The following is a 60948-nucleotide window of genomic DNA, read 5'->3' as shown; positions in this document are numbered from 1 at the left end:
CCATAGCCAACTCTCACACTTTTTTTGATAGTTTGGTTAAGTATAAAGTTCTAGATTTGGAAAGCATTTATCTTCTTGCTTCTAGGACAATGCTGAGAAGTCTGACACCCTGCTTCCTGATCCTGTGCATGTGACCTGTTTTTGTCCTGAAGCTTGTAGAATCCTCTGTCCTGAGAGTGTTGAAACTTTATGATAAGGTACCTTGGTGTCAGTTCGTTTTCATCCATGTGCTAGACACTCAGTCTCAGCCTGAAAACTCAGGTCCTCCAGCCACGGGATACAGGCTCTATTCCTTCTTCAGCACGATTCCCTCCTCTCCATTTTCTGCTCTTTTTGGGCCGCCTGATTGTCATTGGTGGGACCTACTTGGCAACTGTTTTAATTTCTCTGCACTCTTTTCTAGCCCTTGGCATTTGCACTTTAACTTGGGGAGATTTCTTCTGTTTTACCCTTCAGTCTCTATGGCACCTGCCATGCCTGTACATTCCTCAGTCCACACATTTGCTCCTTTGTCAGTCAGGAATGCTTCTGGCCAGTCTTGACTCTTCCAAGGCAGATGGGCCGTCTGTTCCTCAATGTCTCCCCAACTTCACCTTGAGAGTCAGTTGAACATTTACCAGCATCTCACTGACAATAGGTGAGCAAATAGAAATAAATCCTAAGTCAAACAAAAACAGTAAGGAAGGATTCTAGAATCCTTATAGATGAGACCTAGCCTGTGCCGGCTATGGAGTAATCATCCCTCAGCTCCAAACCTACCTTCTATTCTGGGCCACCCTGCAAACCACATTTCTGTTCTGCTAGCTACTCCCATTTAGGTTACGTCAAGGGGAGGCTCGTGGAGACTGCAGGGCTGGAGAAGAAAAGGGACGCCCTTCCTCTTGTCCCCTTCCTGAGCCTGTTGAGTGCCCCCCAGTGGCGCTTCTTCGTATGGGTATGGGCAGCCCCCACAGCAGCAGTTCACAGGTCTTCCAGCGAGCATGCGCGGAACCAGCTATGCTGCATCCTTCATCGGGCGCCAGCACCGCTGGGTAGCACCCCCTGGGGCGGGGGGGGGGCAGTTTCTGCTCTGCGGAGCCCTCTCAAAACCTTTTTGATGTTTTCCTCTTTGTTCCTTTTGTTTTCCCGCTCTGGCTCTGGTTGCTTCTGGCAGTTGCTACTTGACACCTTAGATTCGCGGCACACCTAGTCAACAGTTCTTTGTAATAAGTTCTTTGTTCATGTCACATGTTTCTGTCTCCTGATTAGACTGTCACTCTTAAAACACCCACCCTTATTTTACAGAAACTCTCGTCTTTTCTTGTAGGAGGTGACCGAGACAGAGAGTGACACTTTAGGCAATATCCTGAATTCAGTGCTCTTGTTTATCAGAATAGATGGTTTTCCCAAATGGGTCTTCCATTTTGACAAGGTAGTTGTTCTCGAGTGTTCTTGCCAAGGACATCCAGGGGTGAAGGTGAGCATTTCAGCCCTGGTGGCTTCATTTCTTTTTCCACACTGGCCATATTTCTTCCTGGCACAGGGGCATTTTCACCCTTCGGCCTTCAGATGCCCACTCTCCTCCAATTATGTTTTTGGGTCCTGATGGCTCTTTCAGCAGGAAAAGGGAGGGCAGCTCTGATTCCTTAGCATTTCCTTTTAGGGAATAGCCTCTCTGTACTCTGGTTCTGCAGTCTTTTTAATTCTTAAGGAACTGTCACCAGATTTCACTTTGGAAAACCCAGGTATAAATTAATTCCACTCATTCTTTTCCAGTTAAAACAATCTCTATGGTTAGGGAAAATTTTCTGTTATGAAAAAGTACTCTGCCCTTGGATTCAGAAGATCTGGAACAGTTTGCTCCCAGAGCTTCCTGACAAGCAGGGATATTTGGGAAACTGTTCTATTTCCTTCCTGGGGAAGAAAAAAAAAAAAAAAAAAAAAAAAAAAAAAAGTCTTGCTTAGCAGAGCTCCAAAAGGAAACTTTCCCGTCAGCCATCCCCAAAGGACAAAGGAAGCTTATCTACATTGGAAATTCAACCACCTCTACCACCCACTGCTGCTCTGCGCAGTCGGAATTATCATTGCAGAGATGGGGCAGGGACAATATAAACATGAAGAAACACTTCATCCAGAATGAACAACGTTGAGGTATCAACTCAGAGGCACGACACAGCCTGTGCCAGAGATACAGATGCAATACTATCCCATTTAACCCAACAAAGGTTTTTCTTTTCCTCGCTCATTCGAGGATATGCTCATGTGGAAATCTTACGAAGGTATCCAAATGAAACCACCACCTTCTCTTTCATGAATCATTTTTATACAGAAGAATAAAATGTGATGAACTCAGGACTCTTGGAAGAATCCAAGGCAGTTTGGTGAGAGTGGAGCCCAGAGAGCAGCACTCTGCTCCTCTAGTCAGACACGAACGGCGCATCTAGTCCACCTGACATGCACGGGGGCAAACACGTTCTGCTTTGCTTCGCTGAACAGAATCATCCCTGGGAAACGGAATGAGAGAGAAGTGTCTGTGCTGAGAGGGCACTCCCAGGAGTAAGAGCAGAGCAGGAGCAGCACTCAGCTGGCATGGGGAAGGGTGTGGGAGGCTTCACCCCTTTCACTCCCGCAGCATCATCCCCTTTTCCATTAAAGCATGTTCACAAGGCTACCCTCTCAGTATAGCAGAGCAGGTGACGTTTTGGACCCAATTGGGAAGCGCCTTCTGGGGGTAGGGGTGGGGAGTGTTTTATTTTGTGTGGTGTTTGACTTAGAAGCAAGTTCTTTATGATCAAGAGTTATCTCCAATTACATACCTCACTGCTTCTGATCCAAGATCTCTATTTACCTAATGAATGGTGACATGGTGCTCGGGCAGAGACCCAGAACCTGCCAAGGACAGAGTTACTTTGATCAACATCTACAAGCAGAGCCTATGATCTGAGCAGCATATGGCACAGTAGCTAAGAACGAGAACTTCAGAAGCACAGTACTTGGTTTGAGGTCAGTCTCTGACGGCGGTCTGCCCTGAGGCAGGTTCCTTTACTCTGAAGCACCTATGTCTCTGTGTAAAAAGGGAGTGAGAAAAGTGTGTTCCTCTCAAAGATGCTAAGAAGGCTAGGTGAGGTGATCCACAGAAGGTACTAGTAACTGTCCCTTAACAAAGCTTAGCAATTTTTACTACCATCATCTGCCAGCATAATTCATAGGCCCAAGGGTCCTAATCAGGAAATGTGACCTCCAGCCAATGGTTGGTTTCTCTCTCCTCTCCTCTGCCACAAGACAAATCCTCTCAGCCTTTAAGTGTTTCCTACCTTTACGGACAGATGGGTATCATCTAGCTAACTAACTGCATCCCCACTGAAGGGAAAGGACCAGCACTAACTTATCTAGAATGTACTAAAATATTTGGCCATGCATTATTGTTTAGAATGATTTTATTTTAAGGCTACACAATATATATACATTTGTAAGTGCACATATGATGTGTTTTATGTACATGGGTTAGACAGCTGTTTAAAGACAACCAGGACCTGCTGGGAAATTATTTTCCATGAAAGTGTGGAAAATAACAAAGATCAACATAGGAGACAAAAACTAGACATGGATACAAAGTATGGATATAGGTTTTCCCAATCAAGAATAGTATCTTCACCAGCTCCTCCCTGCTAGGTGGTCACCACAGGGCAGAAAACTTGAAACAAAGACGGAGCTCTGGGGTGCTGGTTCCCCACCTGAGGGAGAGAATGGAAGAGCAACAGACAAAACAGCCACTCTTTGGTAGTGGGCTAGGTGGCACCCAGGCCACAGACGTCCTGGTCACTGAAGGAGCGATGAACCCTGCTCTGCCAACTTTTCTCAGGCAAACTTAATCCCCTTGCCTCACCAGAATGTCAGAAAGGTCCTCGGTTCCTTCCAGCTTTAGATTCTGAAGAAAGACCAGACACGTGAACTTCAGCATACTGAAAATACAGGAATCATAACAGATTCAAATCAAGGCAACAGGGTAGTGACTATAAAGAATGAGTTTGTCCCAGGACTTTACGTAAAATTACGTTACAGCAAATATAATTTGCAGGATAAAGCTAATTCCAAATCCTTGCCACCTGCAGGGGAAAAATGCAAAAAGCAAGACTTCCTGGGCACTGGTGCCCGAAACAACCTCTCTCTGTAAAGGGCCCAAGAGTGAAGCTATTTGCTCTGGCAGGAGCTAAGAGAAGTGGATAGCCACCAGGAGACACGATACGTGACTGTTAACCATGTCCGTGTCCGTGTGTGGCCCCCTGCAGCCCTCCCCCTCACTGCCCCATCACCTCATCCCCGGCCATCTGCGCAGGCCTTTCTCTCCCATCTGTGCAGGCCTTTCCCTACCTCACAGCTCTCCTCCCACCTGACACCCCCACTCCCACCCTGTGAATTCCCCACCAAGCCGGGCACTTGCTTCCCGCAGGATGAAATGGCTATCCAAAGCCCCTCTCGCCCAAGCTCGCCACAAGCGTACCTCCCCTCACTGGGTCCCGAGGCAGGCCCGACCTCTGGCACTCAGCAACCATACTGCCCTTGCCAGGGCACCTTCCTGTGCTGCTAACGATGGAAAGTTGAAATCACCCCCCGCACCCCACAGTGTGACTTCTGTAGCTTGGTTCCCGGTGGTTTCGCTCTGGCTAATGAGTTGCACCGTGCTGGCACTGAGGACCCAGCATCCACCCCTGTGTCCCGAGTGCTGTCACACCGCACTTCTCAGGGATCTCATTACCAGAGGGGCTGAGGACAGACAGGAATGAAAGACTGGGAGCAAGGCCACAAAAAGAGACATGTTCTGGTATTAAGTGTTGTGAGATTTCTCTCTGTGGCTCTGGGAAACAGCCGATCATCACCGCAGCACTTTCATCACAAGGGCAGAGGTCAGACACAGGCACACAGGAAGTCCCGGGCACTTCTACAGCACCCACTTTTGCTAGCATTCCAGTACAATCCAATCGACCCTCTCTAACCACACTTCAGTGTTCAGACAGGTGCCACACTCTAAGATCCCCCCTCTCAGCTCAGGGTGGTGGGGGGGAGGTCAGAATCTATACTGGTGGTACATGAGGGCAGCGAGGGTAGGGATGCTCTGCCTCAGTGACAACATCTGAGTTAGGGACCGGGGCCCCGGGACACAAAGGATATCAAGTTTCATTTGGGCTTGTTGCTGGCTGCCACGCTTGGCACCAGCAAACTCTTGACAAGATGGGTCCCTGACTGCTCCCTTGGGAACCGCCATGGCTGCTCAGCTCTGCAGCTGGCATGGTGCACTGCAGAGCCTGGCCCGCTGTCACAGTTGGCACGTCTCCTGGCTCCCGATGTGACACTCTGGTCCCAAGCCTTTTTTCACAGCTCTTGGTGGTCCAGCTTGGCTGGCCATTGCCTCCACATCTTAGGACTCCTTCCTCCTGCATCTGTCTTCCTTTGGTCCTCCTCTGTCCCCTCTGCTCTCCACGTTTCCATGTGTCTTGACTTTGGCACTGGTAGAATTTGGCCTTTAAAGCCTTTGACACCCAATGATATCAAAGTGCTTTATGTTTTGAAGCTGGGAACTGATAGATTACAATTCAGCACTTAAATTTTTCCATTTGGGTCCTCCTCATTATTTTCATTGCTAATCATACCCAATGGCCCTTTTCTAAGATTCTTCTAAGTGCCTGGCTAATCCTCTGGGGTTGAAACTATTGTATAAGTCAACTGTATTTAAGATGTCTTGTGAGGTTGCCCAGGAAAGATCTAGAAAAAACCTCAAACAGGGTGCCACGAATAATTACTCCCTTGCATACCAAATTTACCTACCTTTTCATTGGCTAAATGTAGGAGACAGGCAAAGGCCAGAGGTATGGAGAGGTTCTGAGCCATGAGAGGAGGAAGGCTGGAAAACAGAGAAGCAAGTATTTAGCTAGGTCACTGCGGTTCTAGGAACAAAGATTCTTTCAACAAGCAAGAACACACATTTCCAGTGAACAAACTAATGAGAAACAAAGAAATATTTCAGATGCATTTTATAAGCAGGTTTTTCCAGTTTCTTATTTGGAAATAAAATGTCACTTGCTCCATTCCAGCCAATGGTGCAGAAAAATGCTTTTTTTTTTTAAATGTCTTTTTAAAAAGTTGGCCTATATTAAGTCATTTATCAATGCAAAGAAGAAACAGAAAAACTGCCCCGAGTATTAAAACAGCAGATGGGGGCGCCTGGGTGGCTCAGTGGGTTAAAGCCTCTGCCTTCGGCTCAGGTCATGATCTCAGGGTCCTGGGATCGATCCCTGCATCGGGCTCTCTGCTCAGCAGGGAGCCTGCTTCTCTTCCTCTCTCTCTGCCTACTTGTGATCTCTCTCTGTCAAATAAATAAATAAAATCTTAAAAAAAAAACCGAAACAAAACCCAGCAGATGGTGTGAGGGTCTGTCACACCAGCAGCTCAGGCTGGAGCACTCTCAGCCGGGGCTCGGAGGAAGGGGCGGGGAGCCCCCTCGCGTTCACCGGCTCGTACCTCTTCTGCAGGTCCCTCGTGAGCCCGCTGAGCATCTTCTCATCAGCCACCTTCACCGGGTCCTCTTTTCCAGTTTCACTGTGGTTTGTCTAACAGAAGAAGGATATTGACACTTCAGACATTCTCGGTCAGTTCACTTTTGAGAAAGCAACATAAATTTTGAAGTTGTACCTCCGAAGAGTTTACAATGAAACCAAAACATTTTCTAAGTTACATCTTGAAGAAAAGGGACCCATAAAGAGACCTTGTGCCGCAGCCTTCGACCATGACACTGACTAGAAGTTATGGTAAATGTGGACGTCAATGGCCAGTATAATCCCAGTAAAGGAAGAATTGCAAAGAGGGTTCTAGGCTACTCTGAAGTAAAAAAATACAAACTAACAAAAGCCATGATCATTTATAGCTTCAACCAAGGGCAGCACAGAATCCATAATCTCTAAGGCAAGCAGTTATCCAAGGATATCATGTTTGGTATTTGCATTAAGATAACCCAGAATGTGTACACAGTGAAAGGAGTGGGGTGACAGGACAGGATAGGTGATAGTACAGATAAAAGAGTGATAATTATTGGAAATAGGTGTTCACTATACTATGCTCTCTCTGCTTTTGAATACTGTCGAATATTTTCTTTTTTTAAAGATTTATTTAGGGGCACCTGGGTGGCTCAGTAAAGTCTCTGCCTTCAGCTCAGGTCATGATCCCAGGGTCCCGGGATCGAGCTCCACATCGGGCTCTCTGCTCAGCAGGGAGCCTGCTTCCTCCTCTTTCTCTCTCTGTGCCTGCCTCTCTGCCTCCTTGTGATCTCTGTCTGTCAAATAAATAAATAAAATATTAAAAAAAAAAAGATTTATTTATTTGAGAGAGAGAGAGCATGTGTGAGCAGGAAGAGGGGCAGAGAGAGAGAGAGAGAAAGAGAATCCTCAGATTTCCCACTAAAGGTGGAGCCTGACATGGGGCTGGATCCCAGGACCCTGAGACCATGGCCTGAGTTGAAATCAGGAGTCAGATGTTTAACCAACCGAGTCACCCAGGCACCCTGTTTGAATATTTTCATGATAAAAGATTTTTTAAAAAAAGAATAAATCCTGGATGCCTGGTGTGGCTCAGTTGGTTGAGCGACTGCCTTCAGCTCAGATCATGATCCTGGAGTCCAGGGATCGAGTTCCACATCAGGCTCCCTGCTCAGAGGTGGATGGTGGGTGTCTGCTTCTCCCTCTGACCCTCCCCCTCTTATGCTCATTCTCTCTCTCTCTCTCAAATAAATAAACAAAATCTTAAAATTAAAAAAAAGGAATAAATCCTTCATTAACCAGGTATAACCAGAGGACAAGGTATTATAAGTCATTTAAATTCGAAGTTTAAGTAGAACCCCGTTCCTACCTCTTAAAAAGCACATTTCTCTTACATTTGTATCCTATTCAGTTTTAGTTGATAAAACCTTATGAATACGACTGAAGCTTTATCTGATAACCAATACTACACAACTCGGGGTCCTCAATCAAATCATGATTTTCACTTCTCAGCCAGCAGAAGGTTTAAAAGAGTAGGCTGAGTTTTCCAAAAAAGCTCAGAACACTGCCTGAACAGAAGAGGTCCAGAAGAAAGGATGGAAGAATTCTGGTTAACTAAGAGCTCCATTCAGCTGGAAAGAATTAGTCAATGTTTCACCTTGTTCTGAAGGAGAGAGAGATAATTTGACAGCAAAAAAAAAAATAATAATAATTTTTAATACTTCTTTTCTACTTAGAATACGTCTCCCTATTAGATCAAAGGGCTTAAACATTTTAGGGTATGTGAGATGTTAGAATTTGCTTTCCAGAACAGTGGTTCATCAACCTAAATCACACCAGCAGTGAGTATATATGCCAAATTTTTCCTTAACTCTGTTTAATTGCTAAAGCTGCTAAAGCTCTGTTTAACTGCTAAAGCAGTGGAAATTGCTTTGGTTTGTATTTTGTGATGACCAGCAAAGCTACATAATGTCTGTGCAGTAGTTTACCATCTGTATCACTTTTTGTGTGATTTGTGTGTTCATATACTTGGTTCATCCCATTTTCAGAGGTGTGAGATCTTTCTTGTATTTCTTTTTCTTTTTTTTTTTTAAGAGTTTATTTATTCACTTGAGAGAGAGAGAGAGAGAGAATGAGAGAGAGCATGAGAGGGGAGAAGGTCAGAGGGAGAAGCAGACTGCCCATGGACCTGGGAGCCTGATGAGGGACTCGATCCCACGACTCTGGGATCATGACCTGAGCTGAAGGCAGCCACTTAACCGACTGAGCCACCCAGGTGCCCTGTCTTTCTTGTGTTTCTGAAAGAATGCTTTCTGTATTCACTGTTGATCTTGGAGCCTTAACCATGAGCCATTCCCCTCCCACATGCTGGGTACCTGGAGAGCAAGCAGAGTGTGTTACCTCTGTGTCTGCTTGCTTGGAGAACTTTGTCAGCAAACTCCACATGCTCTGCTTCAACTTCTTCATGTCCATTCTCTTGGCAGTCTTGGCATAATGAATTTCAATTTTATTTACCTAAAATAGATATGCGACAAAGTAAAATTAAGCAAACTAAAGAAACATTTATAATCTACCCATTGTAAAATCAAAAAGTCTGGAGTTCAAATAAAGATTCTGATATAGTCTTGATCAAAGGAATTACAGAGCTTCCTTTGGATATGCCAAAACAGAGTCCCTCAATTCAATCTAATTTCTTGTTGATCAAATGCAATCTACATTTTTTTAACTACCTTTTTTTTAAAAAAAGATATTTAAAATGTATTTATTTGATAGAGAGAGAGAAAGTGAGAGAGAGAGAGCATGAGAGGAGAGGTCAGAGGGAGAAGCAGACTCCCCACAGAGCTGGAAGCCCGATGCAGGGCTCGATCCCGGAACTCCGGGATCATGACCTGAGTCAAAGGCCATCGATTAACCAGCTGAGCCACCCTGGTACCCAAGTACAATCTCCATTAAGACTAAGCTGGGGGGCGCCTGGGTGGCTCAGTGGGTTAAAGCCTCTTCTTTCAGCTCAGGTCATGATCTCAGAGTCCTGGGATCGAGCCCTGGATCAGGCTCTCTGCTCGGCAGGGAGCCTGCTTCCCTTTCTCTCGGCCTGTCTCTCTGCCTACTTGTGATCTCTCTCTTTGTCAAATAAATAAAAATCTTTAAAAAAAAAAAAAAAAAAGACTAAGCTGGAATTCTAGGGTAAAGAGCCAGGCCAATCAAATGGATATGAAATCACTAGGCCTGTCACCTGGTATGCATGTGATTAATGCATCATCATTTCATATGAATTGAATCTGGCCAAGATTTTCTTTCTTTTTAAAAGACATTTTACTTTTAAGAAATCCTTACACCCCGCACGGGGCTTGAACTCACAACCCCGAAATCAAGAGTGGCCTGCTTCATGGACTAAGCCAGAGCCAAATGGCCAGCCTCGCCCAAACAGCACAGAAACCAATTTTCCCTGCCTGCAGCCTTCATTCACATACTTTACCACTTTGCTTCTAGTTATATGGCTTATCACCATTTCTAAAGAGATGGCTAGTTCCACACAAACTAAATTAGCCATCCGCTCCTTCTCAACATGACCCTATTTAAGAATCAGCCACTTGGAGAGCAGCAGGTTAAAACTGAGAAAGAAAAAAACAAAAAATCAAGTCCAGACCAATGTGACTCTCATATAGGAGGAAAATTAAATAGATCTCAGGCAAACAATCTAACATAATTCTTGGCTTTCACCTTTACCTTCTGAGGTTCAGCTATCAGATTTGACTCCCCATAAGTGGTGATGTCCAATCCTTGGACTTCAGGCACATCACCATTCTCTTGTGCTGTCTTGGGTGGATGGCAGGATGTAAGGTCAAAGATCCCACCTGGTCCCACAAATAAGTCATCCGACTCTTCATAGTCACTGTCAGCAGCCTGGGCAAGGAAACAGTTCTTCAAGTTTGGCAGAAGCTTGGAGTGTCCTTGAAAAAGACTCTATTTACACATTAAGAGCAGAGCACCTGAGAGTTCATTATATGAGTCTAGCCTAGGATGGTCTTCTAGGTGCCTCCAGTGACCCTCCGGTTACACATAAGCCCTATGAGGAAGGTATCTGCTAACTAAGACCTCCAGAGCAAGGTAGGAGGAATAATCACAACTGCCAGTGTCCCCTTTGGTTTCTAGCCAATTTCAGATTTCATTTTATGGACAGCATTTCCAAAACACCTGAGATCTGACCCACATGCCTCACCCGATGAGAGCACAAGAGGTGTCAGAGGTCTCCAGCCGGCAGTGGGGGTCCTGCCTGGGAGCTGTGAAAAAGTCGTTCTTGGACCAAGACCAGCAGGAATGGATCAGATCTCTGGGCTGGGGCCCAGGACTTGGTTTTCAAGCAGGCTCTCTGGGTGATTCTCATACCCGCTGAAAATGTGAGAAGCACTTGCCAAGCGGTCAGTCTGGATTGTCACTAAAAGGTAACCACCCAGCTCTCCTCCAAGGAAGATGACAAGGTAAACAAGCTATTCTTCAGTTCTTGTCCCTCTCCCCAAAGGAACACAGAGACCTAATATTTTCTCCCTTTCTGTTATTTACATTTGCCATTTTATTAGTAGACTCACAAAATTATTTAGTCTAAACTAAGATCTAAAAATGGGGAGTGGCTTATACAAATTCACAACGTAACAACCAAAATCAGAGCTACAAGCCCCGTCTCCTGAATCTACCCCCTAGACCTTTCCCTTTCAGACCCCACCATCTTCACATGTCTGAATGTCCTGTCCCCCTAGACAAAAATATTAGTTTCTAAAAGCAAGAGGAGTATTTTCCTCTGAAATCCCAAAATAGTCAAAATAAGTGCTTTGCACAGGCTAAAGACATTGACTGGTTTATTGGAATATGACCATTCACTTTCCACATACAGGGTTTGAGGTAAAGCAAGCCTAGCTTTTGGCTGTTTCCTCAGCTTTTTTCCATTTCCTGATGCCTGGGGGGCTGGGCAGGCAGCCATAACCCTCCTCCCCCAATTCAAAATTTCCTACAGCCTTCCGCTATATAGGAAAGGGAGAAGATGGGGAATAGAAAAGGCTCTTCTGCTTATGAGAAAGGACAGAGCTCCTCTCTCCTTTTACCTGTAATCCAGGGCAAAAGTTGGAGGTGTCGTTAGGGTTGTTGTAATCATAGTCTCCAATTTCTTCATAATGTTCGGTTCCTGCTCTCTGGCCTTGGGCAGTCTTAAGTAACTAGAATGAAGGAAAGAACAACTGCAGAAAGCAATTTCTAGAAAAGTAGTTCCAACCTAGGTTGGACGATAACCTTAGTTCTTATGATCAAGCTCCTAGAATTACAGAATTTTAGAGTTTTAAGGGCCGTGAGAAGTCATCTAATCCTGACAACTTCAGTTGCACAACTCCATTCTAGAGCAAGCCCCATGGTAGCAGCACTTGGAGTCCATCCATCCTAAATAAACCAGAGCAGCTCATTTGCAATTAGGTCTGCACACAACTTCATTTTAAAAAGGGTTCGTTAAAAACAAAATTGCCAAAAAACAAAACAAAAACCCCAACAGAATTGCCTATAGCTATCTGAAAAGAAGTCAACTTGAGGCTGCTCAAATAATTCTGAGAGAAAACCCACTCATGATTTTAATTCACAGACAGCCTGTCCCATTTCTGGGGCAATCGCTGCTCCCTACATAGCTATAGGGAGAAACATCCAGCTCTTCTCCCCGTCATTACACCCCCCAGGTCCTTGTTCTGCCTTCCAGAGCCTCACAGAACAAGCCTCCCTCCTCTTTTGGGAAGGCCTGTGACCACAGCCCTTCAGATATTTGCTGCCCGTTAGACCAGTGATTTTTACCTGGGGTATGTGTCTTTGGGGTGAAAGGTCCCCCAGTAATGGGTATGTGATCAAAGGAGCGAGACTGATACAAAGCAAAGTTCAAGCAAAGCTTTACTCAGCGCCAAGCATCCAGAGTCAAACTGAATGTTCGGGGCCGCACCTCTTACAGAGAGGGTGACCTTTCTCTGCTTCACAGACTAGCTTTTAAGGGCAAAGGCCATGTGGTTGGGCCTGGCCACGCACAGGCGGCCAATGAAATTGTAACACACAGAGAAAGCTGCACAGTCATGTTAGGTCACACATAAGTGACCAATGAATTATAATTTACCCTAGTAGATATTTGAACTAGCCTATCACCTTGGTCAGAATTGGCGCCCAAAAGGCTCCCAAAGGGTAGGGCCCATACTCCTTGGTAACAAGGGAGACAGTATGCGCCCCCCCCCCACTGATTGGATGTCTCCACCAGGCCTGAACCACCCTTGTATTTGGGCTTTGTTACCTGGGACTGGTTTCTGGGACTTGTTTTTAGTAAGTCCCCTGGGGGGAGGGGGGCAAGGACAGTTTAAGGGTTAAACAACAAGGTTATTGTTTAACTGGATGGAGATGAAAGTGCTTGGGCTAAATAGGTCCTTACAGGGGTGAAGGAAGTGAGGCTGAAGGTATTCAATTTACAAAGCATACTGAATATTCTACTACAATGATATAATCCAAAAGCAGGAAAAAAAAAAAACCCACAATGTTTTTGTAACACAATCCAAAAATAATATTCAATAATAGGTATTTATTGACTTAAGTCCTCTTTCTTCCTCAGTTCCTCATATGACTCCATTTCTAAATCCCTCCCCATTTAGGATACTGTCCTTTAGGCACATGCTAAACTGTCCATAATCTACAAGAAGTGTTTCAGGAAGGGGCTGTGACCTCCTCGTGTTATCAGCTGGTTGCTACTAGAATCCGCCTGTAAGATAATTAAACTGGATGGTTGATCTGTATGGTCTGTAGCCAAACAGTGCTTACTAACCCAGCATTTAATTTCCAGGGTTTCCAGAGTTTAATAGTCATTATCCCTGTGTAGCCCTGGTGCAAGGGCAGGGATCTTCAGTTCCTGCTGCCTGGCTGCCCTACCACTCAGTGACTTTGACCCTGTGGACAATTAGAAGCAGAAGTTCTTTCTTCTACTATAAACAACAAAACAACAGCCCCTGGAATTAATATGCAAATTCCCACCAAAGGCCACAGTCTTCAGATGCTCCTAATAAGGGCTTGAGGGAAGGGGGTTGGGTAACTCCTGGCCACAGAAAGGAGCTCCTGGCTGGGTAAGGTTTGGTAGCAGTGCCCACTGTCCTGCTGTCCTGCTCTTCTGCCGCAGGGCCCCATTTTCCCATTAGAACACGACCCGGCTAGCATCTAACCAACACTGACCACAGCCATCGTTTCTACTACTGCTGCAACTTTGTATCTCTTTCTGCGTTTTTAAGAGTATTTCTGTTAAGTAAACAGTACTGATTAAAAGGAAAAATATATTAGTGTTGGATTATAAAAACACAATGGGAGATTGTGAATCAGGAGAACTGTATACATATCATTAACGTCTTGTAGAGAAACAGGCAAAATAAGGAAGAGGAAAATAAAGACAGTTTGTGTCTAGGACACCACAAGACCAGAACACCCAAGGAAAGCAAGTGAGCAGAGGGTCTAGATAAAAGGGAACTTAGCAGGAACCGATGCCTGGTAACCCTGGCAACGGTGACACAAACTTGCGACCAGCATGGCCAGAAGCAGCTGCGGGCAGATGAGGTGAACAGCGACTGGGGGCCAACCCTGGGTGGTCTAGATGCTCATCAGAACAGAGGAGCCTCGACAGAGCCCAGGAAGGTGGCACAGCTCCAGATAACTCCCTTGAGGACCACACGGTCAGGTGCTTGGCACCCCCACTATCCCATAAGTCACAGTGGGGCTTGTGTCTACACCTGGATCATGAGGAAGGCAGTGTGGCCTGGGGAAAGCAACTGGCTAGTGAATCCACAACATCAATGAGAAAGGGAGAGAATCAAGAAATAACTATCACCACGTAAAAACCTTAGTGAAAGACTGTTTATCCCCCTAGGGTTTCAGCACCTAGGCCTCAGCGGCCACCCAGCACTCTCACCAGCTGAAGTATCCAAATCTCCAACCTGCGTCTATGCCATAAACTTTCCCTTTAGCTTTGCTACACCCGCTGCATTTCCCGGTGACTGCCCCTGGCTAACACCTTCCCCTCCCCTTGTGCTCTCCTTTTCCTCGAAGGCACGGGCTAGTAGTCAACATTGCCAACCATCTGATTTTTCCCATGCTACCAGCACGTTTGACAGCAGCAGCCTGGAGGAACCAAGGAGCAGTCTTACCCTGGTGCCTGGTTTGAGATACAGCTGGACAAGATGATCTGTCTCGTAGAAGAAATCCGGGGGAAGGGTGGTGGCTTTCCAATTCTGGTTCTCCAAAGTGGACTTGGCCAGAATAGTAGAAGCCTGTTAATTAAAAACAAAAACCATTCTTTTTTTTTTGAGAGAAAGGGAGATATTGAGAGAGCACACATGAGGCAGGAGTGGAAGAGTGGCAGAGGGAGAGAATCTCAAGCAGTCTCCACGCTGAGCACAGAGCCTATTGCAAGACTCACAACCCTGAGATCATGACCTCAGCCAAAATCAAGAGTCGGATGCTTAACCAACTGAACCACCCAGGCACTTTAGTAAGAATGGTCAAAAAAAAAAAAAAAAAAAAAAAAGCAGCAAGCAGCTTGGGAAGGATTTGGGCAACACTAGCCTACTGTCAAGAGTTCCCAGTTCTGTAGCAAAGAGTGATTTTGCTAGACATTATTAATATTCTAAACCTGATTCTACCTGCCACTGAGTTCAGGGCTATTTCTCAATTCCTCTAGAGTTTGAGGGAGAATGAAACCATCCATTTACTCTAAAACTTAAATTTGTAATGAATTTTTTAAAATCTGAAAAGAGGGGTGCCTGGGTGGCTCAGTGGGTTAAAGCCTCTGCCTTCGGCTTAGGTCATGATCTCAGGGTCCTGGGATCGAGCCCTACATCGGGTTCTCTGCTAGGCAGGGAGCCTGCTTCCTCCTCTCTCTCTGCCTGCTTCTCTGCCTACTTGTGACCTCTGTCTGCAAAAAAAAAAAAAAAAAAAAAAAAAATGTGAAAAGAGCAATTTAAAAAAGCATATAAGCTAATAGATTTAGCACAAACCTTTGTTTTTTTAAAATATACATCAAAGTCAATATCATCGTCAAAGTCGATTTCAAAATCCTTTTTTGTACTCTTCTTTTTGTTCTCTGATTTGGAGGAAGCATCGTCTGCAGAAATGAACACAGATGTCACATTGTTCACCTCTGTGGACAATATTATGTACCCATTTTGCAAGATCTTACCAACCGCAAAAATGCTCACATTTTTGTCTGAGCATAACAGCATCAGGAAAGGCAAATCATACACCTAGTTTCATCCCTAACTTATGATTTGTGGTCTTGCTAATAAAACACAATTACAAGTATGTTAATTAATCCCTTCTTTTCAAAGAGACAATGTAAAACACATAATGCTGGCAAGGCCCTTCAGAGTTCTAGAGTCCTGCCTTGTAAGCCTGTGGTCATTCCCATATATGGCCTCTGTTTGAAGTCACGTGGATACTGGATGATCATCAACACTATCTCTTAGAGTTCACACTTGGAAGTACAGATGTTCAAACTTAGAAGTACATACGTTTGAGTCGGGGTCTAAAGCGCCAGTGATCTGGGCCAGCCCACATTGACATGGTACGGGGACTAAAATAGGAATATTCTCCAGGTTTCGTGGATAGAAGAGGGCACATGGTCCTAATGTCTCCATCCCCAAGGGGTATCATTTCTTCCCTGTAACACACATGAAATCATATTTTTACCTGTCCAACTGTGTACATGTCAATATACATAATACAATCATGCCATTTACATGCAAAGCAGCGTGTGATGAAACTGAAGACGCTACCTACCCACTTCTCCACAGATGAGCAGCATTTCTAAGAGTAAGTCCAATATAAATATTTCATTGTTAATAATTCCTTAGTTTTTACTTCATCAAAGTACTGAAGTTTCTCTTAATTATATAATATTATGATCACAGATAGCTAATACAAAGAGGCTTTAAAGTACTTCATGGAATGCAAGTTTACCCATCTGAGAGATAAGGAAACAGTGGCAGAGGGAAGATAAGTTGTCTTTTTTTTTTTTTTAATTTTATTTGAGAGAGAGAGAGGGGGAGCACACAAGAGAGGGGGCAGTGGCAGAGGGAGATGCAGGCTTCCCACTGAGTAGGCAGCCGCATGCAGGACCCAATCCCAGGACTTCAGGATCATGACCTGAGCTGAAGGCAGACACTTGACTGAGCTACCTAAGTGCCTTGGAGAGAAGGTAAGTTTTCACGTAAGACTGCAGTCAAGTAAAATGCCAGAGTTGGGGGCGCCTGGGTGGCTCAGCTGGTTGAGTGACTCCCTTCAGCTCAGGTCATGATCCTGGAGTTTGGGGATTGAGTCCCACATTGGGCTCCATGCTCAGCAGGGGGTCTGCTTCTCCCTCTGACCTTCCCCCTCTCATGCTCGTTCTCTCTCATATAAATAAATAAAACCTTAAAAAGAAAAAAAATGCCAGAGCTGCAAGGAGGACACAATTCTCTGAATCAGCCTCAAGATCTTTCCATTCACAAGGCTTCCAGCCATACAGATGATAATCTCTCAGTCTTCCTTTCCCATGCTTCCGTAAGTGAGGGCTCCAATAACACTTGTAGTGCCTACTAAAAGTGAATAGATGTTACTCTGATTTGTCCTTCAAATGACAAATGACAATGGGGGGGGGCACTTATAATCTGTTAAGCCACCTAGCTTTATTCTGGGCTATGTGCTAAGAGTCTGACTGGCCAGTCCAGTATGACAGTTTGGGTTTGGTTTTTCAACCTTTGGGCAGTGTTCTAGTCTGTGGGGGAGCCTGACACATCAGAAAGTATGTTAGTGCTGCTATACTGCCCTCTAAAGGTCAAGGTCCAAGGAAACCTCAGACACTGAGCCGCTTTTATCTACACTGAGCTATAAATACACCATCTTCAAACCAAGCCTTGTGTAATAAGGTTAAAAAGCTTTAAAAGAGGACTTTGCCTTTATCTACAGAATCTTTACTTTAAAACCAGTAACCTGTATTTGTATATTTATTGTGTAGTTAAAACTTAATTTTAAGTAATCTGTCCACCCAATGTGGGCCTCAAACTCACAACCCCAATATCAAGAATCACATGCTCTACCAACTGAGCCTGCCAGGTGCCCCTAAAACTTAATTTTAAAAATTAGAATATATGAAAAAAATTCACATTTCTAGTATGTAGAATGCCTTTATGTTATTAAGGAACAATTGTACTGTACTGTGAGCTCTAGATGGAGAAAGAAGATGGCTTCAGTAGAATCTCTGCTCAATTCTCACAGATACTCTTCTTTTCTGGCAGTCAGGCTGGGAATTTATTGGGAACTTATAGGCAAAGCTATAAAGAGCTTGGCTCCCATCCCCTGAGAATCTGTGGGCCAGGGCAGGGCTAAGGCCCTTGAGACTTGAACTCCACCCATTGTCTCTTGCAAAAGACAAGGCTATGTGGCAGGCGCCTTTTTCATCCCAACTCTCCAACTCCCCGACTCAACAACTAACCTACTTCCCAGTATCCTCAATTCTCCATCAAGCATCCCCTCCAGCAAACTTCTCTAATGCCCTCTGGGGGAATTACTTCTTCTACCTGCCCTCCTCCCACAAGGCCCCTCCAGGTTAGTACTGGTTCAGCACATAGCACTAGGATCTGTAGGTCACCTCCCAGCTGGCTCCAGGCACCTCACCATGCAAGCAGCAGAATGCCTCATTCTGGTGGTGGTATGGGCCTAGACCACAGTCTAGGTCTTTAACCACAGCAAGCACCTGTTTCACAGAGACTGGCTAGAGCAGACATACAGGTTGCTGCCGCTGCAAGAGGGAGTGTGCCCAAGCTGCTGTTGGACATACGCCACTATGCCACTATGTTAGGCTTGCCCTTGTCAATGCACGAAGTGTACAGTGGTCTGAATGGTGCCATCCAGGGACCAGCAACAAGGGGTACCCTAGAAAACACTGGTATTCATGATTCAGCATGGCCCTATCCCATCTCAACCTAGAGAAGCCCATAAAGACCTTTCAGTCCAGGGGGCGCCTGGGTGGCTCAATCAGTTAAGCGTCTGCCTTTGACTTAGGTCATGATCTTGGGATCCTAGCACTGAGCCCCATGTTAGGCTCCTGGCTCAGCAGGGAGCCTGCTTCTCCCTCTCCCTCTGCTTGCTGCTCCCCCTGCTTACAGTCTCTCTCTCAAATAATAAAATCTTACACACACACACACACACACACACACATACACATACACACACACACATAACCTTTTAGTCCAGTACAGTGTTCACAATCCTGGATGCATAGTACAATCACCATGGAGTTTTGGGAAATGTGACGCAAAGCCTGGCCTGTGGGACTCTCAGTTAAATGCTCTGGGGTGGAGCCTATTGTCCAAAGTTCATTACAGGTAGTCAGAATTGGTCAAAGACACTAAGCGATACCCAGCTCTATCCCATTACTTAACTTCTCTGAGCCTGTTTCCTCATCTGTGAAATGGGGACAACAGGACCTCATGATAAGATTGTTGCAAGGCTTAAGTAATTACATTTTCTGTTTTCTGTGAATTATGTGAGATAATGTAGGTAAGGCCCCTGACACAGTGGCTGGCCTGAAGCCAGATTAATAGAGCACTCAATGAGCTCAGACATTACTATTATCATCTAGGCCAAACCCTTCATTTTGTGCATGAGAAAACAAAGACCCCAAAAGATGAGGCCACTTGCCTCTACCCCATATCTCAAGGCTATGCACAGCAGTCAAGTCCGTGCAGTTTCAATACTGAGCTCTTGGGCAAGGCCAGCGCCATGCCAAGGATAAGGATTTCAAGACAGATATAACCTTGGGCTACAACCCAAGCGCCCTGCCCCTAAAGCGCTCAGTAGGATGGATCCTAAGACTTTGTTCTGTTTGAAACTGGGGAGAGAAGTGCAGACATTTCTTCAAGGTAACAAAATGGAAGTGACTAAAGCCCTTTGCTACCGTCAGTTCCTTAGATGTCAGGAAAGTGATGGTTGTTTGTTGACATTCGAATCTGGACTGAAAGAGCTCATCCCACCTACCCACCTACCATTTCTCAGTCTGTAGAAGATAGGAAGGGCACAGGGACAAAACTGCAGGTATACTAATAGTACGAATCAGGAGAGGAAAGGAGGGTGCCAAAGGGCCTCACTGGGTAATTTTGCCTTAAGGTATCAAATGTTTAGCCCGTCAACTTCTACAAAGATGTGAAGCGACATCATCAATCTAATCATTTCCCACATGAGTAGACAAATTATCCTAGACAACTTCTAAGGTTTTGCCCTACACTAAACCAGCTTGGCTGTCCTGTCCCAGGAACACAAAATTGTTATAGGCACAGGAGTTGTCAGAGGGACTGTTCATCACAGTCTTATGGAGTCTTTTATACCCAAGCCCAGTCACGACCTTTAGCGGCCCTCAGTGCCACAGGATTACGGAATCCGCTTCCAAATCATATTCAAAAGTAAAACTTACTAATCTCCTAAGTACATATAAATAAAGGCCAACAAAGTTCTGATTTCCTTCTAAGCCTACTAGAGTTAATAAAAAAATTAAATTTCTACAGATAAGGGCGCCTGGGTGGCTCAGTGGGTTAAGCCTCTGCCTTCAGCTCGGGTCATGATCTCGGGGTCCTGGGATCGAGCCCCGCATGGGGCTCTCTGCTCAGCAGGGAGCCTGCTTCCCTTCCTCTCTCTGCCTGCCTCTCTGCCTACTTGTGATCGCTGCCTGTCAAATAAATAAATAAAATCTTTAATAAAAAAGAAAAAAAAATTGCTACAGACCCATTCTACCACCTCTCCTCGTGCCCAACATGTTCGGTTTTATCTGCTTATTTAGTTTCCCCTGCTTCGCTTGTCCCGTCTGCCTATCTGGTTAACCCAACACTGCCCAGCCCCTCCTCTTTGCCTGACCCTCCAGGCAGGGGCCACTTTGTTTTTGTAATCAGCATGTAAGGCTGTTTCTGTCTATAACCAATCTGGAGCGATGTAGCCAAAAGCAAGACTGCACATGGTGTGGAGAAAGCACATTCCATGCTACCAAAACACAAGTGGAAACGACAGGCACCACCGAAGCAGTGCCTATATCCCCAAGTTCTCCTCCCTAGCACTTTACACGTTTGAACTTTATCCTTCCAGATCCTGCAATGTCATCAATAGGTGGCTGAGCTGACATTCCCAGGCAGGTGTGATGCCATTATGGGTCAGAATGGCTCAGCCTGCGTGGACAATGAGCCAGCAGGCTAGGCTAGCCGATCTCGGACATGAAATGAGATGGTCCTAGCAGGAAATCTGCTAAGAACCAATGGAAACCTCCTCGGGGAACCTGTTCCAGGCCTTTTGAGAGCCTTACGGGCAGCTCGGAGTGCGGCAGGGCTCCTTCCAGCTCCTGAACTCGGTGCGATCCCCGGTGGCACTGTGCTCAGGTTCATCGTTCGCATCAAAGTCGCCGTCCATGGGCCCGTCAGGGAAGTCCTCGCAGTCACTCTCCTCTACCTCGGCATTGACGTCAAACACCTGCTCGTTTTTCTTGAACTTGTCTACCAGAGCAGAGACAGACTGGAGAGGACAAGGAGAGGATTCTCTAATTCTCGCCATCCGTGCAGCCTGGAGTAACAGCCTGCCTGGACGCCTTCTTAGCCATGAGTTCCAGGTTCCAGCCCCCCCTCCCGGCTCACCCTCCCCTGAGTCAAGATTCTCAGGAGAGTAAGGTGCTGAGGAAGTTTACACTGCGCGGCACAGGATGAGGCTGTGTTGTCGTTAGGCACATTTCGTAAAACATGAAACAGGGATTGGCATCCATTAACTACATGTTTAGAGAAAACAGTTTTCCATAGAGACCATTTACTCTGGAAGTGATAGTGAGTAGGCTAAAGGGGGCCAAGCTAAAAATATACAGAGAAAGGCTTTATACATGACAGTTTCTCAGGAAACTCTGTGCCAAGGGACTCAGCCCTGAAGAGCAGGAAATTCCTTAAGCCTGACAGCAGCCTGAGACCAAGGCCTGGAGTTAGCCATGTTCAAGGGGATAGCCGATAAAAAAAAAAAAAAAAAAAAAGTGCACCCAGGAATGACAGGGCTGCCTCACTCTCATTTCTACCCCCCAGGTTTTAGTCCCTACAGAAGTGCCAAGGGAAATGTTTTCTGTACTCCTAGCTAAAGAAAAACGGTGCCAGTTTCGGGTTCTCACTCGTCTTGGGCCATCTCACTGAAACCACGAGCAGCTGGACAAATGCCCAGAGCCCTGAGAAGTCTAAAAGTTGAACTCACCTCATTATGTGTCTCACTGTCCCATTTCGTGAACTGGAACCCGGCCAGGGAAGGGCAGATCTGGCCGTCCTCTGCACACTGCTGCATGGGCGCTAGAGAGGGCAGGAGCAGGCAAAGAGTATGGATGGAGCACGCTCCCCCCACCTCAGAGTGACCAGGGTAGCACGATGGAGAATTGAGGCTTTGTCACCCCCTGTTCTGTGGCAGAGGCTGGCTGGTGGCCAAGCTCCAGGACACAGACTTCTGTCCAGGGAAAGGGTGGTGCTCAGACAACACACCTACCCTGGAGGGAGGCCCCACACTGGCACTCCAAGAGTTACTAAAACATTAGGGCAGAAGCCTAAAGCACACACATTTGACTCTGAAATGGACTTCACGCCCAATGTTGGAGTTGGGAAATCAAAAACCCTCGAAGTGTACTAACGGCACGATCAATCACACAATGTTACTTATTTTAGTCCTAAACTAAGTGAGGTACCTTACAGAATTAAAGTCCCAGTTGACAGCATAAACTTGAAAAATACACTATTAGCACAAATATTTGTACTTAGAAAACTTTAGACAAGAATAGAAAGGAGGAAAGCAGTCCCTGTAACATCTGCCAAGTCCTGTAGGGAAAGGAGCAATTTCATGCGACCCACAAGTGTAGCTACTGTATTCCTGCCCAACCGTGTACCCAGACGATACCCCCAGAGTGTGGAGGATAGGATGGGAGGGGGGATAAAACCCCTGCCAGGCCAGTAAAATGGGCTGACAAAAGGACAGGGCCAGGGATGCCTGGGTGACTCAGTCAGTTAAGCATCTGCCCTTGGCTCCAGTCATGATCCCAGGGTTCCAGGATCAAGTCCTGCATCGGGCTCCCCACTCAGCGGGAAGTCTGCTTCTCCCTCTGCCTGCCTCTCCCCATGCTTGTGCTAACTTTCTCACTCTCTAATAAAATCTTAAAAAAAAAAAAAAAAAAAAAAAAAAGGACAGGTCTATTCTCAGACCACCAAGGTGGAGTGTGAAAATAACTCACAATGCATTCTTCTCCTCAGAACACCCTGGATTGGTAACAAATAAGAACAAGGCTCCTTCAGCTCAACAAAAGCCTATTACAGCCCCTTTTTCAAGTCCAAACTCTGACATTCCTGGCTAACCCCAGGACCCTGAGAAGTGAATGAGAGCCTTGGCTGTTAAGGGGCCCATGAGGGATATGGCACATATGGGCCAAGAGCAATGGTGAGCGTTAGCTACTACTACTAGCCTCTGTGCTACAGAGAGGAAAGAAGTCCATTTTCCCCAAAAGGATGCCCAACAGGGAATTCCAGAGGAAGCTTCTGGGTAATTTAAACAAGCAACATCATGATGGGCGTATCATGGAACCCATGGCTGTACAGAAACTTTTCTGATGACCGAAATGCCCTGGTAAAACACATCATGTGTACCCACCTTTTAAATCTGTCGCTTCCACCCAACCTAAATCCGGCAGCTCCAGGGGTTCCTCGGTGGACAGAGTCTGCACATCGGAAGGAAACAGCAGCTCACTTCTGTAGTCATGGCAGTGGAGGGTAGACAGAAACACCCCTGCTGTGCTGCACTCATCGAACGAGGCCGCCGTCTTCTGAAACATGGGATCGATCTGAGTGAAAAACAGAACAGGCAAGTTATGGGATGCAGACAAAGCAAACAAAATCTCCTTCCCTGGACTCTGTTCATTCTAGGGTATCTTGGCACGTGATCAAAATCGGGAGAGGGCTTTCTAATAGATCAATAAAGTCCCATCCTAGCAGACACTAATTGAAAAGGAAGCCTATGTGTGGTCAGCTGAATAAAGGTACAGCGTTCAAGTACACAGAAGTGGCAACAAGCTTCTACTGTGTCAGTTTATAATCCACACGGACAGTACGCTTCTGCTGGCCTCCTTCCACAAGTCACTGTTTTGAAATGGCTAACCTAGTACAATGCTATCACCACAAATTCCATGGACTTAAAAAGCCTGTGTGATGGATCTGTTCACAAGATCCCATTATTACCCTAGGCAGAAATATTTTCACAGATCTGGAGAACACAACCAAGAGATTCAGGGTAAAGATAGGCAGAGTCAGCAGGGCTAGATGGATGGGTAAAAATGGGAGAGGCCCTAAGAGAGCTCCAAGGCTGGAGTAAGGAGCAGGAGTGGCACAGCCAGGTGACAGCAATCCCAAAGGCAGACTGGGGCACAGTGCATGAAAACAAGGACAGAGCAAGACCCAGGTATGTGTAGCAAGAGTGCAGAAGCCACTTGACTCTACCCGTGGCCCTATGACAGGAAACACGTTGGGTGTTAGGTTCACAAGTCTCCTGTATGTTCCAGGACATAGCTACTGTGGAGAGAAGGGGCCTCAGGGAGGAAGACAGATGCGGATCTCTGACTGAGCCTTGGTTCTGAACCTGACCTTGCCAGAACTGAGATTCTCCTCTCACCTTTCCAGTAAGCCCATCTCAGCATCCTTCCAGCCCCCAGAGTATGACATACATCAACTCCACGTTCTCACTGTCTCCTTACCCCTCAGGCTGTCAGTTACACACCCTGGCAGGGCTTCCTCCCAGCACATCTCTACCATCTACCCCTTCCTTTTTCACCCCTGTTCCCACCAATACAACCCACACCTGAGTTAACCCTTGTCTCTGGTTGCTCCCATTTCCTATCCTAAAAATACTAGTGTTGTTACTCCCATTCCCTTCCTCAAATGTCAACTAGAGCACTGGCTTCCCACCTGGAGCCCCACATCTTGAGAGTTCCTATGTGGGTAGTTAGTGAAAACTCAGCATTTCAAAGAGTCAACACAGAAACTGTAAACACCAAAATAAAGCTGAAAACACTAAGACAATTTTCCTCACTTTTTGTCTAGTGAAAACAATGGTTCTTTCATATAAAATGGATCTGATTGACACTTTTGAGTTCTTTGATGGGAAAATGAATTATTGGTGACTGCATAGTTTAGTAGATGAAACTTTTAGCCCTTTTTTTTTAAAATAGTAATCTCTAAAACCAGCATGGGGCTCAAACTCATGACCCCAAGGTCAAGTGCTACGTGCTCTACAGACGGAGCCAGCCAGGCTCCCCAGCTAGGTGAATCTTTTGAAACAAGTGTCCACAGCAAGGAAGAGAAAGAGTAAAAGGAAAGGCTATACCTCCCACTTCTTTCTTGAAGGTTCTCTCCACCTACCAGCTCTAACGCATTCATTTTATTTTATTTTGTTTGTTTAAAGACTTTATTTGTCAGAGAGAGAGAATATGCACAACAAACTGCATGGTAAAGTCTAGGGCTATTTCAGCTTTGTGAGTAAATCCTGGGTTCTAGCCAAACTTGTATACTGTCCAGCTCCTTAAAGAACCAGAACTTTCCTGTTTCATGGCTTTTGCTTGTGCCTCTGCCTAGAATCACCTTCCTGGCAAGGTCCGTCTGACAAATACCTACCTTTCCTTTAAAGCCCAGTTCAAATTTCACCTCTTCCATAAACTCTGACCTCCACCCACTCTGATTTCCTATAGTATGTGCCTCGAACTTCCTTGCATTGTATCCATTTGTGCTCTCATGGTATAAAAAACTGGAACATAATCAGGTTGGAATCTCCTGTGATAGCAAACATTTTGCACACAGAGAGCTATGTCCAAAACAGATCAGCTCACACACAAATAAGAGTTCTCAAATGGTCTAGACACACCCACAGAATGTTTGCTTTCTCATCTCCAGGCCATCTCCAAGAGAATGCAGGTTCAGGAAAAAGTTGAAACTTCAAATTCTAAGTTTCTGACAATCACTTGCTCTTGTTTATCCTCCGAATTGGGCTCTGGGCTATTATAAGTTTACAGCAGATAACAGAACAAAAAAAGCTTTTTATGATTGGGGTACTCAGTGTTTCTTTAAGACTAGTGGTATCATTTGGCATAACTGTGGCTGATCACCACAGGCTGAGAGGGAACAGTGCTGCTTGCTCTCTTGTTTTCTCTTTAGAACAATGGGAATGGCTGGTTGGTACAAGCGTCCTCAGACTCCCCAGAACTGGGTCTATCTGGTTGGAAAAAAATGACTGGGAAGAGAATTTCTAACCGTGTTGTTGAACAGACATTTCACTACAGATCCAGAAGCAGAGACAAGAATGACAGTGAAATAATACTCAGACTATCTAAGAAGGGGGAAAAACATGGAGAGTTGGGGCAGGGAAGGGAAGGTGGGAGAGAATTATATGGCTCCCCTTTGGATATATACAACATATTACCATGGATAATGTACTTTGCCAGGGACAGATTCACTACCACAAAAACCCGTACATGGATGAGACTGGTGTTAACCTGTTGTGACAGTTTAACAAAGTAAAATTCAGAGCCTTTTCCCAGGGCCACGCAGCTAAGATAGCAGAACGAGGATGTGAACTTTCCATCTGCTGCCCCCAAATCTGGTACTACCCAATGTCAACGCTGACATATGAAGAAATACCACTACCCCCGACAGAGAGCCAGCCACCCTTGTTTTCCCTGCTCCCTCTTCAGCCTCAGCCTCAGTGTCTCCACTGTCTTCAGGCCCCTCCAGTCCATCCACACAAAGTCCTCAAAATAGGATAGGCTGGAGATGCACCTGGGTGGCTCAGTTGGTTAAGTGACTGCCCTCGGCTCAGGTCATGATCCCAGGGTCCCAGGATAGAGCCCTGCGGTGGGCTCCTTGCTCAGCAGGGAGCCTGCTTCGCCCTCTCCCTCTGCCTGCTACTCAGCCTGCTTGTGCTCTCTGTCAAATAAATAAAATCTTAAAAAAAAAAAAAAATAGTATAGGCTGGAACTGCTAGGCAAGCCCAGAGCAGAATAGCCCCATTACTCAGAGTGAACCCAACAAGGCTCCTCACTCCTAGCCCCTGTGTGCTCCCTCTCTACCAACTACCATCTGCCATGAGGCCACCAGGACTAATGTCATAATTGTCCTTCCTTTAGTTTATTTATTAGTCACACATTAAAGACCCAGGTCCACCCAGGATTCTACATTTCCCAGGCTCTAAAACCTAGAAAGACCTGACATTGCCTCTTTGGCCCCCATCCCCCTCTGCTAACAATGGATACTACCCCCAGGATCCTCTAGATAGTCCCTACATTCTCCACTTCTTTCTTGAAGCTCTAACTTATTCATTTTTTATTGTTGTTGTTTATTTGTTTTGAAAATTATTTGTCAGAATGAAAGAGAGCATGAACGTGAGCAGGGGGAGCAACAGGCAGAGGGAGAAGCAGGGTCCCAGCTGAGCAAGAAGTCCAATGCAGGACTCGATCCTGGGACCCTGGGATCACGACCTGAGCTGAAGGTAGAAACTTAACCGACAGAGCCACCCAGGCACCCCTAACTCATTCATTTTAAATTGGGGACGATATCATTCTCAAGGGCATGAAAACTGGTTCTTGGGGAAGGGTAAAAAAAAAATCTTAGAAATGACCATAACCAGGGTGCCTGGGTGGCTCAATCCTTAGGCATCTGCCTTTGGCTCGGGTTATGATCCCAGGGTCCCAGGGTCCTGGGATGGAGCCCTGTGTCGGGCTCCCTGCTTCTCTCTTTCCCACTCCCCGTTTGTGTTCCCTCTCTCGCTGTGTCTCTGTCAAGTAAATAAATAAAATCTTAGGGAAAAAGAAAAAGAAATTACAATAACTTGTGAATCTCCAAGCCTCAACCCTACCTGATAAAATCTTATTCTATAATCATTCATTTCAAGGGCAGAGGGTAAAAAGAAAAGATCTAAAAAGGGTCCTGAAGGCGGAAGGAAATGACAAAAGGCTGAGGAGCCCTGCTTCAATGGAACCCGGCCTGCCCAACGGCATTGCTTCCCCACAGGCCAGTGTGGCTGCTTCCTCTCCTGCAGCCCTCCAGCCTCTGGCCTAGATGTGGGACAGATGAGTTCCTTGTTCCTCCTGCCTGCTTCCAGACTCTTCTCCTTCCAAGTCCTAAAACCTTCCACTTTGAACATTGTAAGGTCAGACCTCATCAGCCTCTGCCCATCTATGTTTCGATCACCTTCCAATCCTCAGTTCTCTCCGCTTCTTGGGAGATTTTAATATTAGCTCTTGGCTCATTACTATTCTCCAACTTTGATGCTGTCCTAGTTTTTGGTGATTTTAATATCCATATATCGATCCATCCAACACTGTGGCTTCTCAGTTCCTTGATATCCTCACCTTCAGTGGTTGTGAGCTTCATCCTGAAAACCCTAGGACTTCAAGAGATCCCGTGGTTGTTCTCTGAACTTTCCAGAACTATGACTACAGCCTCTCCGTATGCTCAACTCCAAGTGCCCTTGGCCCTACCCCTTAACATTCGAGCCAACACCTTCTGGTCTCAAACACCAAGAAGTCTTTGACCCACTGTGCCCTAAAACCCACTGTTCATAGGGCTTTCTGCTCTCTCTCACTCCCCTCTTTTTCTGGCTGAAGTCCCAAAGGCAGTGATTGTCACCCCTTCCTTGCACATGCTCGTCACTCCAATGCTCCTCTCTAGCCGTGTCACACTGACTCAGCAAAACCCAATCCCACGTTCAATCCACTTTCTGCCCGCTTTGTGCTCACACCCGCACAGCTAGCCATAGCTGGAGAAACTCACAAACTCATGCTGACTGACCTCACTTTAAATCCATCTGCCACGGCCCCCAGGTCGACAACCCTGAGTGTTGTCTGGGAAGCAATCTACTTCCCCAGTCCATTTGCTCCCCCACCCTCCTGCTTTTTTCCCTCTCTTCAAACCTTTACCTTTCCTCTTCCACGCTCAGTCAATTGATGTCCTGGCTTCCTATTTCAAGGTGGGGGGGGGGGCGGCGACCAAAATCTCCCACGTGGGCACACTCACATCCCCTCCCCCACCAGCCATATGCGCTCCTTAGCCAAGCTCTGTCGGGGCTATCCATTCCCTTCCCTTCTCACACGCTCAAGGACTCCACTCGAGCAACTCTCCTCTCTTGTCCACGAGACTGCTGCCATCAAGTAAACATGCTGTTAATCCTCCCATTAAAAAAGCAAAAAACAAGAAAACCCTCTAGACTTTACTTTCCCCTTCATTTGCCACCCATTACTCTGTTCCAGTTTACAACAAAACTCTTCAAAAGACCAGCCTATTCTGCCTTCATTCCTCTCTTGCCATGCGAGTGCCCCCATTATTAGGAAAAATTTCAGGCTTACAAAAGTGTTGGAACAGTAATAGGAACTTCTGTGTTACATTTACGTAGATTCCCCACGGGGTAACATTTTGCATATTAGCTTTCCCTCTCCACCCCCCAACCCCAAACCTTTTAGAAGGTAGATATGCTGACACTTTACCTCTCTGCCAGTTATTAAGTGATTGCCTCTCAGCCCCTGTCCTACCTTCTACTGGTTACTCTGTGATGCTGGTTCTGGGACCACATCTGGACTTTGTTAGCAGCTCCCTGGTGGCCTCCACCAGTCAGGGCCACTATAGGGACTACAGTGGGCTATAGCAAGGGTTGAAGGGACTTGCTTCTTTCTGTAGCCTTCCAGTTCCTGTCATCCAACAGGGCTGCTTCAGCCCAGATGCAGCAGTCCTCCCCTACCTATAGCACTAGCTGAGTTTAATTTGTACTTTTTCTCATCGTATGCCCCTCATAGACACAAGCACCAACCAGCATGTCCTCCTCAGAGGTCTGGGTCTTGGGGTCACGAGCCCCTCTTTCAAACTCAGGGACACCAGCGCCAGCCAAGCAGCCCCCCTTCCCTGGAGGTCTGAGTTTCTGCTCCAGAAACTCAGAATGGTGAGCCATTCTCCAAGCTCACCAGTGGCCCTAGGCTTCCACTTTGACATGGCTAATCACTCTCTCCTCCCTGACACTTTCCCATTTGGGTGCCATACTCTCCCAGTTTTCCTCCTACCCACTGGATGTTTCCTCTGTGGCTCTCTGAACTCTTAAGATTGGGGTATTCCACGGCTCAGTTCTTTTTCCACATATGCTCATTCCCTTGGTGATCAATTCTAGTCTCAACCTTAGCTGTCATTTACAAATGTTGTGGAGGTAGAAGAGTAATCCAGTCCACTGTTGGAGGGACAGTAGGCTGGTACAACCTGTTTTTGAGGCCAATGGAATTCCATGACTCAGAATGTTCTTATGGATACGCTCTCAGAAGAGCACGAAGATAATATGTACAAGAACATTCACTAAGATACTGTTTTTTTTTTTTTTTAAAGATTTTATTTATTTATTTGACAGAGAGATCACAAGCAGGCAGAGAGAGGAGGAAGCAGGCTCCCTGCTGAGCAGAGAGCCCGATGCGGGGCTCGATCCCAGGACTCTGAGATCATGACCTGAGCCGAAGGCAGCGGCTTAACCCACTGAGCCACCCAGGCGCCCCTAAGATACTGTTTTTAACAGCAATATTTTTTAAAAGATTTTTTATTTATTCATTTGAGACAGAGAGAGAGCCTGAGCAAAGGGAGAGGTTGAGGGAGTGGGAGAAGCAGACTCCCTGCTGAGCCAGGAGCCCAATGTGGGACTCAATCCCAGGACGCTGGGATCATGACCTAAGCCAAAGGCAGATGCTTAACCAACTGAGCCACCCAAGTGCCCAACAGCAACATTTTTTGAAAGCTTGTACCAACACTGTTGCTTAAATTAACTATGCTAAAGATAAGTGAGGCCTCTGGGTTCCTTTAAGTAGAAATTCCTTAGGATTTGCCAGATCACAAGGCTGTTTAGAGCAAGGACTCTGGAGCCAGACCACTGAGCTTCAAATCCTAGCTTACTTACAAGCAGCATCATTTGGGGCAAGTTACTTAACAGCTCTGTACTTTGATAACCTCCTCAGAAAATATAACAAGGATGTTGTGAAGATTAAGTGAGGTCACATGGCTCAGACTTAGGGCTGCACAGGGTGCCCAGTAAATACATAAAAATATGTTAGCTATCATCATCTCTTCTGCATGTTCCTGGAAAGAAAATTAATGGTTTAATGTATCAAAGTCCTCGGTAATGTGCCATGTCCTTCTACTCAATCATCCTGAAATATTGTGGGAAAAGCAGGGACTTACACCCTTGAGTCTTAATGTGAAGCTAAGGGAAGATAATGCAGATGCCACTTACATATTTGACTCCCTTGAGGCCCAAGCAGGCACATACCAGTAAGGCAGGCGTGGCCTTGCCAAGTTTCAGCCACTGAGGCTCTGAATTAGTCAGAGACCACCCTGCACCCAGTTCCTCACCTCACACTTCCGATCTGCTTCAGAGACATTGAGGTTGTTCACATTCTGCTCGATGGTTTTGTAGGAGTGCTTCTTTTTGGGCTTTTGAGCCTTTTTGGTTCTTCCTGTTTCAGTAGCACTTCCATCTGAAAGAAGAAATAAGACTAGTTAGTGTAAGGATTGCTTTAGGGCATGTAGCCAAACTTATATTAAGTCACATTTTTCAAAACTCTAAAGAGCGATCACAACAGAAAATGCCATTCTCTCAAAGCAACAGCACATCTCATCTGCAGCTTCCGGAGAAACCTGAAGTATCTGGCTTCTAATACAAGTCAATTCCAAAAGCGCCCCCAAATCAGAACTTCCCCATTTGAAGTTTATTCAGTCTTCCCCAAATATGATCTAAAAGGCCCTTCTCTTTTCCAAAGAAAAACAACTCTAGGGTTTAAGGGTCTTCTCATAAACTCTTCTGAAAACGTTCACGTCTTCAACTGAATGAGATTATCTCTTACGACTTCATTCCAGTATACTACCTGCTATGCCCTTAAGAAAGCCCCTTGAACCCAGATCCCAACTCATGTACCTGCATCATGGCTCTCTGCCTCTTCCGGGGAGGGTGTGTCTTTGCCCAGCCCCCCAAGGACTCTGTAGACATCAGCATGGACCGCGTCCACACGCACTGCGTAGATCTTTGTGCTGGCATCCAGAGTGCCAGCAGCCACCTAGTCCAACAAACAGAGCTCTGCTCAGTGGAAACATAAAAAGGAACTGCTGAACAGGCAAAACACAGCAAGCTTCATAAAATATTGACTTGCTCTTAAGAAAAAAATGACAAAGATTCCCCTAAGACTGATAGGGAATAATATATAGCAGAAAGATATGGTCTCTGTATTCATCAGTTTAGGAAAGAAGCTAATGAAATGTCTCACACAAGGAAGGTTCTCATGTATCTGCAGGATTCAATGACCGTGCTGTGCTCAGTATCAGAAATAACCACCATTAATTCGGATGCAAGAGGTGAACAGCCTTCTTACTTTAAAGTTGGTCGGTTCGGTGTCTTTCTGTTTAAGAATCTCTGACATAAAATCAATCAAGTGCAAGCCAAAAGCGTTCTTGGTCGTGATTTTCTGCAAACAGAAAAGGGCGGGAAGGTGGGTCACTGACAGCCAAGGCTCATGTTAATACTGCTCCTCTGACAGAGGAAGCTACATTCTTTTTTTTTTTTTTTAAAGATTTTATTTATTTATTTATTTGACAGAGAGAGAGAGAGAGAGAGAGAGAGAGAGCGCACAAGCAGGCAGAGGGGCAGGCAGAGGCAGAGAGAGAAGCAGGCTCCCCACTGAGCAAGGAGCCCGATGCGGGGCTCGATCCCAGGACCCTGAGATCATGACCTGAGCCGAAGGCAGCGGCTTAACCCACTGAGCCACCCAGGTGCCCCGGAAGCTACATTCTTACACAGTAACAGCCCACATCTCACCACAGGTATCAATTCCCATAAACACTTGGTGACGCGGCCTAATCCACACAAACTCCTCATTCTCAAGAGCTAGAAAGTGACAGCACACTTCCTGAGTTTTCACCGTGTGTAGACCCTGTTACCAGCACTGCCCACTAAGGGACTCAGTGACCCTGAGAACAAATGAATGCGGCAGGGACTATTCACGTTGTCATTTGACGGAGGCGGACCCTGCAGCAGAGTGCTCAGGTGACTTGCCAAGGCTGTAGAGCTTGTGAATGACAGACTGGATTCCAACAGAGGCTGGCTCCAGAACTCACATCATTAACCCCCAAGCAATGCTGCCTCTCTAGATGCACCCTAGAAGGCAGGCAACCTGCCAGAAAGAGCACCGAAGTCCCACACAGCACAGTAAGAGCCTGTGGACCGACATCAGCATTGAGAAGAGTGGCTGGAGAAGGGAAGCACGCAATTACCGTCAGTTGCGCATTCTCCACCGAATCAAGAAGGCTAGACTTCCCTTGTGACCATGCTGCAAAATCTTCACTGATAACCAGCAGATACTCACATTTTCAGTGGACAGCTTGATACAGGTGGAGTAATGTTCTGTAATCTGCGTGTTTGTAAACTTAGGGGTCGTGGCTGAAGTGTCAATATTCCTAAATGGAAACCCAAACCAAAACACTCCGTTAAGGATCCACGATACTCTAACTTTTCAAAATCCAGACCCCAAACCCCCGCCTCGCGGAGGCACCCAGAGCGCACGCACCTGCTGGACGGGGAGGCCAGCAGGCGAGGCGAGTCCGAGCTGAACTGCAGGTCCAGCACTCGCGAGCGCCGCCGCTGCAGCCGCTCCTTCTCGTCGTCATTCTGAGGAAAGTCTTCAAGGACCGGGGTGCCAGGAGTATTGAGAGGGGCCTTCCGGGGCAGGGACGTGGAGAACACCCGTTCCGAAGGTGAGGCGGCACTGTGGAGGTGCCCACGGATTTCTGAAGAAAAGCAACTAATTATGGCTGACAGTGTTGAAAGAGCACCCTTGCTCAGGAAACCTGCCACGGAATATTTCCTGTATCCAAATTGGGGTTGGGGGCTGTCATTGGGAGGAAGTTCACTGCCTGTTTCCCACCAAGATCTTTTCTAACTCTAATATTTCTCTATACAGTTTCTTAGTCGGGTGATGGGTTTCTGACGCTTCCTTGCCAAATTGAGGGGTGTGATGAGGTCAAATTAGAGAAAGACTGAGAATCATTCACTGGATTGAACAACCTAGAGGTTACTAGTGACCTTGACAATAGCAGTTTCCCTAGACTAGCACAGGCAGGAGAAAATCAAATGGGCATAGATTCCAGAGAAGAGAACAGAATAGAAAGAACAGAAGAGAAATTGGAGACAGCAGATGGAGACAAGGTTTTCAAGGACTTACAGAAAAGGAAGGACAAAATTGGGCGAGAAGCAGTTGAAAGGGAAGTGAGGCTGAGAAATTAACTTTAAGATGGGAAAAACCCCAGTTTGGTAGAAAGAACGAAGCAAAGAGATTTTATTAGCTTCCTATTGCTGCTATAACAAACTGCCACAAAGGTAGTGGTTTATACCAACACAAATGTATTCCCTTGCAGTCCTAGAGTCAGTCTAAAATCGAGGTATCAGCAAGGGCTGTGTTCTTTTTGGAAGCTTTAGGAAAGAATCTCTTTCCCTGCCTTTTTCAGTTTCTAAAGGCTGCCTGCTTCCTTCCCACCATTCTATCCTCTTGTTTGTTTCTTTCTTTCTTTCTGTCTAAAGGTTTTATTTATTTATTTGAGAATGAGAGAGAAGGAACAGGGACAGAGGGAGAAGCAGACTTCCCACCAAGCAGGGAGCCCAATGTGGGGTTTGATCCCAGGACCCTGGGTCATGACCTGAGCCAAAGGCAGACACTTAATGGACTGAGACACCCAGGTGTCCCCCCAACCTCTTGCTTCTGTCATCACATAGCCTTCTCTTTCTCTGAACCTCCTGCATCCCTCTTATGAGGGCCACTGTGATTGTGCTGTGCCCATCCAGATAATCTAAGATAGTCTCCCCATCTCAAGGTCCTTAACTTAATCATACCTGAAAAGCTCCTTTTACCACGTAAGATACCATATTCACAGGTTCCAGTCATCTTTGGCAAGGAGGGGGCATTATGCAGAGAGCACGTGGAAGGGTAAAGTTGCTGAACAACACACTCAGGCAGGTAAAAGGGCTGCCTTTCCTGAGATCACTGAAAGCCCATCCACAGCAACAGGAAGGCAGCCAGACAACACAAACACAAATGCAGGTAGGGGAGCAGGTACAATGGGGGTGCTTGTGGATGTTCCTTTTGGATTGTTTTCCTTAGTAAAATAAGAAGCACATCAAGACCAAAAACTCAATAGCTAAGGGTGAGGGCCAGGGAGGAGGTACTGGAGATTTCAGGAGAGAAAGGAAGGTATGGGAAGTCACCTAGGAGAAGGTGAGTGGATGAACAAGGGAATAATCATGACTGCTGGGCTTAGGGTTCCCTTGAGATCACTGAGTAAGCCGGGGCCAACGCAGAGTAGGCCAAGTTGGAATTAATCAGGGTTGTGATTTTTGTCAAGAAAGTATATGTTGAAAGTATGAGTAGGAAAAGGAGTGATGATAGTGATTGACCATTGAATGTAAGCTAAGTAAGGAAGGGAACAAGGACACGAGAAACATGAGGGACAGTGAAAAGCCAAGAATATACATCTGCTGGGTCAAAAGACTATTGGAGTTATTGGAATCAGGGAACAAGAAGGAGTGGAAAGATAGGAGTGGTACTGAGAAGTGGGGTGCTTAAAACTGAGATGAAAGAGTGGTGCAGCTATTGGTAATGACAAGGTCTAGGGTGTGACTGTGGTTGTGAGTGGCTATTGCCTATTTTGGTAGCGCAAGAAACAAGATCACTGGGAGAGAGATGAAGGAACTGAGAGACCTTGGGGGAAGAGGTTTCCACATTTAAGAATCAAAAGGTTTGGCTTCAAATCCCAGGTCCAGGGGTGCCTTGGTGGCTCAGTTGTTAAGCGTCTGCCATCAGCTTATGATCTCAGTGTCCTGGGATCGAGCCCCGCATTGGGCTCCCTGCTTGGCAGGAGGCCTGCTTCTTCCTCTCCCACTCCTCCTGCTTGTGTTCCCTCTCTCACTGTGTCTTTCTGTGTCAAATAAGTAAATAAATAAATAAAATCTTTAAAAAAACAAACAAACAAACAAACAAACCCAGGCCCATCACTTACTGGCTGGAGAATTTTTTTTTTTTTAACAGTAAACTCTACATCCAGTGTGGGGCTTGAACTCATGTTTGAGTTCAAGAGTTGCATGCTCTACAGACCAAGCCAGTCAGGTACCCCATTAGCGGCAGAAATTTTAAGCAAGGGGCGCCTGGGTGGCTCAGTCGTTAAGTGTCTGCCTTTGGCTCAGCTCATGATCCCGGGGTTCTAGAACTGAGCCCCATATTGGGCTCCCTGCATGGCAGGAAGACTGCTTCTCCCTCTTCCACTCCCCCTGCTTGTGTTGACTCTCTCACTGTGTCTCTCTGTCAAATAAATAAATAAAATCTTTTAAAAAAGAAAAGAAAAGAAAAGAAATTTTAAGCAAGTAAATGCTCCAAGCATTTGCTTCTTCGTCCTCCAAATAGAAATAAGAACATGTGTCTCAGGTGGTTCTGAATTGGTGATATGAAAAAAAAAAAAAAACCCAAACCCACAATATAACACATATTTTATAGGGACACATTAAAAAAAGGGGATATAGGGGCACCTGGATGACTTAGTTGGTTAAGTGTCTGACTTTGGCTCGTGATCTTGGGCCTCCTGGGATTAAGTCCAAGTTGGACTCTGTGCTCACCAGGCAGTCTGCTTGTCACTCTCCCCCTCACCATGCCCCTCCCCGACTAATCCTCTCTCTCTCATCAACAAAATCTTTAAAAAAAAAAAAAAGTGATACACAACAAACACTAAATGTTGCTCATGTAGGGGGAAGGGAACAGAAGTGGTGTATAGGGATAAAAAGAAATAAAAAAAAAATACAAGGAGAAGATCTTCACGTGTTCCACTGATAGTTTCCCATAAGCTCAAGAGTATGGCTAACATACTTCTCAGCTGAGGTCAAAACAAAAGAAAAATAAAGAAGAAATGGAAAGGAAAGAGGCAAGAGACATTTTTAGAGACTGAATCAAGAGGACTTGTTACTATCTGGGTCAGGGCCCTTCAAGAGAAGGAGGGGAGTTGGACCTTGAGAGGAGACTTAAACAGAAACAGGAAGCACCGAAGGAGGAACTTGTCTGAGAGGGAAACTCAAGACGGGATCAGAGGCATGCTTCAATTCTTGGAATATGCTTTCTCTGATTTCTCTCATTTAGGTGGTTACTAAGCTCAGACACTCTACACCTACCTCCTTCCCTCCCACTCATTTTTCAGCCCTCTATGGTCTGGCTACCAACCCCACCACTTTATGAAAACTATCTTGACACAATCACCTACAACCTCCATGTTGCCAAACCCACTGGCGACTTTTCAGGACTCATCTTTTGAGATTCAGCAGGATCTGAAACAGATGACAACACCTTCCAGTGCTTCTTGAAACGATCCTAGCTTCTATGACACCACTCTCTTCTGAAAGAGTTTTCAAGCTCTCCCTTCTCTGTCTAGTTCCTAAATGTTGGTCCTGAGTCTCTTCTCTACAGGGTTTTCTTAGGGTTCTCACCTGTTCCCATGGTTTTATGATCCATCTGATGATGTCCGAATGTGTTTCTGAGTCTATGGGCCACTTCCCTGAGCCATATCACCCTCTGAGTGTCAAACTCTTTCCCACGTGTTTACTGATCCCTCACCTATCTCATGCATAAATCATTCACCATGTCCAAAATATAACTCTAAATTTTCAAGTCTTTTACCAAGACCAAGGCCCTGCCTACCTCAGTGGCCTCACTCACTGTTTAGTAATGATGTTCTATTTCTAGCCCAAGCCAGGCTCTTTCCTTCCTGCCCTTCTTTTTGCACTTGCTCCTTCTGCCTAGAACGCGTTCCCCAGTGCGCTCTAAGATCTTCCTTGAATCCTCAACCTGAAGGAGCCCCTCCCCTCACTCTGCTCAATCACAGCACTCAGCCTCATTTGTAGTTCTTTGTTTACCGTCTCCTCAACTAGAATACAAGCTGTCTTCGGCTCAGGTCATGATCCCAGGGTCCTAGGATCGAGTCCCACATCGGGCTCCTTGCTCGGTGGGGAGCCTGCTTCTCTCTCTCCTTCTCGCTCATGCTCTCTCTCACTAGCTCTCTCTCTCTCAAATAAATAAAACCTTTAAAAAAAATAGATTACAAGCTCCAAAAGACTAGATCTTATCTGTTTTGTCCTTTGCAGTATCTCTGCACCTGACAGTGGGTTTGGCGTAAAGGGAGAGCTCAGGTGTTCAATGAATGTAAAAATAAGCGCATGCGTCTTAAGCATTCAGCAGTAACCACAACTTTTTCATGGCCCTGAACTAACATGCAGCCCAGGGAAACCACCTTCCAAGGGAGAGACAACCTGCACAGCGTAGGAGCCCACGGGAAAGGGACCGGAGTGGGGATCGCCCCACGCGCGCTCCCGACGCCGACCCAAGCGGCGTGCTGATTGGCGGGCACACCCCTCCGCCTTCCCCGCTTCCCGCCTCTTCCTCCCCGCGCCTGCCTCCCCCTTTGCCAGGAGCGCAAGGCCAACAACGAGGCCGAGAATATCCGTACCCCCGCTCAGGTCCGCCCGCCGACCCTGCCCGCCCAGAGCACCGTTTCACGCCGACCCCTTCCCGCGGCGCCCCCCACCCACCCAGCCTCACCTGGGCAGGGAGGTCCCATTTTGCTCGCTTTCTCTGGAGCTGGTTTTAAATCGCGCGCCGAGAAGCCTTAGCGCCGTAACGGCCGCGGTGACGTCTGTCGTGGGCGGGGCCAGAAGCACGCCTGCGCAGGCGCCCCCGTCCTCGGCTTGTAAAGGGGCGTCGGCACCGGTGCGGCTGTGCGCTGTGTGGAATCGCTGGCTTCCCGGTGTGTTCCTGTGGGTGGACTGTAGGGGTCCATGGACCACGGTCCCCTGCCTTCTTTCGAGCGTCAGATGAGGAACTGGGCGCTAAGGACCCAGCGTGGAGCAGGACGGGAGAGGGCTCTGCTTTCACGCAATTTACTTTCTAATGGGAGGGAGGGCAGATTTCTAGGAAACAAGGTTAATTTCCCACAGCGACCTGTTCTGTAAGGGCAGCAAAACCCTAAGGGGGTAGACGGGGTGAGAAGGAGCCAACAACACGATGAATGAACGTTCCAGGAAGGCGAAGGACAGGTGCAAAATATTTTATGTACATTTTTAAGTAAAGGCCATCATTTTTATTCAGATTCATGTGAAAAGCTTCCTGGATATCTACCCCCCCACACACACAGACACCTCACCCCCGCATATCCCACCACACAAAAGAAAAGGTTAAGGTGAGAAGTGAGAGGGACATAATTTGCCATCTTTCCATTGTGCTTCATCTGATCCCAAGAATTGTATTTTTCCCAAATTTATTTGAGAGAGAGAGGGAAGGGAGAGCACAGAGGGAGAGAGAGAAGCAGACTCCCGGCTGAACAGGGAGCCCCACTCAGGCCTCATCCCAGGAACCCCAGACCCTGACCCAAGGGGAAGGGAGACACTCAAATCGACTGAGCCACTCAGGCACCCCCTGCCCAACCAAGAATTGTATTATGGGAGGAAAGGCCAGGGCAATTCCCCCAAATATCCCTAGAACATCCTGTCGTTTCTTATGACACGCACGAGGCATTTTATGCAATGTTTCCCTTGAAGGGTGCTATTGGCATTCAGGGTGAAACAATTCTTGACATGTGGGGCTCTTTGTAGGATACCATTTGTCCACTAAACGCCATCAATGCCTCTCAGTCATTTTGGTAACCAAAAAATACTACCCCTTTGTAGAAAACCACTTTTTAAGCCAATTTGCTTTTGCACAAACTTGTTCTCCCAGTGACCACCGTCAAATCTTTAGTATAAGGCAATGAGGAATAAAGAAAAGAAAACAGGTTTATAGTGTTTTTCATCTCAGTGAAAGATTCTACCAGCCACCCAGGAACCCAAATCAGCACCCAGGAGCCATCCTGGATGTCTCACTCTCCATACACAACCAATTGTTGAGCTCTTTTCCCTTCCTAAGAATCTCAAGTCTGTGTCTCTTTTTCATCCATATTATCTTCTTGCTGGTCTGCAGCAGCCCTACACCAGCTCTGACTCCCTTCTCATTGGGCTCTAATGAGTGGTTGCTAAGCACCAATCTAACCTGTTCCTTCCCAAAGTCTCAAACCATTCAAAAGTTCCATTGCTCTGGGAGCTTCTAAAGTGATCTAGGAGACCCTGTGGGGTCTGGGCCTTACAGCCTCTCTGTCCTCATCTTGCACCTTGCCTCCCCTTGCTCCCTGCACTCTGGTCACTTGGGCCTTCTTTCAGACTCACTTTCATCCTGCCCACTCCCACCACAAGGCCTTTGCACATCCTCTCCTCATCCTCATCTTCATCCAGTTGGCTGCCATTATGTTTCAGCTCACATCACTTCCTCAAGGAGGCCTACCCTGATACACTCAAGTGTCCTTACTGGAGGTTTTAGTGGAACTTGCCACCGTTGAAATTTTACATCCACTGGGATGACTATTTGATGTCTACTCCTCCATAGACTGTCAGCTCCATGAGGATGGAGCCATGGTTTGCTCGCCATTGTTTCCCCAGGGCCTGGTGCTAGCCCTGGACACAGTAAGTACTTGAATATGTATTGAATGAGTTTAGTTGGAAGACAAGTTTAAATCCTGGGTTGGGCATTTGAACCTCTCTGGGACTCACTTTCTTCTCCATTTATAAAACAGTCATGATAATACTCCTTCACTGGGCTTTATGAGGAATTGGATAACAGATTATACTCTTGTGGGCACATAGGCTCAGTGCATGCTGGGGTTGCCATCATCTCACTCATCATCTCTATGCTGAGTGCATTTGAAGAGAGTGGGAACAGCTTGTGATCCTCTGGGCACCGATGAGGAGCAGTGTGGGTTGGGAGAGTGGCCGGTGGCACCGAATCAGAAACCTCTGAAGAGCCAGCTTGGAACACCAGGCAGAGGAAGGTTGCTGGGTGACCCACCTTTTCGGTGAGGCATGAGGCTGTTCTGGGATTATAATGGAGCCCCCTGAGCTGGCTGCCTAGGGCTCCCTGTGCTGGGACAAAGCCAGCTCCACCCCCTGCAGACAGTTCATTCTCCACCACCCGCTCTGAATGCTCTCTTTGTTTTGGGGGGAGGGGCTTAGTTCTGCAGAGGGTGCCAAAAAATTGAATGATTTATCAGTAGTATCAGTGGTATGCAGAACTCAATTCCTCTGTCTGGACAAAACTAAAGCAGTGGGTCCCTCCCCCACTCCTTGTCTGCCAGAAAAGCAATACTGGGGCCATTCCTCCTCCCCATTTCACTCCTCACCAAGATTCTACTTCTCCAAAATGAATGGCAAACAGCTTTAGTTTAGGTGACAAGCAATACTGTTATCAGTTGGCTACCTGAACAAACTTTTGGCTTCGGATTTTCCCTGATCTCCCAGCCTGCAGCTGGCTTATATCATAATGTAGTTCACGATATAAACCATCGAGCCACTGGGGGCCAACAGGCATGTAGTTCAAATGGCTTTACATTCATTTTGGCCTCTGAGCAAATGCCTTTAATTTTTGTATGTGATACGAAATTCCTGACCTAAAGACTGGGCTACGGAACAATTTCTGTCTTCTAGAATTTCTAAACGTCATACCGCCCTTGATCTTAAAATTAGGTTAACGCTTTTCAAAGCATGTTAACCCCTACATCTTGATATTCCCAAGACCATGCTGGAAGGTTGTGAGGACAGGTACTTTGTTCTGGGCTCTGCCTTTACTAGCTGTGTGACCTTAGAGGAAGTTGTGTGCTGTTTCTGTGCCTCGGCTTCCTCGTTGGAAAAGGGGAAGGGACAAAGCACCCACTTCATGGAGTTAGAGTGTGAGGATTAAATGAGTTACCAGATGGGAAGCATTTAGGGCCATTGGCAATGCTCGATGAATGCTAAGTATTCCCATTACTATAACTGCTGTTATATCCTGGGTGCCCGCCAGGAATTGTTTTACAATAAAGCTCAGCTTCCTAAATAATCTGGAGAAGTTTCTCCTTTCATTGTAAGAGTATTCCCAGAGCACAACAGCTCTGTTCTTTCCATTACTACTTGTTTTTTCTATACACTCTCTTACACCCTCGGCCCCACCCAAGCTTTGCTGACTGTTCCCTTTGTAGTCTTCGGCCAGCTCCTGTTTTCTTACCTCTTACTACACTAGAAACCACAGAGTGCTAGAACATGATACTGCCCTTCTACTTGACAGATTTATCCTTTCTACAGTGTATGCATGTTTTTTTGTAGCCACTGAGATCTTTTAAATTGGCTGATATTTTGAGAATGAATAACTTAGATGTTGCTTGACATTCTGGATTATTCTTTCCTGGCTCCTGGCTGTGCCACTGGGAAACCTCAGGGCAGACTGGTTCAAGGTGCATTGAGAAATACGAGGATGTACTGCGTGGAGCTATCAGGGTAACAGGAATATCTTAGCAATAGGCAAGTGAGAATGCTGATCTTCTGTGGGTGTTATTACATACATTCCAACCAACACACAAAATAGCTTCCTTTATTGATTTGGAATTAAAACACCAGCAAGTTATTTTCTAAACAGAAAGAATATGGGTGTTTATAAAACATCAAAACCCCACAGCGTGGAACCAACCATCACTGCATCTTGAAAGCAGTACCTGGCAGTATCAGCAGACAACATGGGAATACAACCATTACTATGCAGTGCGGGGTCTCAAATATTGATTGGCATCAACTCCGGGGACATAAATTTGTCATTTATTTTTGCTGTGGGGAGGGTGTGGATACAACCAAAGCCCACAAGACCAGCATCTAAACCCCCTTGCGACTTGAGTGGGGCCAGGTTCTCCTCCCCAGATCTTCCTGGTATGCAGGGCAGGAACAGCATTGTTATTTCCAAAACAACCAAACAACCACACCTACAACTCTCATCACTTTCTTAAGCCTCCTCATCAGGATGCCCAGGGTTTTGAAAGAAGGGCAAAATCCACCACTCCTATTTCCAGAATCACAAGTGTTAGAGTTGGACTGCTCCACAGTCCCTTCCTGTCCGACCCTGGCAACGAGCCTCGATTGTGATGACCCCACTTTGCAAAATCACAAACAAAGTTCAAAAAAAAAATCCCTTTGTCGTCTTTGAAAAGAGAATACAGAGGCATTAACAGACTGAGTTGAAAAAGCACAGTTACACATGGTGGCTAAACCTTCTTTTCATTTGACAAACAAGTGGTTTCCTTTAGAAACAGTCATTGTTCATCTCAGAAACCGCCCCTCAAAGATTGTCCTCATTAAGGGTTTTACAATGTTGCTTCCAGGCATGAGAAGCTCGTTAGATGCTAGCTATTTCATTAATTTTAGTAAATGTTATCTCAACTATGAAACAGATCACCATTGACTTAATATTTGTTTGTGAATCAATGCTAATTGTTTGGATAGTATTGGAGTTTTCTTTCAGGTGCATAAAACAGCTATATTATGTTCTATTTCATATATTATACGAAAATAGGACTAAATTGAGAAATGGAAAATAAGCATCCTGGGTATATCTTCAAACACAGAAGGTCTGAAAAATTAGATCCTAACATACGAGAAGTTACCTTCACAGTACTTAGGATAAGATGGAGCGCTATCTGCTCGGCGGTGACTTAAGCCAATGATTCAACAAGGAAACCAATTTACAAGGAATGTGCTGAGAGTCGCTCACAAAAAGGAATAAGCTGGAATGGAGGTATTCTCTGGTTCTCTTTTTCACTTCCAGTATTGATACAAAACACAACCTCACAGGCCCTGTCTAGTCTCAACTCTAGCTACAAGATCGTCCTGTAACATCCGTTTCCCTGGGCCCTCCTCAGGTCATGCTAAAAGTTGGGAGAGGAAAACCTCAGAGGACACACCCTAGATTAGGCCCTACAGGTTGGACCCCATCCTGATGAGCCCTTCAGGTGCTCCTTAAAGTTATCATAGCCACGGGCAAGGTGAAGGTCACACATACCACTGATGCGTCTGGAAAATAAACTCTTTGGCAGCCTGAGGAATCAGAAATACCTTCTCCCCTGTTTTAATGGTCTTTACATTAATGTGCCTCCGCCGATGGGGCACAGGGCAGCTTTTTCACTTGGGTCAGAAGGTTGTGGAATTCTTCCACTGCCTGCGAGTGTGCCATGGGGTTTAGCACCAGGTGTTGGAAGAGATTGACGGGCTCGGCACTCCGAAACGTCTTGGGGATCGGGATGGTCAGGGGCAGGAAGGTGTTGCCAATGAGGAAATGATGGAGGGACCTTTGCTGGAGGCCCCGGCCGAGGAACCAGAGGATGTCCTGCAGCCGCTGGGACAGCATGCCGTGCTGCCAGTCCGTCAGAGGCAGCCGCAGCAGCAGGTGCATGAGGGCTGTTTTGAAGTGGTAAGAGGTAAGGATGGGGCGGGACGCTCCCCGGGGTAAGCTCTGAAGGTCCCGCAAACTTAAGATGATCTGGAGGCACTTGAGGTGACAGGTGTTCTCTGGAGCAAAACGCCCGACCAGCTTCAGGAACAAGTGTTCACAGGCTGCAAAGGACTCGGGCCAGTCCACACTGGTGAGCGGTTCCTGGTCAGGAGCCTGACTCACCAGATAGACCAGGGTGTCTTCCCGTTGCACCCCCAGGACCAGGCGGATGGAGAGAAAGCGGCCTGAGCGGTAGTCCAGCCTGAGCTTGCAGGAGTTGGTGGACGGTGGGAGGCTGAGCTTGAAGTCATACTTGTGGGCCACAAGGGCCCAGGCATTGCCCACCATGTTCCGGAACCATTGTACAGTCTTGCACACGTCCAGGTGGGAGCCCGTGCACAGAGCCACCTTGATGGAGCTGCTGCACTTGCTCAAGATGGCCGAGTGATCCCTGTGGTGGTGCACCAGGCACAGCACGTCCCCCAGAAGCTTCTCGCGCTTGCACACACATTCCGACTCCACGAGCACACAGCCGCAGCGGCAGCCAAGGGCCGGTTCCCTCATCTCCAGCACGAACATAGTGCCCTGCGGAGGAATGATGGGTACCAGAATATCAAATTTCTGGGTCTCGTGGAGGGTTCCCCATTTCTCAAAGGCAGCCCCGATGCCCAGGCAGTCCTCCAGTTGTGGCTGAGCCTCCCGGCGGCTGAGCGCCCGACAGGCCTCGATGAGGTCATCCACAAAGCTCTCCACGAACTCACAGGTGCAGGGCAGGTCACGGGTGACATTCTGGACGTAGTGTTTGTAAAAGGAATCCAGGGTCTCCCGCGAGGGGAAGTCAGTGAGCCAGTTGTAGGAGGTGACAGGCACAACACGGACTTCCTCCTCCTCGTCATCACTGCTGGAATCAAAGGCTGGCTCATGCTGCATGTTCTGTCGCAGGAGCTCAAAGACGAGAAAAAGGCAAAAGAGGCCAGCATTCCACAGGTTTCCCAGCATCCAGCTCAGTGGCCCCTCCTGGCCACTGGCCTGGAATGGCCACCCCATGTCTTTCTTCCCTAGCACTAACTGGTCACTGGAGGTGTCTCCTCTCCAGAAGTTCTCTGCCTTCTGCTTCTGCTCAGCAGCTCGCTTTCTCTCTTCAAACTCTATCTCCAACTGGCGCATCTCCTCGCTCATCCGCTTCTCCAGCTGCCGACTTCTAGCTAGTGTGTCTAGGTCCATCCGGTCACTGACCATCAGGGGGTGGTGAACTACATACATGACTGCCAGGAACACGAGGCTTATCAGAGCCATGGAGGCCTCTGCATCTAGAGAAGTAGGAGGGTGGGAGTCAGTAGTGATCTTCACCATTCATTTGTTCACCAGTGTATATCCCCCAGTGCCCTGGAACCCCAAATCCTGGAAGTTAACTACTCAGGAGAAACAGAAAGCTCACAGAGCTGGGCTTGGACAGAGCAAGGGTCTGCCCAGGAGGTGGTCTGGGAGAAAGGGAGTCAGCGGGAGATGCCACTCAGTCTTTCTGCTTTCCTTCCACATGGTGTGGGTGGTCTTTAGGCCTCCAGAGTATGGACACAGCACTGTTTTCATTCCTGTGTAGGAGGGGGAGGGGGACCCACGTGGGAGGGTGGCCTCACCCGACTCATCAGTCCACTGTGGGCACCAGATGTGCCCTGCTGATCCCAGAGGCTCCCTTCCACAGGCAGAAAGCACTGATCTGCCTGGGCAACACCTTTCCTCTTGCCAAGCCCCAAGCCCCAGCTATAGCATCCCATTCCCTCTGTGACTTCACAATCCTCATTCTGTCATCCTCTGTCATCAACCGCTCAGCCTCTCCTCCCTTGTGCCCAGTAGGGCAACTCCCAGTTGGCTCCAGAGAAGCACAGTCCCACCAGCCCGCTCTCCACAGCTTCCCGCTGTGTTCTCTGAGGTCCTAAGGTGGCTGCCAGATGCCCTGTCGATGGGCCAGGCGCAGAGGAAGGCATGGCCCCACCTCTCAGCCCAGGAAAGTTCGCGAAGAACCAGGTGCCCAAAGCCACTTGACAGCTGCAGTAGTCGGATCCTCTGCCTCCCCACCCAGCACGAGGCCGGAAGCTTCTCGTATTCACCCCACAAGCTACTGGGCTTACCGAGATGATGAAGGACTATGCCGTGTGGGCGCTGAAGCCAGGTGGGGGACTCTCCTCCCTCTGGAACTTGGCCTTGCTCAGTCTCACCGCCTGCTCCAGGAGCTCTGTTAAAATTTACAAGGTACCTAGCGGCTGTGGCTCAAAGCAGGGTGACACCCCCCCATTCATAACTTTCCCAAATTCCACGCCCAGAGATCTGAACTCTCATCCGCCTGCCCTCGGGGGGGGGGGGTGTGTCTTCCGGGACCTGGGGCCAGGTTACTCACCGTCGGTGTTAGCTGGAACACGGTCTTAAAGAGACAGCGCGGCCAGACCGCCCCCGCCTTTTGGCCGGCGCGGTGGGGGCTCCGGGTGCCTCGCCGGGGCCGCACGAGGGAGTGGCCCCGCTCCCCCCTCCCGGGGGAGGCACCATGTCGTCGGAGGGTCAGAAGGTCCGAGGGTCTGCGCGCGGCCAGCCCCGAAGCCTCGGTCCGCGCCGCGCGCCGCCCAGAGGACTGCAGCCCCGCACCGCGGCTCCCGCCGTCCAGGCTCCACCCCGCCCAGGCTCCTCCCAGCCCAAGCCCGCCGCCGAGCGCGCCGCGGGAGCGCCGCCCTGGGGCCCCTGTGGCCCGGGAGGCGGAGGCGCGCCTTCAGTGCGCCTTCCGGGCTCCCGCGGGGTTGTGGCCCCGCACTCGCGGCCGAGGGGGGTTCGCACGCCGCAGCTGCTCGGTCTCCCGGGGGTGGCACCAGGGGCAACCGAGGGTATACTTACTAGGAATTTGGCATGCACCGTACTGAAACAGTGACGAGGATGGTGGCATCACTAGGAATTGACCCGGGGCAGGGGGGCGTCATTCCCAGTCGGGGCTGGTCCTGCGCAAAATGGCACAGGAGCTGGGGTGTGTCGTCAGCGTCCGTACTGTGCCTCACCCCCAGCCCACGCCTAGACTCAGGTGTCTCTCCCCACCTCCTTCCTATCAAGGGGCTGTCCTGAAAGGCCAGAGGGCACGCGAAGACCTGGCTTGAGGCCTTACTTCTCGCTCACTAGCTCCGTAGGAGTAAGAATCCTAAACCTCCAGGGTAGCTCTGCTGATGAGAGGTGGGCGTATACAGGAAAAGTTCATGAAGTGTGGAGACTGGAACAAGCCTTAGGATCCAGTAAGATAGCTCCACAAAAAGGGTTTCCGGAAAGGATCTTCAGAATATAAGAGCCCCCCAGCCCTCCTGTCCTGTGTCAACTAACCAAGGAGAAAAGGGGAAGTGCTATATTTTCATACTTACTAGCTAAAGTCCTTCTGCCGAAAGACAAATTTCAGCCTTCCTTATCCAGTGGCAATGCACAGGGGGGCCCAAACAACTTGGACAGTGCTTCCAAAAGTACTAACTTATTTCACTGTAGGAGGGGGAAAGACTATCTTCTGGCTAGCCATGACAGAAGTTCCAAAGTTTTTTATTAACTTAGGGACTATTACCGCTAAGCGTTAGCAAAATCACGCCGTGACAATGAAATTCTCTTTATTTCTTCGCTTATGACAATGTTGAGATGGAAAAACATACATTGCAGAGTGTGCAAATAATGCTGTTGAAACCCATGTGTTTAGGGGTGCCTGGGTGGCTCAGGTGGTTAAAGGTCTGCCTTCAGCTCAGGTCATGATCTCCAGGTCCTGGAATCCAGCCCTGGGTTGTGTTCCTGGCTCAGCAGGGAGTCTGCTTCTCCCTCTCCCTCTTCCTGTCCCCCTGCTCGTGCTCTCTCTGTATCTCTCTGTCTCAGATGAATAAATAAAATCCTAAAAAATAATAATAAGGCCATACGTTTAAAGGCATGTGTGTTCAAATAAGGGTTTGTTTCAAAAGTGATTGGCACGTTAAAAGACATTTGCTAGTTTGTGCTCATGAAGTTGGTTACTATAGCAAATAGACTCCAGGCTAGAGAACTATAATCCATGTAAAAATTGCACTTAAATCGACAAGAAGCCCTCTAGCAGTGAATATTTCTTGGCCTGTTTTTGGTGATTTTTCTGCTTTGGTGTGATGTGAAGCGATATGTTGGCTTAGTAGGATTAAAAGAAAACCAAGTCGTTTGGACACCCTGGCCTTCGTGCTATTGGTGATTGTACACAAATGACATGAGTAAACTGTAGCAGTGGCCACTCATTTTAACAACGGAACTCCTCTGTGGTGGGATTTATCCTTGCCAAGCAAGGAAACATGGTAGTTCCCCCCAGATAATTTTATTTTTGTCATTAAATAAGTAAGTACATATGGGGCGCCTGGGTGGCTCAGTGAGTTATAGCCTCTGCCTTCAGCTCAGGTCATGATCTCAGGGTTCTGGGATCGAGCCCAGCATCGGGCTCTCTGCTCAGCAGGGAGCCTGCTTCCTCCTCTCTCTCTGCCTGTCTCTCTGCCTACTTGTGATCTGTCTGTCAAATAAATAAATAAAATCTTTAAAAAAAAAGTACATAGAAAGAAAGTACCTGCATAATCTATATACGATTCTGCCTCTTGGCACGCAAGACCTAAAATTTAAGACTATTAGTGTTTACTGGGGCACCTGATTGACCTGGAGGAACTTGCAGCTCTTGGTCTCAGGGTTGTGATTTTGAGCCCCACATTGTGTGCAGGTAGAGATTACTTAAAGAACAAAAAAGACAGTGTTTTGGTGAGAACAGTTGCTCAAAGGCTTGAAAACACTGGGAGAAATATCAGTAATCAATCTTAAAAACAACTCACATGATTCTGAGTGATTTTCTTTGGCTCGATGAATCAGTAAATGTTACTACTGCTCAGTTGTTGCTATTTATTCAGGAAGTCAATGCAGAGTTTGCAATTATTGAAGAATTAGACTTTATGCATAGTCTGCATGAGACAACTAGAGGCAAGAATATTTTAAAAGAAGCTGAGAAAACATTAATTCAGTACAACCTGACATGGAATCTGCTAATATATGTTACTACCAATGGTAATAAAAGTATATGTGAGGGAGAAAAAGGCTTAGATAGGGAAATCTACAAAGTTTGTGAAAATTTCTGGTGTTTAAGCCTATGGTTGGTTATTCATCATATTATTCATTGGCAGATACTTTGTGGAAAATACTTGAATCTGTTATGTATTCATGAACCAATAATGTCAATGGTGAACTTTGGTCATTCTCACGGACTTAAAAATCATCAGTTCTGGGAATTTCCATCAGAAATAGATACTGAGTATCTTGACTTGCCCAACTGTCATTATCAGTTTTCCATCTTTTTGAGCTTGAGGCTGAGATTAAAATTTTTCTACACAAGAACTGCTTTCAACTACTCTTAGCAAACACTGAATAACTATGGAAATTAGCTTTTGGTTGCAGACTTGATACTGGGGTTTTTTGGGTGGTTTTTCTGTGTGTGTGTGTGTGTGTGTGTGTGTGTGTGTGTGTGTGTTTTAAGTAGGCTCTGCGCCCAACATGGAGCCCAATGTGGGGCTTGAACTTATGACCCAGAGATCAAATCCTGAGCCAACACCAAGAGTCAGATGCTTAACTGACCGAGCCATTAGGTGGCCCTTGATACTGTTTCTTAATGAAGTCAGTGTAAAATTACAAGATAAAATCGTGTTTATATGTAAAATTTATTCTCTGATGAAATCATTTTCACAAACTTTGAATCACAAGTAATATCAAGCTGCTTTTTAAAACTTCCTGTCCTGTCAAAAATAAAACAAGAAGCAAGATATCCATTCCTACATACATTTGAAGCAGATATATTTTCTGAGCTCAGACCACATAAAGTTCCAGCAGAGTTTGTCAGACATCAGCGCAAGTGGAAAGAACACCTCCATATTTCAAAATCCATTTAACTGTGTAATCTTTGTCAGTAACTATACTGAAAAAACATTTTCAAAGAGGCAATATGTAATAAGTCATTACAGATCAGCACTAACAGTTGAACATTTGCAATTAATTTGGGTGATAGGAAACATTAACCTTGAGCCCTAAGTGACATGTTATTTCCAAAAAATAAATGAATCCCATTCTTTTCATTAGCAGCTCCATATTACAAATACATAAATAAATAAACAAATAAATAAAACGCACTCAATTATTATTACATCGTGAATTTTGTCAATAAAATTTTGTGGAAATTTATTTTCTCTCATTATGTAAATGCCTACATAATTCTGACTTCTGCCTCTTGGCTGGGAAACATTGAAACATTTGCTCTCCAGACATTTACAGAAAGAGTTACCAGTCCTTTGTTTCTAAGCAGCGAAATATGCACATTTCCCCAGAAATTCATTTTTAAAGTTTTATCTTTTTGTAAAAATGACACATGCTCATTGGAAAAATGCATATTACATAGGAGGAATAGGAAGAGAAGCTACCCTCATACCCCACTACCCAGAGATAAGTGTTAAAGATTTTGGGAGTAGCTTTAAGACATGGTTTGTGCCAGTATACCCAAAAATGTGCCCCTTGGAGAACTAGTTGCTCAAGCTGACCCTCCACAAACAGATTTGTATAATGTTTATTGACAACTTTAAAAAAAAACTCGTAAACACAGGGCATCTGGGTGGTTCAGTTGGTTAAGCGTCTGCCTTTGGCTCAGGTCATGATCCCAGGATCCTGCTCAGCAGGGAGCCTGCTTCTCCCTCTCGCTCCACCACTCCTAATGCTTTTGCTCACTTTCTCAGATAAATAAATAAACAAAATCTTTAAAAAAAAAAACCCTCATAAACACAAAACAAAAATGATCATTGTGAAAAGTTTGGAAAACATTGTAAAGTTTAAAAAATCAGTTTTTAAAAAAATCACCTTTAATCCTGTGGTATCCCCAGTTAGGATCCCCAGGAGGATGTGGTGGCATACTCATGTTGGGTAACTGAGGAGAGTTTAATTGAGGAACAAAAGAGTTCCAGGGTTTGGGGAAAACTGCAAGGGACATTTATTGTTCCTGGAGCTAGGCCAACAGGGAGCCTACGTCTGGGTAAGGGTGAGGAGGAGGGAGTGATTTGTTACCAAACCTTCAAGAGAGTAGCTATGTGGAGAGGATGTCTGATAAGACAATGTGGTCTTCAGTTGAGAGGATGAAGTCAACCCTGTGGGACACCGCAGGAAGAGAGCGGAGTTCTCTCGAAACTCATTTCCTGCTGAAGCCTCTCATTGGCCAAAACCAACTGGAAGCCAGAGAACAAGGGAGCCCCTTGATTCAGTCCTTCTGGGTCAGTGCGTGGCCCTAGGGCACAGAGCAAGAAAGAGAAAGAGAGGAGGGGGTCTGCAGGGGCAGAGAGATGCACACATCTGCCAAAGGTCCCCAACCTCGTCTTCAATGAGCACCAGTCTGTGAGCGCACACTCAGAAATGAACTGCCTGAGCTCCGTACAAACACGTTTGGAGCCCCACTGCTCAGACCACTGTGCTCTTCTCCTCCAAAAAGAATCAGAACTCCTCTGACGATGATGGCACAATAGGTCAGGACATCCAAAAAGTCAGGTGAGCCTATGACATCCCACTGATGTTAGAAAGTAAAAAAACCATTTATTAGACCTGTCTCAGGTGCTGTTAGAAAGGGTGGAAAGGGGCCACACAGAGAGACCGCCCACTGCTAACGTGAATGGCAGGTGGTGCAGGAAAAAAATCATTGATCATTGGGAGAAGGTGATCCATGGGTCTGGGAAAATATTTTTTAAATGATATAATTTTTTAAAAGATTTTATTTATTTATTTGACAGAGAGAGAGAGAGATCACAAGTAGGCAGAGGGTGGGGTGGGGGTGGGGAAGCAGGCTTCCTGCTGAGCAGAGAGCCCGATGTGGGGATCCATCCCAGGACCCCGAGATCATGACCTGAGTCCAAGGCAGAGGCTTAACCCACTGAGCCACCCAGGTGCCCCAATGGTATAAATTTTTAAAGTGATATAAAGTTTTTGTAAAAGATTCCTGTGGTGCACCCATTTTTTTTTTTTTTTTTACCAAAATTAATCAAATCATGACACAAATCTTACTCATGTTTTGGTCTTTACACAATAAACCTATAAAAATTTAGAAATGTACTGAATGTATAAAAAATAGAACGTGTAAGTCTACCTTAAAGTGGAAAATAGACCAAAGCATAGTAAGTGGGAAAAAAAGCAGGTTACAAGACTAGCGGGAATGTAATCTCCCTGCATGTGTGTATTATATCCCTAAGAAAAAAGTTTCAAAGGGTGGATTCCGAAAGTTCCTCTGAGGATGGAGAGACTGATTATGGGTGACTTTTACCTCTCTCTGTGCCTTTTTCAGACTAGTTAACAATGATCTGGTAGTATTTTCACATTATAAAAAATACCATTCAGACAGTGCACAGCTCACGAATGAATGGGCTGTGTGCTCAAAGCTCTACTGTGAATTAGATGAAGAGAGCTCACATTGTGTTTTCTAAAAAAGCAGGTGGGACCACGCTGGCTTGCCCTGGGACCGGCTTTGTGCCCTGGCGCAGCGTCTAAACGGTTCCGGAGACCAGGGCTAGGGGCTTACTCCTACCGGTCAGTTCCCTTGGCCCCACGAAAGCCCTCCCCAGGCTGGGACGGCCCCGCAGCCTCCCTTTGTCCCGCAACCCGCACCCCGCAAGGACATGCTGTGCCGCCACCCTCCTGCGCGCTTTTCTGCCTGCTCCGAGCCCTCAGCGCCTGGACCAGCACCCCCGTCGACACATCGGTTACCACCGGCGAGCTGGGGTGTCACAAGGACACCGGCGCACAGTTGCCAGAGCTGGCGACTCTCAGGGAAAGTGGAGAGCCTCTGAAAAAGGATCTGGGCCAGCACTTCACTCATGCCACATGCAGATGGGTGAGGGGTGGATGTCCTAGATGAAGAGAAGGTATATTAGTTTGCTGGGGCTGCCATATGATTTTGGTGGCTTAATACAACAAAAATTTATCCTCTCACAGTTCTGGAGGGCAGAAGTCCAAAATGAAGGTACTGGCACGGCCATGCTTTCTGCGACATGTCTAGAGAAGAAGCCTGCCCTCTTTGGCTTGTAGCTGTAGCATTTGGATCTGTCACTCCGTCTCCACATCATCTTCTCCGTGTGCCCTCTCTCTCCTTCAAGGAGGCTGTGGTTGGGTTGAGGGGACAACCTAATGCACATGGTATCATTTTGGTCCTTAATTACATCTGCAAATACCCTATTTTCTTTATTTATTTTTAATATTTATTTGATCAGAGAAAGACAATTATATGATCTCTCCGATATGAGGAATTTGAGAGGCAGGGCAGAGGGTTGTGGGGGATAGGGAAGGAAAAAGTGAAACAAGATGGGATCATGAAGGAGGCAAACGATAAGAGACCCTTAATCTCACAAAACAAACTGAGGGTTGCTGGGGGGTGGGGCTAGGTAGGGATAAGTGGCTGGATTATGAACATTGGGGAGGGTGTGTGCTATGGTGAGTGCTGTGAAATGTATAAGCCTGATGATTCACAGACCTGTATCCCTGGGGCAAATAATACATTATTTGTTAATAAAAATAAAAAAATATTTTACTTATTTGACAGAGAAAGAGGGAGAGGGAGAAGCAGGCTCCCTGCTGAGCAGGGAGCCCAATGCTGGCCCATCCCAGGATCCTGGGATCATGACCTGAACTGAACTGAAGGCAGATGCTTAACTGACTGAGCCACCCAGGCACCCCCTAAAGACCCTTTTTTCAAAAAAGATCTCATTCCTGGGTTCTGGATGGACGTGAATCTTTTGGGGGTGGGGACACTAACTTCATACAGACCGACATACAGATAGATGGATTAAAAAGTAGACACTGCATGGGGGTATCAGAGGTTGAATTGTGTCTCCCCAAAACTCTCTGCTGAAGACCAAACCCTCAGTACCTCAGAATGCCACTCTATTTGGAAATAGAATCTTTGCAGATAGATGATCATGTCTACATGAGGTCATTAGGGTGGGTCCTAATCCAATATGACTGGTGTCCTTATAAAGAGGGAACCTCCTCACACCCTCAGGACGGCTGCCATAAAAAGAGAGCTGAGAATTACAAGTGTTGGTAAGAATGCGGAGAAACTGGAATCCCTGTATACTGTGGGCAAGCACGTAAAATGGTGCAACCACTATGGAGACCAATGGAAGTTCTTCAAAAAATTAAAAATAGAACTACCAGCTGATCCAGTGATTCCACTTCTGGGTATGTACCCCCAAAGAACTGAAAACAAGGTCTTGAAGAGATATTTGTACATCCGTGTTCATTACAACATTGTTCACAATAGCCAAAGGGCAGAAACAGCTTATGTATCCCTTCTGGACAGCCACACTGAAAATTGTCTTAACCCAGAGTGGAAGGCTGAGGTCCGTGATCAAGTCTTGGCTCTGCCAACAGCTTGTTCTGTGACGTGGGCAAGTAACTTCCTGTCACTCTGGCCCTCGGCTCCCGATGTGTAAACATTGGGGTTGAATGGAATTCTTCCAGCTGGCATGGTTTTCATCTACTGAAAACAATGGCCCCAGTGTACCAACCAGGCCAAAGCATGCTTTTCGTGCCTCAGACTCATTCAGCCTCAAGAACTGTGGGGGCCAGCTCCTCCAGAGTAGCCCAGGGACACTGATACCAGATGTAATGTCAGCACTCACACACTGGCTAAAAGAACCCAAGCCCCTAGTCCCTCTCAGGTTGTCACTAAATGATTACCTGAAAAGACACAAGAGATTGAGATGAGGGTCCCGTCCTGCTTTCCTACTTATGATGCAATCAACTTTTTGCCCAGCACCCACCAAGTAAGCCCTGACCTCACCCCATCAGCCTCCTAGGGCAATGTGTTCTTCTCTATCCAGGCGACCCAGACTAATCCTCTTGCCAGACACTAAGAGTCCATGGGACTCCCAGCTAGACTGGCACTGGCTTCAACTTGGCCTCCTGGCCTCTTCCTGCTTTGTCTTCTCGTTCTCAAGGATGACCCCACTTGTCAGAGCTGTGCTCTCCCCAGTTTCCAATCTGCCACTCTGCTCTGGACTGTGCATTGCTGCCTGACGTGCTCCTGAATGGTAACACATGGCACTTGCAAGGGCAGTCCCATAGACTTCGTCACTAGCTGGATTCTAATTTCTCTTTCCAAAAGGTATCAGCAAAAAGAATTTTTCCCATCTTGGGTTATTTACTTGAGTTTATTTCTGGTTGGTGACATTTTCTCAGACTCTAAAACTGTAACACACATGTTATAGTAATTATATGAATCTTTATGGGGCCACAGGAAGTGAATACTAAGGTTGGGCTTCCCTGGCAAATCCAGGTAAACAGTCAACAGGACTATGTCTCAATAGTGGAATTCCTTGCTCATCCCCAAGCCCTGGGTTTTGCCCTATCCCCTAACTTCCCTAAATCCCCTTCTCCTGTCTTCTGCGTCTAAGTGTCTCCCTGCCCCAAGTCCCAGCATCAGCCCTTGGAACAAGCAGGCATCAGATTTTAAGGAATGAATTGATGTGCTTAGGCCTATCACCCACCCCAATCCAGTCACTGTCCCTTTCCTGATTTTTTTTAACCCCATCAGACACTCTGCCCAGGCTAGGCCTTTGGCTCTTGGCCTCAAAGTGCATTGTTATAGCAGAAATGCAAAGATAAATAAAAGAAGCTTATACTTGCCATGAAGGAGACACAAATGATCTTTGTTGGGAAAGAAGGAGAGGGGGAGAGAGGCATAGAAAGGTAGAGACTGGGGTGGGTGGTAAAGGAGGGACCCATCATTGCTCTGGCCTAAAACCCCAAGAGGGAGCCAATGGGGAGAAAAAAATAATTTTCCTCCACCCTTCTAAGTTCTCTGTGGGGAACACCATAACAGGACAGATTAACAAGAGAAAAACCAACAGAATTTTATTAACATGCATACCTCATGTATACATTAGGAGATACCCAAGGAAAGAGAAGTAACTTTCTAAGATGGCTTCGAACTCAGGCTTAAAAAACCACCTTCAGCTACAGACAAAAGAAAGATGGGTGTGGGGGAGCCCAGTCATGGGAGATAATCAGGTAAAGTACAGAGAACAAGAGTGAGGTTTGTTCTGCAGATTTAAGTGCCTTCTCCATTAATAAGAATTTCTTTTGATTTAAAGCCATTCTCTGGGGCACCTGGGTGGCTCAGTGGGTTAAAGCCTCTGCCTTCGGCTCAGGTCATGATCTCAGGGTCCTGGGATCGAGCCCCATATCAGGCTCTCTGCTCAGCAGGGAGCCTGCTTCCTCCTCTCTCTGCCTGCCTCTCTACCTACTTGTGATCTCTGTCAAATAAATAAATAAAATCTTAAAAAAAAACTTAAAAAATAATAAAGCCATTCTCTTTCTGGTGCAGAGAGGGAGATGCCTTTATTATTGGAGATTTATAAGGTAAATTTCCCTTATAAAATGGAAACTTCTGCTCTGTTTTCAGAGCTTCTCCTGTGTCCGCTGTTTCTCAAAATAATTAGCTCCAAATTACCCTAATTCTAGGTGTCTGGGTGGCTCAGTTGAGTGTCTGAATCTTCCTTTTGGCTCAGGTCATGAGCTCAGGGTCCTGGGACAGACCCATGAGTTGGGCTTTGGGCTCTGTGCTCTGTGGGGAGTCTGCTTGAGATTCCTCTCTCTCTCTCAAATAAATAAATCTTTAAAAAAAAGACTGATGCCAAAGAGGCATATTTTGGGGCGGTACTTTCTGGTCTTGTACAGTGTAAAGGGAACCCCTATAGTCTGAGGATTAGAGAGCTGCAGAGAGGACTGCACAGGAGTCTCTGAGGTGGGTAGAGAGGCCTGGACAGCCCTCCATCAAGCTTCCCTCAGCCCTCAGAGGAGTGAAAGTGGCACTGAGCATGCAAGAGGGTAGTCCTCTGGAGCCCAGAGCCATACTCAGGATCTGCATGACCCAGTGAATGGGGGCAGAGGGCCAAGGGTTGAGTTCCTTCTGAGAATCTAGGGGTCTCTTGGAGAAGGGGAATGTGGGAAATATAATAAATGATAAAATCTTCTTCTAACTCAAAAATCTTTCCACAAAGGTAGTAGAAAAAGAAACCAGGTTTATTATTGAATAAGCATTAAATCAGTGAAGGAAATCAGTGTCACCCCAAAATATGCCTTTTGTCATAAAAATTATGTTGAGCTGAAGACAATTAAGAAGCAACAAATGCAGGAAAAGCTGTCTCTACCATTTCCATTTATGTCTAAAGGCAGGACATAAATTCTCCCTTTACTGGAGACAGACTCTTATCAACCCAAAGACAGCACCAGAGGATTCTGTGAGCACACCTCACTCCATTAGCTTCTCTGTGTACATTTACCTTCCCACAGTTTGCTGCCCTTGGAAGCTTAATACTGCTTTCCATTGTCCTGTCATTTCTCCACAAATTTTCTTTTTAAAGATCTGTTGAGAGAGAGAGTACTTAAGTGAGTGGAGGGGAAGGGGAGAGGGAGAGAGTCTCAAGCAAACTCCATGCTGAGTGCAGAACCCAAGGCAGGGCTGGATCTTACAACACCAAGATCATGACCTGAACAGAAATCAAGAGTTGGACACTCAACCAACAACCACCCTCAGAGGGTGCTCCTACAAACTTCAGCTGCATCATAAGCCAGAGTTCTAAGCTATCACTTTGAGTTACTCTTCGTTTAGGTTTCTCCCACTGTACAGGTTAAGAAACTGTTCGCTTTTGTTTTGTTAGAGTCCCAGCTGAAAATCCCAGATGGTTAGAAATAAAATCTTGCCTGCCCTACCCCAGAATGTGATGCACTAACTCCCTCAATGTTTGCATTTTTTTTTTTTTTTAATAGTCTCAGGACGCCTGGGTGGCTCAGTAGGTTAAGCCACTGCCTTCGGCTCAGGTCATAATCCCAGGGTCCTGGGATCGAGTCCCACATTGGGTTCCTTGCTCAGCAGGAAGCCTGCTTCTCTCTCTGCCTCTGCCTGCCACTCTGCCTGCTTGTGCTCTCTCTCTCTTTCTCTCTCTGATAAATAAATAAATAAATAAAATCTTTAAAAATAGTCTCCATGGGGTGCTTGGGTGGCTCAGTGAGTTAAAGCCTCTGCTCTCAGCTCAGGTCATGATCCCAGGGTCCTGGGATTGAGCCCCGCATCAGGCTCTCTGCTCAGCGGGGAGTCTGCTTCCCCCCATCTCTCTCTACCTGCCTCTGCCTACTTGTGATCTCTGTCTGTCAAATAAATAAATAAAATCTTTAAAAAATAAAATAAAATAAAACTAGTCTCCATGCCAAGCGTGGGCTTCAAACTCAAAAACCTGAGATCAAGAGTCACCAGTTAGGTGCCTCAATATTATCTTTTTTTAAATTTTTTTTTTTTATTTAGAACATAAGCAGGGCAGGGACAGAGGAAGAGGAGGAGAGAGCTTCTCAAGCAGACTCCACACTGAGCATGGAACCCAACATGAGGCTTGATCCCGTGACCCCGTGACCCTGAGATCATGACCTGAGCTGAAATCAAGAGTCAGACACTTAACTGACTGAGCCACCCAGGTGTCTCTTGCATTTCAAAAAGACAGCTCCCAGGTCTCTGAGGAAACATTCCAGAGCTGTGAGACTGGCCAGAGTACTAATGGCTTATTTAGTCATTATAAAGATTTACGTACATTGAAAAGGACAGAGAAAAGCATTCTGAAAAGAAAGGGAGTGAATTAAAGGAGAATTAAGCATCTTATTTGTAATTTGTGTCTGGCCTTATGGGGACCTGACTGAGCCACCTACACTTGTCTGGGCTTGTCCTGAATTGACCAGGGTAATTTCTGCCACATAATGGAATGGAAACTTAACCCAGGAATTCAATTCAAGTGGAGATTTTTTTCTAAAGTGGATTTTATTTTCACATATCTGAATTCCTGCTGTACACCATTTAAAGCATTTAAAGGTAAATGAGGTTTAATTCTCACAAAAGCACATGGCTTCTGACTAGGAAGAGATATAGGAGCTACCTCTCAGGGAAGCCAATACATACCTCCCTTTGCTCTGACAACTTAGCTGGAGGGCACAGCATAGCATGTGGCAGTCATATTCCTGTCCCTGACACACACCCGTCAGTCATATTCAGAAGCCCTGCCTAACACCTTCCATGGCTCACACTGCTTTCTGGCCAAAGTCCAGGTGTTCACCCTGACTCAGGTCCCAGGGGTGTATCCGAGTCCGTCCTGACCCCTGGGCCACTCTGAGCTCCCTTCGGTTCCTTGAGAGTACCCGGCTATTCCTTCTGGTGAAATCCTGCTAACCCACCAGGTGCAGCTGGAAGAGCACTGTCTCTGGGGACCTTCCCTGTCTCTCACAGGACTGGGTTAGGTGCCTCCTTAAGGGCCATCCGTCCCATAACCCCCTGAGGGAAGGGCCCTTTCTTTCCATATCTGGTGCCTCAGTAGATGCCAGTTAGAGCTGAATGAGTGAATGGTGGGCAGGTGGATGACCAGGGCCTCCCTTACCGAGGGCCGTCCACCACACCCTGTCCTCTCTCAAGGCCAGCAGCATGCAGTGAGGCCCACCTGATGAGCAGCAGGGCATGACCATGTCCTGGAGCTGATCTGTGTATTTCGCATCCAGCACACTGTGCCTGGCTGTCTGGCCTACTGCAGTCTTCTCACTGCCTGTCAGATGCAGAGCTGCTTCTTGGCTCACGTGGGGAAAAGAATGGATGGACAGATGGACAAATGGGAGGACTTACACCTCAGGGCCATAGTCTCCCTCCTGGGGGCTCCCCAAATCTCTCAACTCTTCTTGCCTGCCCTGGTGGGGATAGCCAGACCAGGAAAGTGGCCAGAAGGGTGGCTAGGAGGGTATCTGATTCAGCCTAGGAGTACCCGCATGACAGAGCCAGAACCTGGACACAGTGAATTTTAGGACAATGGGGGAGAGGCAGGATGGCCTGTGGGAACCCAGCGTGGCACCCAGCCACATAGCCCTTAGGTCCATGTTCATGTACTGTTTTATCAGGCAGGCCTTACTGTGGGCAACTTGAGTTTGTCTCAGTAGATGAGGACTACTCATCAAGGTAGGACTCGCTCCATTGATTTTGACTAAAATGGCTCCTTTGGGATAGAATTAGCACTCTGCTGCATAAGGGAGGAGAAACTTTTCCTCTTACACTCTTAGGTTCTGGACCTAAGTCCTGCAAATTAAACTAACAAAAGACAGATCATAGGAGAAAGGTATATAAGTTTTATTTTATGTGTATGGGGGCTTCACAGAAAAGAAGTGAAAATCCCAAAGAAGCTGTTAGACTCTGGCATTTTATATACTATTTTAATAAAGGGTGATAAACTATGGAGAAGTGACTAGACAAAGGAAAAGGGGTTTGGGCTCCTAGAGGCTGTAAATTGTGTGGAGGTGACCAGGAAATATACGGTAAATGGGGGTTGTTTAGGAAGGTTTGTTATGCAAACTCCTCTCTGGAGTCTCCGGTCTTGTTAGGGGAGAGGGAACAGTATCACGAATGGAAATTTATTTCCTACTTTTTGGCAGAAATGGTTAGAGCAGAGAGTTCTACCTGTGCCTGCTGTTTCACAATTGCCTACAGCTCAAAATAATCCTTAGCAAACTGGCCTATTTTGGGGTAGAATTCTGGACCCTTCAACTGCATTAGCCAAACGGATCATCGCAAACCTACATACTTTTGGCACCTTGTTTTTATAGGGTATAGAGAAGCTAAATATATTTAGGTTTGTTAATAAACATGAAAAACTGTCCTATAAAGAAACATGTTTCTATTAATAAAATTGGCTACTCTGCTCACACAGAACTTCTGGTATGTCTACTAACTAGTTCTTTCTATAAAAGAAAGGTTACAAACATTTAAAAATTATAATCAACATATGTAGTTAAAACTACTAGAAATAATAAGGATGAAGAAAAACAACTGCGTAGAAAGAG

The 60948-nt window shown here is 46.5% G+C and overlaps 2 protein-coding genes across 4 annotated transcripts; both read right to left on the bottom strand.

The window, feature by feature from the left end:
- Nucleotides 1-3687: 3687 nt before the first annotated feature.
- On the bottom strand, nt 3688-38362 carry NCAPH (non-SMC condensin I complex subunit H). Its single transcript, XM_032843870.1, has 18 exons — nt 38245-38362; nt 33187-33406; nt 32986-33076; nt 31996-32088; nt 31545-31683; nt 30983-31107; nt 23220-23409; nt 21789-21880; nt 20872-21077; nt 16058-16206; nt 15545-15651; nt 14696-14818; nt 11603-11713; nt 10233-10409; nt 8907-9020; nt 6496-6584; nt 5803-5878; nt 3688-3907 (listed from the first exon to the last, which is right to left on the bottom strand). The coding sequence occupies exons 1-18, from the start codon at nt 38261-38263 to the stop codon at nt 3848-3850; spliced, it is 2181 nt and encodes a 726-aa protein (XP_032699761.1). The 5' UTR covers nt 38264-38362; the 3' UTR covers nt 3688-3847.
- Nucleotides 38363-42431: 4069 nt separating this feature from the next.
- On the bottom strand, nt 42432-46572 carry ITPRIPL1 (ITPRIP like 1). 3 transcript variants are annotated; one of them, XM_032843853.1, is made up of 3 exons: nt 46409-46571; nt 46143-46246; nt 42432-45323 (listed from the first exon to the last, which is right to left on the bottom strand). In XM_032843853.1, the coding sequence occupies exon 3, from the start codon at nt 45307-45309 to the stop codon at nt 43666-43668; it is 1644 nt and encodes a 547-aa protein (XP_032699744.1). In that variant the 5' UTR covers nt 45310-45323; nt 46143-46246; nt 46409-46571; the 3' UTR covers nt 42432-43665. The 3 variants fall into 3 exon arrangements, with proteins under 3 accessions (XP_032699744.1, XP_032699746.1, XP_032699745.1); XM_032843855.1 differs by lacking the exon at nt 46143-46246 and having other exon boundaries at nt 46409-46572; XM_032843854.1 differs by lacking the exons at nt 46143-46246; nt 46409-46571 and adding an exon at nt 45651-45948.
- Between the last annotated feature and the right edge of the window lie 14376 nt (nt 46573-60948).

The sequence above is a fragment of the Lontra canadensis genome, unplaced genomic scaffold, assembly GCF_010015895.1.
Source record: "Lontra canadensis isolate GAN:19392208 unplaced genomic scaffold, GSC_riverotter_1.0 scaffold144, whole genome shotgun sequence".
In the NCBI taxonomy this organism is placed as follows: domain Eukaryota; kingdom Metazoa; phylum Chordata; class Mammalia; order Carnivora; family Mustelidae; genus Lontra; species Lontra canadensis.
This window is presented reverse-complemented; position numbering and strand designations above follow the sequence as displayed.

Coding starts and splice junctions, on each gene's coding strand:
- NCAPH (XM_032843870.1), bottom strand. Junction 33,077..33,186: donor CTGGCCTCCCCGTCCAGCAG/GTGCGTGCGCTC, acceptor GTTTCCATTTAG/GAATATTGACACTTCAGCCA. Junction 23,410..30,982: donor AAGCAGATCGGAAGTGTGAG/GTGAGGAACTGG, acceptor TTTTTCACTCAG/ATCGATCCCATGTTTCAGAA.
- ITPRIPL1 (XM_032843855.1), bottom strand. CDS start 45,309: ATGGCTCTGATAAGCCTCGTGTTCCTGGCAGTCATGTATGTAGTTCAC.